At 44.1% G+C, this 72089-nt stretch overlaps 1 protein-coding gene and 1 long non-coding RNA gene across 3 annotated transcripts; both read left to right on the top strand.

The window, feature by feature from the left end:
- Positions 1-23236: 23236 nt before the first annotated feature.
- Positions 23237-56524, top strand: CTSC (cathepsin C). The gene is made up of 7 exons (XM_038374104.2): positions 23237-23754; positions 27502-27647; positions 44835-45001; positions 46319-46474; positions 49635-49750; positions 53981-54112; positions 55333-56524. The coding sequence occupies exons 1-7, from the start codon at positions 23589-23591 to the stop codon at positions 55833-55835; spliced, it is 1386 nt and encodes a 461-aa protein (XP_038230032.1). The 5' UTR covers positions 23237-23588; the 3' UTR covers positions 55836-56524.
- LOC122457880 lies at positions 30960-38739 on the top strand. Of its 2 annotated transcripts, none has more exons than XR_006277572.1 (3): positions 30960-31768; positions 33039-33121; positions 37686-38739. It is a non-coding gene; the product is annotated as an uncharacterized LOC122457880 (long non-coding RNA). The 2 variants fall into 2 exon arrangements; XR_006277573.1 differs by lacking the exon at positions 37686-38739 and adding an exon at positions 33954-34918.
- Positions 56525-72089: the final 15565 nt, after the last annotated feature.

Below are 72089 nucleotides of genomic sequence, written 5' to 3'. Positions count from 1 at the left end.
TGATATCAAGATCTTCTTTTGCTTCCTGGATGTTTGCTTCCTCTTTATAGACTTTAAGGTCAGAAGGGACCATTATGATCATCTAGTCTGACCTCCTGCACAACGCAGGCCACAGAATCTCACCCACCCACTCCTGCAATAAACCTCTCACCTATGTCTGAGCTATTGAAGTCCTCAAATCATGGTTTAAAGACTTCAAGGTGCAGAGAATCCTCCAGCAAGTGACCTGTGCCCCAAGCTGCAGGGGAAGGCGAAAACCCCCCAGGGCCTCTGCCAATCTGCCCTGGAGGAAAATTCCTTCCCGATCCCAAATATGGCGATCAGCTGAACCCTGACCATGTAGGCAAGACTCACTAGCCAGATACCCAGGAAAGAATTCTCTGTAGTAACTCGGATCCCACCCTATCTAACTTCCCATCACAGGCCATTGGACCTATTTACCACTAATAGTCAAAGATCAATTGATTGCCAAAATCATGTTATCCCATCATACCATTTCCTCCATAAACTTATCGAGCTTAATCTTGAAGCCAGATAGGTCTTTTGCCCCCACTGCTTCCCTTGGAAGACTGTTCCAGAACTTCACTCGTCTGATGGTTAGAAATCTTTGTCTAATTTCAAGTCTAAACTTCCTGATGGCCAGTTTATATCCATTTGTTCTTGAATCCACGTTGGTGGCTCCCTGTTCAGCAATTCTTTGAAATGCTCTGTCCAGTGCATTTCTTGTTCTTTTTTGGTTGTTAATAGGTGTCCTTGTTTGTTCCTGATGAGCATGTTTGTTGGTGTCTGCCGTTTACCACTGATAAGCCGTGTCATTTTGTAGATGGTTCCTTGTTCACCACGAGCAGCTACATCCACTGCTTGTGTTGCCAGATTATCAATATAATGCCGTTTGTCCGCTCTCACAAGGTGTTTGACCTCCAGGTGTGTCTTGCTATACTGTTTGTGGTATTTGTCCTTTAGCTGCTGGGATTTTGTGTCTAAAACCTTTTTCTTCAGGACTTGTCTTGTTTCTCTGGCATTCCATGTGCTGGGTGTAATCCACTCCTTCCTTCTCTTCTGCCTGTAGCCTAGACAGGCTTCACTGCTCTGTTTATAAATTGCTGTTACTTTGTCCCACTTCTTGTTGATCTCCTCATCTGCATTCCCCTTCTCTTCATCAAGGTCTGCAAGTGCTTGAAACCTGTTCTTTAACTGCAGAACCACAGAGTGGTGTGCACATATTAAAAAAAAAAAATCCTACCAAAGTAAAACACTTCACTGCACAAACAATTCTTCCCCTGGGGAGTTGGTGAGAGAGAGAGACTGAGCCACACATGACAGATGTTAATCACCTGAAGAAGAGCTCTGTTTGTACCCTCCACCAACATATGTTGGTCCAATAAAAGATATTACCTCACCTCCCTTGTCTCATGTTGTTTAATGCACTATTGGAATGTGCCTGGAGGCTATGCTGAGGAAAATGGTATATGAACCTACATACAATAGAATTTCCTGATTTGCACAAGTATTTGACATAACTGCATGCACAAATTACACACACAACTGCAAGTACATTGAAGCTTTTAAAAAAATCTAGCTCTTAATGCTGAAGCACTAATTAAATCCTTTTGCTCCCCAGCTCAGATTATATATGGATATATGTTTGAATAGATAACAGAGTCCTTTTCCTTTTGTGTTTTATTTCTGTATATAAATCACATTCTCTGCAACATTCTTTGAGTTCATATTTAATTGAATAGCCTGTCAAGATTCACTCCACAGAGAGAGCCTGGTGGGAAGGCTGCACAAAGTAAATTGAGAGATTCTGAGAAATAATATTGTTTCATTTTGTTTTTTTTAAAATACACTAAGAAAAAGCCACTGAAATTAGTCTTGTTCTTAGTGGGATCCTCCACTGTGCAGTAATAATGAAAGAGCCAAAGCCTCTGTATAGCCGCCCACATATATGGAAAATGTTCACTTAATAGGCTACATCAGGCTCAACTGCTGGGAAACAATGGCTGCCTCTTGCAGTCCAAAAACTCAATAAGAGAAGTGGATGTTACAGGGCAAATTGTTGCTTAGTTCCTCTCACCATCATCTCTCTCCACAGTTAGTGGATTGTATTTTATGCAGACAACTGTGCCTGAGTCCTTTGAACAGTGTTTGGCATCACACCCATGTTCTAGTGCAGTGTGTTTCAGCCTGTCCTCTTTGGGCAAGGAAAGGGAAGGACTGTAAAGATCAGATCATTAGAACTGCACCTGTAATTCCTGCTGAGCCTCCTAGTGCCCGAGCATCCTCACTTCCTATTGCTGTCAGTGGGAACTGAACTTCTCAATAGTTATTCAGCATTTTGTATGACTGGGTCCAAGAAACTCAATGGGAGGTGCAAATGCTAAGCATCCCTCAGGATATGGTCTCTAGTAATTTCAGTAGCATAACATAGATAGTCTGCTGCTAAAAAATAATTATCTTGTTATCTATAGCTATAAAGCAGGATATGCTTGACAATGGCTTTCCTTTAGATGCAGCAGAGTAGAAGGGAAACCTAAATCCATGGAGAACTGCCTGGTTTTAGTTCCTGCTGTAAACTCTATGCTCAGCCCAACTATGTGTGGTGTTTAGATGCTGCTTGTAATTATTAGAATTGGGAGCACTGGCTGTTGGGAGTCTGAAAGGACAGGAAACAGGAAAGAGGGGGAGGAGCTGAGAGGCTGGGAGAAAGTTACAGAGGGTGCAGAAGCAGCTTGGTAAAGAGGTTTCCACTTTTGAAAATAAAATCCTGTTGAAGCTTGTTAGTACCTTGCCTGGTTGATATAACACTATGCCAAAAGGTTCATAAATTATTTGAATGTTTGTGCACGCAGCTCGTCTATGCTAAAACATCCTTGTTGTCTTTCCTTCTCCCCACCTGCTTGTTGAATTCATTCTTCTGCTATATCTTGTCTTTTAATATAATATTTTGGAGGCAGGGGTTGTTTTTTATATGTTTGTACAGTGCCAAGTACAATAGGTCCTGATTTGGCAAGTGCCTGTGGACACTACCACAGTATAAATAATCAATCTTCAAATGATTTACAGCTTTGTGTCTGTGGGGTTTCGATGCTGCTTGTAATTATTAGAACTGGGAGCACTGGCTGTTGGGAGTCTGAAAGGACATGAAACAGGAAGGGAGGTTGAGGAGGCGGAATGAGAGCTACTGAGGGTGCAGCAGCAGCCGCTTGGTAAAGAGGTTTCCACTTTAAAAATAAAGTCTGTTGAAGTTTGTTAGTACCTTGCCTGGTTGCTACAACAGCGTCAAAACCTTGAAAAGGGGAAGGAGGGGGGTAATCTCATGAATTCAGCCAATTTGAATGTTTGGATTTCGGTTTTCATGTTGGTTTGAAACCAAAGCTCAAGATAGGAGTAGGGAGTGGGAAGTGAAAGTGCTGTGTTTAACACATCTTTTTAATCTGTTAGAAAACAAGTATGGGACATTCTCTAGTTTGCCATGTGACAGGGCAGTTTCCTGCAATATATTGGGGAGCCCATGTGGCATTAAGTGTATGAATGGTTTATGTATCATTATGTGCTAGCATGCCATAGAGCGGTGGTAGCCACAGCTCCTACAGGAAGTGAAAACAGTATGGGATGATTAAGGCAAATCACTCAGCTTATAACAACTCCAGAGAGGTACCACCTCCTGGGGAGGCTCACTTATTCTGGTTCAAATTGGATTCTCCAGAGACCATCAGACAAAGAACAGAGATTTGGATAAATAGCCCTACCTTAAGGTGACTCAGGTTCTCTCCCTGATCCAGCAGGCAGGATCTGCTGTCCAAGGAAGGCCCAACCCTTGTGGAAGGGTTGGAAAGACTTTAGCCTCCTGAGGCCCCATAAGACTGACGCCTTTGAGTAGGAGTGATGAAAAGTCAGCATAACAGGTCTGGTCCATCCAGGGAATCCTCAAGTGCCATGGGTATTCTCCAGTGACCAGATCTGCTGGTGTCATTGCCACTTTATAGCACTGGGTCAGTGTAAAAGAGCCATAGGACAATGGAGAATTGGGCCTAGAGTTTCTTTGGAATTCTTGCCTCCCTGCAAAAGAAGCCAAGGGTGTGCTACCCTTTACATCATGGGTCCCCGGAATTCCATGAAGAGGTTGCGGGGAAAGGGAGAATCTGCTTTTATATGATGGGCCCTTGCCTCCACAATGCTGCCTGGATTCCTCTCTCCCTCCCTTGGCTTCTGCAGAAGCCTTGTCTCAGGGACTTTCCCACATCTATTACAAAGAAGTGGGGGTTGTAGTGTTGAAACGCAAAGCTATGCAAGCAACTGCAGAATCTGCAAAATTTTGCCCCAGAAGTTTGGATAGGGAGGAGGAATTGCCAGGAGTCAAGTCAGCGCAAACCTTCCTAAATCGTGGAAGCAGCATGCAGCATAGGCCAGCCAATCCATGCAGCATAGGCCAGCCAATCCAGAGGGACTTCTGTGGGGTAGGAGCAAAGGGATCGTGCCACACATATGACATCTCCCCTTTTCTGTGTTTCCAGACTCCCAGAGTGTGCATTTGTCTCTGCTCACAGAAGCAGAAGGGCTCATTTGGCTCTGAATTAACAGGTAGTATAAATAAATAAACATACATACTGGCAGACCCTGTTCATATATACCATAGGGAAAACCAAGCATTGTTCTGAAGTGGGTGGAGGCAAACCCCTTGAGTTTTAAGCTTGTCTTTGAAAGCCAATGTTTTTATGAGTCAAAATTGGATCCTATGTTATGTTTAACATAATTTTTTCCCTTAAATCCCTCATGGGCTTAATTCTTATTCACATGGAGGTCCCTTTACACTGCTTTGGGTACTACAAAATTACATTAAATTAATACACTTACACCCTTTGTTATAGTAGTAAGCAGGAGCCCTAGTTATGGACCCTATTGTGCTAGGCACTGAACATACACCTGGTCCCTGTCCCAAAGAGCTTGCAATCTAAGGGCACACATACAGAACTGCTGCGGCACAACTGTACCAGCGCATCTGGTGAAGATAATCTATGCCAACAGGAAAGAACACTCCGGTTGGCATAATAAAACCACCTCCACGAGCGGCAGAAGTTACGTCAGTAGGAGAAGCTCTCCCACCGACATAGCACTGTGCTCACCAATGTCGCTTGGGGCGCGGTTATTCACACCCCAGAGCGACAAATTCATAGAATCATAGAATATCAGGGTTAGAAGGGACCTCAGGAGATCATCTAGTCTAACCCCCTGCTCAAAGCAGGACCAATCCCCAATTAAACATCCATATCCCTAAATGGCCCCCTCAGGGATTGAACTCACAACCCTGGGTTTAGCAGGCCAGTACTCAAACCACTGAGCTATAGGGTTCTCTGTCAACATAAGCTGTAATGTAGACTTAGCCTAAGTATAAGACCATGTCTACACTACCACATATGTTGGCAAAACTTATGTCACTCAGGGGTGTGAAAAAGACAATCCCTGAGCAACATAAGTTTTGCTGGTGTAAGTGGCAGTGTGCACAGAGTTTTTCCTGACAACATAGCCACCACTGCTCATGGAGGTGGTTTTATTATGTTGACAGGAGAGCTCTCTCTCTTCAGCATAGAGCAGCTATACAAGTGTTCTGAACAGCAACACAGCTGTGCCCCTGTAAGCTTGCTAGTGTAAACATGACCTTGGACAAGAGAACAAGTGGATGCATCAGCAGACACCAAAAATAAATATATAAATAAAGAAAAACAAAGTAAATACAGTACAGTGCTGTGTTAAAGGGAAAGCAGCATGTTTTCCAGATAGTAAAGTTTCAAAGCTGCACTAAGTCAATGTTCACTGTAAACTTTTGAAAGAACAACCATAATATTTTGTTGAGTTATGAACATTTCAGAGTTACAAACAACCTCCATTCCCAAGGTGTTCATAACTCTGAGGTTCTAATGCATTCCAAAATACTGCAGGAAAAGCTTTTCTCATGAGAGTTCTAGTCCTACGAAGCAGCAAAAAGCAGTTTGGCTGCAATAGTTATCAGTGAAACTGCTGAGTCTACAGCAAATTCACAGAAGTTCCTAGTTTTTGTGTTTAGGAGGAAGTGTGTGTAATTTTTTTTTATATTTTCACCATTTAAAAATGCAGAAACAAAATGTAGAAACAAAAGTTTTTAAAAGATCTGACTTCTCCATTTCGTTCTTCCACTGACTTCATTCTGAGATTTAGGCAAAACACTGAACTTTTGTGTCTCAGTTTTCCCATCTTTTAGAAATGGAGAACAGGTTTGGAAATAACCATGAAGCTAAAAATTTAACCAAGCAAATACTTGCAAAGTGAAATGCTTTAGATTTTTGACTACTTATTTACATAATAGTTGATTGGAAATTCCAAATTTCTTTTTTTTCTCTGTTCTTATTTAGCTCAGACTGATACGGTTGTCCTGGTATCAGGATTTCTAGTTTTCATTGCCACCCACTTTTCCACTTGACCCACATACAGAGGTATAAGAACATAAGAACGGCCATACTGGGTCAGAACAAAGGTCCATCTAGCCCAGTGTTCTGTCTTCTGACAGTGGCCAATGCCAGTGACCAAGAGAGATTGAACAAAACAGGTAATCATCAAGTGATCCATCCCCTGTCATGCATTCCCAGCTTCTAGCAAACAGAGGCTAGGGACACCATCCCTGCCCATCGTGGCTAATAGCCATTGATGGACCTATCCTCCATGAATTTATCTAGTTCTTTTTTGAACCCTGTTATAGTCCGTGCCTTCATAACATCCCCTGGCAAGGAGTTCCACAGGTTGACTGTGCATTGTGTAAAAAAATTCTTCCTTTTGTTTGTTTGAAACCTGCTGCCTATTAATTTCATTTGATGGCCCCTAGTTCTTGTGTTATGAGAAGGAGAAAATAACACTTCCTTATTTTTATTTTCTCCACATCAGTCATGATTTTATAGACCTCTATCATATCCCCCCTTAGTCATCTCTTTTCCAAGATGAAAAGTCCCAGTCTTATAATTCTCTCCTCATATGGCAGCTGTTCCTAATCATTTTTGTTGCCATTTTCTGAACCTTTTCCAATTCCAATATATCTTTTTTGAGATGAGGCGACCGCAGTATTCAAGATGTCCACGTACCATGGATTTATATAGAGGCAACATGATATTTTCTGCCTTATTATCTATCCCTTTCTTAATGATTCCCAACATTCTGTTCACTTTTTTGACTGCCGCTGCACATTGAGTGGATGTTTTCAGAGAACCATCCACAATGACTCCAAGATCTCTTTCTTGAGTGGTAGCAACTAATTTACACCCCATCATTACATATTTTATATATATAGGCATCAGCCTACAGGATACTAAAGAAACTCCAAATTAACTTCTCTGCTTTGGTTTCCCCATCCTTCAAAATGAGAATAATAGTACTTATCTACCTAACAGAGATCATGTGGATTAATTAGATTAGCTTTGTAAAGTAAGTACCAACCATTATGAGTGAAATCTTGTCTATATGAGAGAGGCACCCGTTCTGAAGAATGACATTTCCTTTAAGGAAAGTAAGTTTTGAGGCCTAAGAATCTTGATAATGTCACTTAATTTTACAGTCTTCACCATCTGCAACTCACTTTCTCAAAAAGAAAAGGAGTACTTGTGGCACCTTAGAGACTAACAAATTTATTAGAGCATAAGCTTTCGTGAGCTACAGCTCACTTCATCGGATGCATCCGATGAAGTGAGCTGTAGCTCACGAAAGCTTATGCTCTAATAAATTTGTTAGTCTCTAAGGTGCCACAAGTACTCCTTTTCTTTTTGCGAATACAGACTAACACGGCTGCTACTCTGAAATCTGAACAAGCCGTGAACCAAATTTGGGAACCACTGTTCTAGAGATTATGTTTAGACAGGAACCATGAGGAGCCACACCATCAGTCAGCCAGGGAACTGCATTGTCTCCTGCAGACCTTTGGGCTAGTAGATGTTTGGAGGTTCTCTCACCCCACTGTTAGGCAGTACTGTTGGCTGAAGGCTACTCCCAACCAGGTCTCAGGGGCTAGACTGGATCGCTTTGATACCATGAAGGCCAGTGTGAATACGTTCATTCGGTCTTCCATGTCTCCCACTCACTTGTTTGATTATCATTATGTCTCTGTCAGTGTGTCACTCCCTCTTCCTGCCTATGCTTTCCACTGGTGCTCTAACATCAAATTATTACAGGACTTGAATTTCACCCAGAGGATTGCTGTCTTTTGGGAGCATTGGTGACAGCACGAGCCCCTGTATGAGTCCCTGAGGCGGTGGTGGGATGCCAGCAGGATACCCAGGCTGCCATATGGTCCTTGCATTAGGCCATGAATGCTCTGCAACAAGACATCCTGGGCCTTCATGGCAACCTTGATGTGGAAATCCTGGAGCAGATTCACTAAACCTTAATCGAGAGGTACCAGCCAGCTCCTGAGGTGGTTTTTGGAAGAGAAGGTGACTGGTTTGGTCCCATTTTACTCTGCTCCATGAAACTGACACTCCCGCAAAGTTCTTTTTCAGGTTGGAGAAAAAGTCTACAGACCATTGACAGATTTTTTGCCTACAGCTGCCAGACGGTTGTCTAGGGTTGCCGGGTGTCTGGTTTTTGAATGGAACGCCTGGTCGAAAGGGACCATGGCGGCTCTGGCACTGCCGACCAGGCCGGTAAAAGTCCAGTTGATGGTGCAGCACGGACCCGGGGCTAAGGCAGGCTCCCTGCCTGCCCTGGCTCCATGTGGCTCCTGGAAGCAGCCACCACGTCCCTGTGGCCCCTAGGGACATGGGCGGCTAGAAAGGCTCCTCCTGATGTCTGCACCCCGGGTGCTGGCTAAGCCGCTCCCATTGGCCCGGAACTGCGACCAATGCGAGCTGCAGGGTGGCACCTGCAGGTGTGAGGGCAGCACAGAGAGCCTCACTGGCCACCCATGTGGCTAGGGGCCGCAGGGGCCTGGCGGCCACTTCCTGGGAGCCACGGTAAGCACCGCTGGGACCCCGCATCCCCTCCCTCACCCCAACCCCCTATCCTAGCCCATAGCCCCCTCCTGAACCCCAAACCCCTCATCCCTGGCCCCACCACAGAACCCACACCCCCCAGTCGGAGCCTGCACCCCCCCACACACTCAAACTCCTCGGTCACAGCCCAGAGCCCTCTCCTGCACCCCAAACCCCTCATTCCAGAGACCACACCCTCAGCCAGAGCCCTCACCCCCCTCCTGCACTCCAACCCCCTGCCCCAGCCCGGTGAAAGTGCATGAGGGTGTGGGAGAGCGAGTGATGGAGGGAGGTGAGATGGAGCGAGCAGGGGCAAGGCCTCAGAGACGGGGCAGGGAAGGGTTGTTTGGTTTTATGCAATTAGAAAGTTGGCAGCCCTATGGTTGTCTGATGCCTGACCCTGATGAGATCTGGAAAGCAGCTGAGTCTTTTTACAGTACTGCCTACTCACCTGAGACCTGTGGTGTGCTGGAAATGGAGGAGCTGCACTGGGGTTAGCCCGTCTGACTGGTGAGGAACAGCAATGCCTGGATGCCCCACTGCACTACAGGAGCTCTCTGTTGCAGTCCAGCTGCTCTCTTCAGACCAGGCCCCCCGGAATTGATGAGCTGCCATTTGAAATTTACAAGCATTTCTGGCATCTTATTGGTCCTGACTTTTTTCTAGTGGTGCTGGAGTGCATCCAGGAGAAAGAGCTGCCTCTCAGATCCCACGAGGCAGTGATCACCCTGCTCACAGAAAAGGGGATCTTTGTGACTTACAGAACTGGAGACTAATTTCTCTTCCTGATTCTGACTGTAAGATTTTATTCAGGGCTTTAGCCAACCAACTGAAGGACTGTCTGGATTCTTTGATGCACCCAGATCAAACATATTGTATTTGTACCTCTGTATTTTTGAGAATTTGTTTTTAATTCATGATGTTTTTACTGTTAGCATAGTTTGTAATCTGGATGTGAGGCTTGTTTCAATGATACCAGGAAAAGGCCTTTGATAGAGTTAACCACAGCTATCTTTTCAAAACATTAGAAGCTTTCGGGATCAAATCAGTGTTCTCCATTTATTTCTTTATTGTACCACAACATTTTTAATGTCTTAAAGATTAATGGGGTCCTTAGCCAGTGCTTCCTGGTTTGTTCTCAGAGTGAGATATAGTGCTCGCATTTGGCCAGTTTCCTGCCTGGCAAAGGTTTTGATGGTTCAGGCAAAACTAGCTGTTTTGAAATCTCACCACAACAGAATGGCCCAGGTAGAGTGATGTGAGGTGCCAGAGCTGTTCTGCACACTGATTGTGGCCTGGCTGCAGATTGATTGATTACAGCTTTTACAAATTGACTTGTAACCTGGACACTTTTTGGTTCACTTGGTGTGTTAACGATATTTGGAGTGAACTTGGTGATCCTGCTGCTTTAGTGATCCATGTTTAGTGTTTCTTTAAAAGGTGTTTGGCTTTATTTTATTCATATGCTTTTCTGTATATAATTTAATTGTATAACATTTTAATAGTTTTTAATGCAATTTTATGGACATAAAGGTGTTTTTCATAACATGTCTTTTTTTCTCTCTCTCTCTCTCTCCTCCCCTCCTGTGAAAAGGTCTCAGTTTCATTCCTTTTCTCAGTGTAAAAAACAAAAAAGTCAGTGAAGACAAAGCCTTTGTAGACAGAAAGAAAAGGAGTACTTGTGGCACCTTAGAGACTAACAAATTTATTAGAGCATAAGCTTTCGTGAGCTACAGCTCACTACAGCTGTAGCTCACGAAAGCTTATGCTCTAATAAATTTGTTAGTCTCTAAGGTGCCACAAGTACTCCTTTTCTTTTTGCGAATACAGACTAACGTGGCTGCTACTATGAAATTTGTAGACAGAGCTTCACTTTTCAAAACCATGCAACTAGGAGCAGGTCTACACTTAAAATGCTGCAGCTGTGCTGCTGTAGTGCTTCAGTGAAGATTCTGCCTATGTTATACGTACTCCTCATGTCTATACCAGGGATTAGGTTGGTTTAACTGCGTTGCTCAGGGGGGTGGATTTTTCACACCCTGAGCGACGTAGTTATACTGCCCTAATTTCATAGTGTAGAGCTGGCATAGGAGACAGACCTTGCAGAAAACTGTCCACAGACAAAAAATAACAGCAACAAAGTTGTGGACCCTCTCAGTGAGCTGTTAACTTCAGAGCCTACTCAGGACTATATAAATGCTAATGTTATGGCATCCTGGCTGTCAAAGAAACAAATCCAAACTCTATTAGACTCCTGTTGAGTTTGTGATTTACCCAGCACTTTATAATATTAGCATTTAAATGGTCACAGCCCAGACACATGATCTGCTCCCTTCCCTCTCTCCCCCTTGCCAATACAGAATACTCTTTTCTTGCTTATGTCATAAAACACTCTGCACAGATCAGGGAAGCTAGCTGAACCAGTTAGAGACAAGGTGGGTGAGTTAGCATCTTTTATTGGACCAACTTCTGTTGGTGAAAGACATGCTTTCAAGATATGCAGATTTCAGAGTAGCAGCCGTGGTAGTCTGTATCCACAAAAAGAAAAGAAGTACTTGTGGCACCTTAGAAACTAACAAATTTATTTGAGCATAAGCTTTTGTGAGCTACAGCTCACTTCATCAGATGCATGCCGTGGAAAATACAGTGGGGAGATTTTATATACATAGAGAACATGAAACAATGGGTGTTACCATACACGCTGTAACAAGAGTTATCAGGTAAGATGAGCTATTACCAGCAGGAGAGTGGGGAGAGGAAACCTTTTGTAGTGATAATCAACGTGGGCCATTTCCAGCAGTTGACAAGAACGTGAGGAACAGTAGGGGGGGAAATAGTTTTACTTTGTGTAATGACCCCTCCACTCCCAGTCTTTATTCAAGCCTAAGTTAATTGTATCCAGTTTGCAAATTAATTCCAATTCAGCAGTCTCTCGTTGGAGTCTTTCTGAAGTTTTTTTTGTTGAAGAATTGCCACTTTTAGGTCTGTAATCGAGTGACCAAAGAGATTGAATGTTCTCCACTTCAGTGTTTCTGAATGTTATAACCACATTTGCTCCAACTCCTCAGACAGAGACAAACACCTACAAGATCTCTATCAAGCGTTCTTACAACTACAATACCCACCTTCTGAAGTGAAGAAACAGATTGACAGAGCCAGAAGAGTACCCAGAAGTCACCTACTATACTATACTATATGCCACAAGGGGCCACAACAATGGTTCCCGTAACCCACCCAGCAATATTGTTAATCTATCCAACTATACTCTTAGCCCAGCAGAAGAATCTGTCCTATCTCGGGGTCTCTCCTTTTGCCCCTCCACCCCCACGAACATGATACAGTTCTGTGGTGACCTAGAATCCTATTTTCGACGTCTCAGACTCAAGGAATATTTCCAATACACCTCTGACCAACATATTAACCCACAGAGACCTTCCTGCCAACACTACAAAAAGAAGGATTCTGGGTGGACTCCTCCTGAAGGTCGAAACAGCAGCCTGGATTTCTACATAGACTGCTTCCGCCGACGTGCACGAGCTGAAATTGTGGAAAAGCAGCATCGCTTACCCCATAACCTCAGCCATGCAGAACACAGTGCCATCCACAGCCTCAGAAACAACTCTGACATCATAATCAAAAAGGCTGACAAAGGAGGTGCTGTCGTCATCATGAATAGGTCGGAGTATGAACAAGAGGCTACTAGGCAGCTCTCCAACACCACTTTCTACAAGCCATTACCCTCTGATCCCACTGAGAGTTACCAAAAGAAACTAGTTTCAGAGTAGCAGCCGTGTTAGTCTGTATTCGCAAAAAGAAAAGGAGTACTTGTGGCACCTTAGAGACTAACAAATATATTAGAGCATAAGCTTTCGTGAGCTACAGCTCACTTCATCGGATGCATTTGGTGGAAAAAACAGAGGAGAGATTTATATACACACACACAGAGAACATGAAACACTGGGTTTATCATACACACTGTAAGGAGAGTGATCACTTAAGATAAGCCATCACCAACAGCGGGGGGGGGAAAGGAGGAAAACCTTTCATGGTGACAAGCAGGTAGGCTAATTCCAGCAGTTAACAAGAATATCAGAGGAACAGTGGGGGGTGGGGTGGGAGGGAGAAATACCATGGGGAAATAGTTTTACTTTGTGTAATGACTCATCCATTCCCAGTCTCTATTCAAGCTATACAATATATACAATTATATACAATTATATACAAGTTAATTGTATCCAGTTTGCAAATTAATTCCAATTCAGCAGTCTCTCGTTGGAGTCTGTTTTTGAAGCTTTTTTGTTGAAGTATAGCCACTCTTAGGTCTGTGATCGAGTGACCAGAGAGATTGAAGTGTTCTCCAACTGGTTTTTGAATGTTATAATTCTTGACGTCTGATTTGTGTCCATTCATTCTTTTACGTAGAGACTGTCCAGTTTGGCCAATGTACATGGCAGAGGGGCATTGCTGGCACATGATGGCATATATCACATTGGTAGATGCGCAGGTGAACGAGCCTCTGATAGTGTGGCTGATGTGATTAGGCCCTATGATGGTATCCCCTGAATAGATATGTGGACAGAGTTGGCAACGGGCTTTGTTGCAAGGATAGGTTCCTGGGTTAGTGGTTCTGTTGTGTGGTGTGTGGTTGCTGGTGAGTATTTGCTTCAGATTGGGAGGCTGTCTGTAAGCAAGGACTGGTCTGTCTCCCAAGATCTGAGAGAGCGATGGCTCGTCCTTCAGGATAGGTTGTAGATCCTTGATGATGCGTTGGAGAGGTTTTAGTTGGGGGCTGAAGGTGATGGCTAGTGGCGTTCTGTTGTTTTCTTTGTTGGGCCTGTCCTGTAGTAGGTGACTTCTGGGTACTCTTCTGGCTCTGTCAATCTATTTCTTCACTTCAGCAGGTGGGTACTGTAGTTGTAGGAATGCATGATAGAGATCTTGTAGGTGTTTGTCTCTGTCTGAGGGGTTGGAGCAAATGTGGTTATATCGTAGCGCTTGGCTGTAGACAATGGATCGAGTGGTATGATCTGGATGAAAGCTAGAGGCATGTAGGTAGGAATAGCGGTCAGTAGGTTTCCGATATAGGGTGGTGTTTATGTGACCATCGCTTATTAGCACCGTAGTGTCCAGGAAGTGGATCTCTTGTGTGGACTGGTCCAGGCTGAGGTTGATGGTGGGATGGAAATTGTTGAAATCATGGTGGAATTCCTCAAGAGCTTCTTTTCCATGGGTCCAGATGATGAAGATGTCATCAATGTAGCGCAAGTAGAGTAGGGGCATTAGGCAACGAGAGCTCAGGAAGCGTTGTTCTAAGTCAGCCATAAAAATGTTGGCAAACTGTGGGGCCATGCGGGTACCCATCGCAGTGCCGCTGATTTGAAGGTATACATTGTCACCAAATGTGAAATAGTTATGGGTCAGGACAAAGTCACAAAGTTCTGCCACCAGGTTAGCCGTGACAGTATCGGGGATACTGTTCCTGACGGCTTGTAGTCCATCTTTGTGTGGAATGTTGGTGTAGAGGGCTTCTACATCCATAGTGGCTAGGATGGTGTTTTTAGGAAGATCACCAATGGACTGTAGTTTCCTCAGGAAATCGGTGGTGTCTCGAAGATAGCTGGGAGTGCTGGTAATGTAGGGCCTGAGGAGGGAGTCTACATAGCCAGACAATCCTGCTGTCAGGGTGCCAATGCCTGAGATGATGGGGCGTCCAGGATTTCCAGGTTTATGGATCTTGGGTAGCAGATAGAATACCCCAGGTCCTGGCTCCAGGGGTGTGTCTGTGCGGATTTGTTCTTGTGCTTTTTCAGGGAGTTTCTTGAGCAAATGCTGTAGTTTCTTTTGGTAACTCTCAGTGGGATCAGAGGGTAATGGCTTGTAGAAAGTGGTGTTGGAGAGCTGCCTAGTAGCCTCTTGTTCATACTCTGACCTATTCATGATGACGACAGCACCTCCTTTGTCAGCCTTTTTGATTATGATGTCAGAGTTGTTTCTGAGGCTGTGGATGGCACTGTGTTCTGCATGGCTGAGGTTATGGGGTAAGCGATGCTGCTTTTCCACAATTTCAGCTCGTGCACGTCGGCGGAAGCAGTCTATGTAGAAATCCAGGCTGCTGTTTCGACCTTCAGGAGGAGTCCACCCAGAATCCTTCTTTTTGTAGTGTTGGCAGGAAGGTCTCTGTGGGTTAATATGTTGGTCAGAGGTGTGTTGGAAATATTCCTTGAGTCTGAGACGTCGAAAATAGGATTCTAGGTCACCACAGAACTGTATCATGTTCGTGGGGGTGGAGGGGAAAAAGGAGAGGCCCCGAGATAGGACAGATTCTTCCGCTGGGTTAAGAGTATAGTTGGATAGATTAACAATATTGCTGGGTGGGTTACGGGAACCATTGTTGTGGCCCCTTGTGGCATATAGTAGTTTAGATAGCTTAGTGTCCTTTTTCTTTTGTAGAGAATCAAAGTGTGTTTTGTAAATGGCTTGTCTAGTTTTTGTAAAGTCCAGCCACGAGGAAGTTTGTGTGGAAGGTTGGTTCTTTATGAGAGTATCCAGTTTTGAGAGCTCATTCTTAATCTTTCCCTGTTTGCTGTAGAGGATGCTGATCAGGTGGTTCCGCAGTTTCCTTGAGAGTGTGTGGCACAAGCTGTCAGCATAGTCTGTGTGGTATGTAGATTGTAATGGATTTTTTACCTTCAGTCCTTTCGGTATGATGTCCATCTGTTTGCATTTGGAGAGGAAGATGATGTCTGTCTGTATCTGTGCGAGTTTTTTCATGAAGTTGACAGATTTCCACTCTATACGGCTAAATTCAGTGCCTTGCATAATCACAGGTTTCAGAGTAGCAGCCGTGTTAGTCTGTATTCGCAAAAAGAAAAGGAGTACTTGTGGCACCTTAGAGACTAACAAATTTATTAGAGCATAAGCTTTCGTGAGCTACAGCTCACTTCATCGGATGCATTTGGTGGAAAAAACAGAGGAGAGATTTATATACACACACACAGAGAACATGAAACAATGGGTTTATCATACACACTGTAAGGAGAGTGATCACTTAAGATAAGCCATCACCAAGAGCAGGGGGGGGAAAGGAGGAAAACCTTTCATGGTGACAAGCAGGTAGGCTAATTCCAGCAGTTAACAAGAATATCAGAGGAACAGTGGGGGGTGGGGTGGGGGGGAGAAATACCATGGGGAAATAGTTTTACTTTGTGTAATGACTCATCCATTCCCAGTCTCTATTCAAGCCTAAGTTAATTGTATCCAGTTTGCAAATTAATTCCAGTCTCTACGTAAAAGAATGAATGGACACAAATCAGACGTCAAGAATTATAACATTCAAAAACCAGTTGGAGAACACTTCAATCTCTCTGGTCACTCGATCACAGACCTAAGAGTGGCTATACTTCAACAAAAAAGCTTCAAAAACAGACTCCAACGAGAGACTGCTGAATTGGAATTAATTTGCAAACTGGATACAATTAACTTAGGCTTGAATAGAGACTGGGAATGGATGAGTCATTACACAAAGTAAAACTATTTCCCCATGGTATTTCTCCCTCCCACCCCACCCCCAACTGTTCCTCTGATATTCTTGTTAACTGCTGGAATTAGCCTACCTGCTTGTCACCATGAAAGGTTTTCCTCCTTTCCCCCCCCTGCTGTTGGTGATGGCTTATCTTAAGTGATCACTCTCCTTACAGTGTGTATGATAAACCCATTGTTTCATGTTCTCTGTGTGTGTGTATATAAATCTCTCCTCTGTTTTTTCCACCAAATGCATCCGATGAAGTGAGCTGTAGCTCACGAAAGCTTATGCTCTAATAAATTTGTTAGTCTCTAAGGTGCCACAAGTACTCCTTTTCTTTTTGCAAAAGAAACTACAGCATTTGCTCAAGAAACTCCCTGAAAAAGCACAAGAACAAATCCGCACAGACACACCCCTGGAGCCCCGACCTGGGGTATTCTATCTGCTACCCAAGATCCATAAACCTGGAAATCCTGGACGCCCCATCATCTCAGGCATTGGCACCCTGACAGCAGGATTGTCTGGCTATGTAGACTCCCTCCTCAGGCCCTTCGTTACCAGCACTCCCAGCTATCTTCGAGACACCACCGATTTCCTGAGGAAACTACAGTCCATTGGTGATCTTCCTAAAAACACCATCCTAGCCACTATGGATGTAGAAGCCCTCTACACCAACATTCCACACAAAGATGGACTACAAGCCGTCAGGAACAGTATCCCCGATACTGTCACGGCTAACCTGGTGGCAGAACTTTGTGACTTTGTCCTGACCCATAACTATTTCACATTTGGTAACAATGTATACCTTCAAATCAGCGGCACTGCGATGGGTACCCGCATGGCCCCACAGTATGCCAACATTTTTATGGCTGACTTAGAACAACGCTTCCTCAGCGCTCGTCCCCTAATGCCCCTACTCTACTTGCGCTACATTGATGACATCTTCATCATCTGGACCCATGGAAAAGAAGCTCTTGAGGAATTCCACCATGATTTCAACAATTTCCATCCCACCATCAACCTCAGCCTGGACCAGTCCACACAAGAGATCCACTTCCTGGACACTACGGTGCTAATAAGCGATGGTCACATAAACACCACCCTATATCGGAAACCTACTGACCGCTATTCCTACCTACATGCCTCTAGCTTTCATCCAGATCATACCACTCGATCCATTGTCTACAACCAAGCGCTACGATATAACCGCATTTGCTCCAACCCCTCAGACAGAGACAAACACCTACAAGATCTCTATCATGCATTCCTACAACTACAATACCCACCTGCTGAAGTGAAGAAACAGATTGACAGAGCCAGAAGAGTACCCAGAAGTCACCTACTACAGGACAGGCCCAACAAAGAAAACAACAGAACGCCACTAGCCATCACCTTCAGCCCCCAACTAAAACCTCTCCAACGCATCATCAAGGATCTACAACCTATCCTGAGGGACGAGCCATCACTCTCACAGATCTTGGGAGACAGACCAGTCCTTGCTTACAGACAGCCCCCCAATCTGAAGCAAATACTCACCAGCAACCACACACCACACAACAGAACCACTAACCTAGGAACCTTTCCTTGCAACAAAGCCCGTTGCCAACTCTGTCCACATATCTATTCAGGGGATACCATCATAGGGCCTAATCACATCAGCCACATTATCAGAGGCTCGTTCACCTGCGCATCTACCAATGTGATATATGCCATCATGTGCCAGCAATGCCCCTCTGCCATGTACATTGGCCAAACTGGACAGTCTCTACGTAAAAGAATGAATGGACACAAATCAGATGTCAAGAATTATAACATTCAAAAACCAGTTGGAGAACACTTCAATCTCTCTGGTCACTCAATCACAGACCTAAGAGTGGCTATACTTCAACAAAAAAGCTTCAGAAACAGACTCCAACGAGAGACTGCTGAATTGGAATTAATTTGCAAACTGGATACAATTAATTTAGGCTTGAATAGAGACTGGGAATGGATGAGTCATTACACAAAGTAAAACTATTTCCCCATGGTATTTCTCCCTCCCACCACACCCCCCACTGTTCCTCTGATATTCTTGTTAACTGCTGGAATTAGCCTACCTTGCTTGTCACCATGAAAGGTTTTCCTCCTTTCCCCCCCCTGCTGCTGGTGATGGCTTATCTTAAGTGATCACTCTCCTTACAGTGTGTATGATAAACCCATTGTTTCATGTTCTCTGTGTGTGTGTATATAAATCTCTCCTCTGTTTTTTCCACCAAATGCATCCGATGAAGTGAGCTGTAGCTCACGAAAGCTTATGCTCTAATAAATTTGTTAGTCTCTAAGGTGCCACAAGTACTCCTTTTCTTTTTGCGAATACAGACTAACATAGCTGCTACTCTGAAACCTACTACAGGACAGGCCCAACAAAGAAAATAACAGAACGCCACTAGCCGTCACCTTCAGCCCCCAACTAAAACCTCTCCAATGCATCATCAAGGATCTACAACCTATCCTGAAGGACGACCCATCACTCTCACAGATCTTGGGAGACAGGCCAGTCCTTGCTTACAGACAGCCCCCCAACCTGAAGCAAATACTCACCACCAACCACATACCACACAACAAAAACACTAACCCAGGAACCTATCCTTGCAACAAAGCCCATTGCTAACTGTATCTACATATCTATTTAGAGGACACCATCATAGGACCTAATCACATCAGCCACACTATCAGAGGCTCTACCAATGTGATATATGCCATCATGTGCCAGCAATGCCCCTCTGCCATATACATTGGCCAAACTGGACAGTCTCTACGTAAAAGAATAATCTTACCTAAGGCCTAGTCTACATACACAGCGGTAGGAGTTTAAGGCTGTATCTTCCCTAGGTGATATTGTGATAGCTATCTCAATGTACAGTCCTAGCAGAGAAATGGCACAGGTAGTTTTTAACTCCATGTAGCTACTCAAGATAAATGCCAGGTAGGGGATACAGGTTGAATTCCACTAGCTACCTGGAGGTAAAATCTACCTGTGCCTTATTTCCACAAGGATTTTATATCGTTAGCTATCTCGATGTAAAGATATACCTGTATTTGCAGTGAAGACATAAGACCAAACTGGGTTAGGCCAAAGGTCGATGCTAGCTCAGTATCCTGTCTTCCAACAGTGACCAATGCCAGCTGTCCCAGAGGGAATGAACAGAACATGTAATCATCAAGTGATCCATCCCATCACCCATTCCCAGCTTCTGGCAAACAGAAGCTAGGGACACCATCCCTGTCTATTCTGGCTAATAGCTATTGATGGACCTATCCTCCATGAACTTATCTAGTTTTTTTTTTTTTTTCTGAACCCTGTTATAGTCTTGGCCTTCACAACATCTCTGGCAAGGAATTACACACGTGGACATAGCCTAAAGGTGTGACTCTAAACAGATTTAAGTTAAACAGGTGCAACTTAGCATGTAGACAAGCCTTCAGCGACCATCAACTACAGGTGGAAAGGGAGGCACAAAGCACAGTCCAAACCTTTGTACAATCAATGTGATAGAGGAGAGATTGAAGCTTGGTCTATAGTACAAACTTACGTAGGTGTAACTAATTCCACACCCCTGGGTGATGTAGTTATACTGACCTAAACTCCAGTGTAGACAACACTATGTCAACAGGAGGGCTTCTCTCTTCAACGTAGCTACTTCTTTTCGGGGAGATGGAGTACCTACGCCATCAGCATAAGTACTAAGCACTACAGTGGCAGAGTGCTGAAAGTGTAGGCAAGCCCTGAGATAGAGAGATGTTTTCTGCTCCAAAATAAGAGGAAGTGCAAGAAGGATATTTCCTCATGTTATCAAGAAAACTTGACCTCAGAAAGCGAGGAGGTAAACATTGTGTCCTGACACCATGGGTGAAAGGTGAGAGTCAGATGAGATGGCATCATGCTAGGTAGCCACCTGTCACCAGATCAGGAACAGTCAGAAATGGCAGTGCATATGGAAAACAAATTGTAACTACCTCTGTTATATCCATTAGGGGTCTGTTCCTTTTTTATTTTGGTACCTTGACAACATTTGTATAGCTTCTCATCCCAACAAAGTCTCACTGAATTGAATTTATGCCAGTTTCCTTATCTGCAATGTGGGAGGAATTTTACTTCACCCACCTTTGTAAAACATCTAATGATAGTCTCTGAATAAGTGCAGTGTGTTATTGTTTTTCTGTTGCCCTGAACAAGGACATTTACCAGATGATGGTTCTAGCAATGTTGACATTGAAACTAATTCCTCCCCTTGAGGATGACTGGGAGAAATACAAGCTGTGAAGTATTGGCATTGAAATTCAGTGCTCTCTTTTAACTAAAGGTGTGATTTTAAGCTAATTTAGTTAAACCAGTGCAAAATACAAAGTGGACACTCTGATTTTGGTTTAAACCAGGTATAGCTTAACTCATTTAGGAATTGATTTAAGCTAAACTGCTATAAACCACTTTTAAACCAAAATAAGTCTACACAGGGGTTTCCACTGGCTTAATTTAAACAGTTTAAAAATACACCTTTAGTCAAAGTGATGCATTAATTTCAGTGTTAACACTTCCTTGCTTAAATTTCTGCAAACTCCATAACATAGGTTTCAGAGTAGCAGCCGTGTTAGTCTGTATCCGCAAAAAGAAAAGGAATACTTGTGGCACCTTAGAGACTAACAAATTTATTTGAGCATAAGCTTTTGTGGGCTACAGCTCACTTCATCGGATGCATTCAGTGGAAAATACAGTAAAGTAAAACTATTTCCCCAAGTTTATTCCCCCCCTTCTGTCCCCCTTCCCCCACTATTCCTCAGACATTCTTGTCAACTGCTGGAAATGGCCCACCTTGATTATCACTACAAAAGGTTTCTTCTCCTCCCCTCCCCCAGCTCTCCTGTTGGTAATAGCTCACCTTACCTGATCACTCTCCTTACAGTGTATATGGTAACACCCATTGTTTCATGTTCTCTGTGTATATAAATCTCCCCACTGTATTTTCCACTGAATGCATCCGATGAAATGAGCTGTAGCTCATGAAAGCTTATGCTCAAATAAATTTGTTAGTCTCTAAGGTGCCACAAGAACTCCTTTTCTTTCCACTAGCATAGGCTATTTCTGTATATCTTATTCCCCGCTGCTCCTCCCTAGAATCCATTCACTCTTGCATAAATTGTCTAGCATCTCTGGTTGTAGACATAACCTTCAGAATGGAAAGCTATGCACATTTGGAATCTGCAGACACAATGAAACAACAGCCATTAAGAGAAATGTGAACTCTTTCATTCCATGGGTTTGCATGTAAATGCTCACACAGTTAACCATTTCACAGCTGATGTTCTTATCAGGAACACTCTCTTCATGTGCTAATCCATGGTTACTGGATATAACTGTCATATTCTGGCAGTCTACTCATTTGAAAGGACCTTGTAAGGCACTGAGGCCAGGTCTACACTACAGCCCTATATTGGTACAACTACATCATTCAGGGGTGTGAAAAATCCATGGCCTTGGGCGACATAGTTTCATGACCTAACCTTCTGTGTAGACCGCACCGTGTTGATGGGAGAGCTTCTCCCATTAACACGGCTACCTCTTCTCTAGTGTAGCATCTTCACTAAAGTTCTTCCTTGTCTTGCTGTATGTGAAGACAACCCCTAATTTGAGTATTCCGACAGGCTATTTAGCTAATACGTTAGTTTGAAAATTCAAACATGAATGTTTGCTACTGTCTGTAAAAATTATACGTGTTTTGTCTACTTAGAATGTAAGCGCTGCAGAATAGGGACAGTCTGCTACTCTATGTTATACAGTGTTATACATACACCAGGACCCTCTTGTCAGCAGGTCCCTAGGCATTACTTAGCCTGATTAATAATTATGGGGAAATGGTGGGAGCACTAGTGTAGACAAGCACTAGCTGCCGTGTAATTACTGTGCCCTCTGAGCAGAAGAGAAAGGCAGCTGGGAAAAGAGGACACAATGTTTTACATTTGAACAAGCTGTATTAAAATAGGAGGGAGAACAAAAAGTTCAAAACATGTCAAAAAGAAAAGGAGTACTTGTGGCACCTTAGAGACTAACAAATTTATTAGAGCATAAGCTTTCGTGAGCTACAGCTCACTTCATCGGATGCTGTAGCTCACGAAAGCTTATGCTCTAATAAATTTGTTAGTCTCTAAGGTGCCACAAGTACTCCTTTTCTTTTTTGCGAATACAGACTAACACGGCTGCTACTCTGAAACACTTCCTTCTTTGTAAGTCTGGGGTTTACAAAACTAGGCAGATTTGCTTTAATTTGAATCACCCACATTAATGGAGTTTGCTCCATCTCTGCAACAGACAAATCAAGCTGGGTTTGATTTTGATTCTGTAAAAACTGGTCAATGAAGAGTTGCCAAATCAGAAGCAGCAGTGGCAAAATCTACAACTTGCTTCAACCAGAAACAGTTTGGATCTGGCTTCTATTTCATACGAACCTCCCCCTACCCACCACCCCCAAATTCAGTGGGAGGTGGAGGAGGGAGGAACTGGCACCATTGGTTTTGCCCCATCTCTATAATGGGCGGGGGGGGGGGGCATTTCTAACACAGCTGGCTGAAAATGTTTTGACTAAAGATTGTGGTTGTCAAAAATGGAAAGTTTTTGGATGGCCAACGTTTGTTTTTTGGGGGGGAGGGGGTGATTTTTTTTAAAGCGCTAGCCCACAGGTTGTGCAGCCGGGGCGGATCTGCTCCAGCGGTCTGAAGCCCCGGGGAAGATCAGGAATGATGCTGGGCGACTAGCCCGGGAGAGCAGCCCGGTCGCCCCACCAGCGAGCGGGGTTTGCAGCCGCGTCCGCCCTGCGGCGCCCAGGAGGCCCGCTCCAGGCCCGGGGAGGAGGCCACGTTCCCCTTCTCCACGTGATCCCTCCGGGGCGGGTCCGGCCTTTGGTCCCCGCCGGCCCCAACCCGGTAGCGCGTAGAGGCGGGAGAGGGAGGCCGCCCGCCCGCCGCCGCTGCTGCCCTTGCTGGGCCGTCTCCGCGCCGGCCGGTTCCGCTCCCCGCCGGTGACTCGGCTCCCCCCCAGCCGCGGGGCTATGGGGCGCCTGGCGCGGTGCCTTTTCCCCGTCCTCCTGCTCTGCCAGCTCCGGGAGTCGCTGGCCGACACCCCGGCCAACTGCAGCTTTGCGGACCTGGAGGGCACTTGGCTCTTCCAGGTGGGGAAGGGGGGCCAGAACCGACACATTAACTGCTCCGAGATGGGTAAGTGCTGGGGGGGGGCATTTCTCTCCCTCTCCCCCCCCCCCTTATTTTCTCTCTCCACGTGGTTTTCTCTTCCTTTTTTTGCTTTCCGCCCCTCCGGCCAGCACGATAATCAGCTTGTGACAATCTCAGACAAACACGCTTTAGTTAAAATCCTTTTAAAAACGAACAAAAAAGCCCCCTTGGCCCCTTAAGAGTGTTGGTAAAACACATTCTGTTCCCCCGGCTTTTTAAAAACCATGGGGTATGTCTGATCCTTTTTTTTCCACCCTAGGGCCCCCCCCCCCATCTGTCCCCTAATCCATTTAGTGGGTAACTGTAAAACCACACGGGATATTTTTGTAAAAGTATTGTCTGGATTACATGGCCCTTGGACCCCGTAAGAACTCCTTGGAAACTTGTGTACTTGTTTCTTCTCTTTAAATTACATTCTGGTTAATGTTTAGGGGGCCTGCCTTAGGAAATTCCCACTCTGATGTATCAATTCAGATATCAGAAGAGGAAGTAGAATGAGAAATTGGGTGTTAGCACCAACACTTCTGTAGGGAACTCAATGTGAGCTGTAAAAACTGTTTCAGAATTTCTCTCTTACAAATCTAGACATTTTCATTCTGTTATTAAGCAGCAATATGTTATGAGAAGTTCGGAAGGTTAGGATGGGAATAATGACCAAACAATGGTATTTCCCTCCCTTCTCACCATGTGATGCTAAAGGGCACATTGGTTACAAGTAAACCAAGCTGACAAAAGCTGCAGCTCATGAAAGCTGTAGCTCAAAAAGAAAAGGAGTTACTTGTGGCACTTTAGAGACGAACAAATTTATTAGAGCATAAGCTTTCGTGAGCTACAGCTTCACTTCAATGCATCCAATGAAGTGAGCTGTAGCTCACGAAAGCTTATGCTCTAATAAATTTGTTCGTCTCTAAGGTGCCACAAGTAACTCCTTTTCTTTTTGCGAATACAGACTAACACGGCTGCTACTCTGAAACCTAGTTGTAGTTAGTCTTGGATGCCTTTTCTAATAGGGGCAGGGGCCTGGATTCATAAAGGTACTTAAAGTCTCTAACCTCCAGATTTAGGCACCTAATTCCCATTTTTAGAAGCCACTGTGATCTACAAAACTCCTGCTTGACTGCAGCTTAACCCCGTAGGTGCCTAAATTCGCTTGGCACCTACATTTTTGCAGTAAAGTGTGCCTGACCCTGCCTCTGAGCATGCACTCACTTGGAGCTGAGTGTGCGATTGATTCCCAGCTTGAGGAGATACACATGCTAGCTCTCCTCAAGCTAGGGCACTAAAAATGGAGTTTCAGAGTAGCAGCCGTGTTAGTCTGTATTCGCAAAAAGAAAAGGAGTACTTGTGGCACCTTAGAGACTAACAAATTTATTGGAGCATAAGCTTTCGTGAGCTACAGCTCACTTCATCGGATGCAAAAGTGAGCTGTAGCTCACGAAAGCTTATGCTCTAATAAATTTGTTAGTCTCTAAGGTGCCACAAGTACTCCTTTTCTTTTTAAAAATGGAGTGTAGCTGCTGTAGTGCAAGCAGTGGGAGGGGCTAACCACCCCAGCTAGGGCCCATGGCAGATTCTGCTAGCCCTGCCCCCCGCTTGTGCTGCCACACTCTGCTTTATTGTTAGCATGGGTATATCTCCTCAATCGAGGAATCACACCTAATCTCAAAGTGGTGTAAATATGCCCTGTCTCCTGATCCACAGAGCAGGGAGCTGCCTTAGAATCCTAGAACCATAGGGTTAGAAGGGACCACAAGGGTCATCTAGGCTAACCCTGCCAAGGTGCAGGATTTGTTGGGTCTAAACCACCCAAGACCGATGGCTATCCAGCCTCCTTTTGAAAATCTCCAGTGAAGAAGCTTCCACAACCTCCCTAGGCAGTCTGTTCCATTGTCCTACTGTTCTTGCAGTTAGGAAGTTTTCCCTGAGATTTAATCTAAATCTGCTATGCTGTAGTTTTAACACATTGCATCTTGTCCTGCCCTCCTACCTGCGCGGTAGCCGATCTCTGTTCAAATCCCTTCTCACCTGGCAGAGGACGGACTTGTAATGGGGGTCTCCCACATCCCAGGTGAGTACTTTAGCCACTGGCTTAAATGTTTTGTGTGGGGTTATACAGCCTCTGAGTGCACTTACTGGATTGGTCCTATGCACACAAGTTAGACAGTGGAATAACTATCTTCTCCTGGTTCCAGACCAGAGATAGTCACCTCCTGCAGCTGAGGCTTAGGTGCCTCTCTCTGAAAGGGTTGGTCTTAGACACACTACTGTCATCGGCATCTTTCACTGGCTAGTTTAGGCATCTCCCTGCCCTGCTTGCTAGGATTTGTGGATCACATTCTAAGTGACCTGTCTCTCCCCATGCATTGTTTGGGGAACCTAGGTGCCTAACTCGGACTTTGGGGATCATGGTGTGTTTCTGTGACTTTAAAGCATCTAAAAGTCAGTCGTGGCAGTGGATCAGGGCCAGGGACCTTTTCTTTTAAAACAATTACAGTGGTTTGGAACATGGCTATATGCAAATCTGATTGCCGCCCCGTATTTAAAAATGGTTTCAAAAATATTTTAAATGTCCTATGTGGATGTGAATTTAATCGAGTGCCATTGGTGAAATTGTCCAACAGCTGCTTTCTCCCATAGCCCAGTATGAGGAATGCACATAAGTAATCTAAAATTGGGCCTCTTTCTCATATTGCTCCTGTGGTAGTTTTATTTGGCATTTGCCTGCCCTAAATTCCTTTCTCTGCTTCTACTCGCTCCACCATCCATTCTCTGCATTTCATTCATTTGCCTCCATCTTAATGGCAGACTTCTCGGACACTTCACTTCCCTCCCCACTCCCTGGGTGTGGATGGGTGGTGTAGTATAGCTCTATTGCTCCACTGGGCACTTCATAGCCAAAAAGACAGGTTCTTTGACTGAAGGAGTTTACAGTCACAGTCATGCATCCGATGAAGTGAGCTGTAACTCATGAAAGCTTATGCTCAAATAAATTTATTAGTCTCTAAGGTGCCACAAGTACTCCTTTTCTAGTCACCGTTAGGCTGATCGTATCAAGAGCAATTGAAACAGACCTACTGGGAAGGGAGGTTGGAGAGAACTGCCCTGGGGAGAGATCATTTTCTCTTTCATATTTTTCAGGGTTGGCTGTCTTTTCTTTTCTTTTCCATCTGCCTAGTGCTCTGCTGCTTCTCTTGCCCAGAGTTGAGATTTTGGTTGTGGGAAACAAGCTTGGAGGAGGGATTCTGAGGAGAGGAAGGGTGCCCCTATTGGAACTGCCATGCAATGTCTGTTCTAGGCTGCCTGGCACTGAATGGCAGAGTACTGATAATACTTAACGACAGATGTGTGTTAAGAAGCCACTTCAAGCTTTGCTATCATGGGGCCAATCATTTCACTGCTATTAATATCCAGAGTTAAGAAAGCTTGTGTAATAGATTCCACTTCAGGAAAATAAACCTATTCCTGCAACAGGTGCTCAGTACTTCTCATGTGCCAAACCCAGATATATAAAAACCATAAAGCTCTGAAAGAAGAAGTCAAGTGCACCAACAGGAAAAATATATCAAGTAAAAAACTGATCCTGATAAAAGTTTATCTGCCAATGTAGTGCTTTCTGCGTGTCACAACAGCCCTAATGCCAGAACTTTATTTTCAAGTCTGGTAGTGTAACTTCGTAAGTGGCGTAAATTTCTGCTTTAACCCACCCATGTAAAAATTGTCTCATCTCTGCAGGACCGGTGGAAAAAAAAGTAGTTGTGACTCTTCAGAAGGTGGCTGTGGCTCAAGATGATGTGGGCAATTTTGGCTTCTTCACCATAATTTACAATCAAGGCTTTGAAGTTGTAATAAATGATTACAAATGGTTTGCATTTTTTAAGGTAAGTTTTAATTTTTGTTACATTTCTCCCCCCCCCAAAAATCGGAAAAAAAAAGATATTCCAGAATAGCTATTCTGGTTAATTTCGCCATCTGGACAAGTCCTTATTAGATGTGAATAATGTCACATAAGACTGTAAACTGAGCTGCAGTTTCACCCCTCCCCTCTCTCCGCCCTCTCCCTCCAAGTAGGGTGGAAGGACCACAGGTAGGTGTGAAGGGAGAGGGGCAGTTTGGGGGACAGCCTCATGCTGCTTCATTATGCAAGTCTAACAGTGAAGGAAGTAAAGCTCTGATGAGCTAATCTGGATTCTCCGCCCCTTACCTCTTTAAATCAAGACTGGATTCATCAGTACAAAGTTCTGCAGGTAAAATAAGATAAACAAGAATGCAATTTCTAATGAAAAACAAACAAAACATTAGTCAGCACAAAGCAGCAAGAAGGCTATAGCTTAACTAGAATTTACGGTCTTGAGGCCGGTATTATTGGGTGAGGTTCTCTGGCCTGTAGTATGCAGGTCATCAGATTAGACTATCATAATGGCCTTGAAATCTATGAAATTTTAAAGATTATAAAGTAGGAAAGAATGAGATCTAGTTATGTTTGCTTTGCATTGCAGTTCACCTGAGACTATGTAAAGGTAAATTCCTAAATTAACTTTAGTTACCTCGAGTCGCTGCATATCTCACTGTGAATTATGAATTGTTGCCATTACTAAGGTAATGGAGCCCAATATACTGGCTTGTTTTCTTTCACGCATCTAGGACTGAACTATTAATTCCACCTGTCAGAATTGAACATAATAGTGTTACTTTCCTTGACAGACACACTTAGGGGAAATACTAGACCGACGCAGACAGTGGGATCCTAAGCTGATGTCTTTCACATTAAATGTGAAGAGTTGCTTCAAGAGCCAATAAAGTGAGCAGTTGAGACAAATGTCAGTTATCAAGTTACATCTTGATAAACTGTAGAAACAGCAAGTGGATTCTGAAAGAAATGTAAACAAGCTGCATTTCCACAGATAGGCTCCCCTGGTGCAGGAGTTGCTGGGTAACAGTGCTGCTCCAATAGCATTCACAAGAGATTAAACTTGGCTCTTGTGAAATCCAAAATTCATTTGGAGAGCACTAACTGAGTCAAAGGGCCATGGCAGTCAGACTGATAAAAACACCGGTCTGACCTATTCTTGTACGTTTGTGAAAGCTGGTTTAGTGCCTTGAAATGTGGTGGTAACTGCTACCTAATGAGTATTCTGACTATTCCTCAAATAAATGCATGAACAAGGAAGAATGAAGCTCTTTGAGATTCAGAGGAAAAATATCTGAGATTCCCTACTGCATGGCAATTTGATCTATTCCTGGTTTTGCGGATGCTGTTAGTAGTTGGAAACATAAGGTGCTTATTGAATAAGTAGGCTATTACACCACCATTGACGATAAATGTTTCAGATTCCTTCAGCAGAACATACCTGGGTTAAAGTCTCCGTTCTTTCAAAGATTAGGTAGGACTATTTGAGTTGATCATGAAGCAAATTATAACTAACTTGCAGTTCAGAATAGGTCCCATTCTCATTTGGATATTGTAAAGGCAATTACTGAGACACAGCCTATAAAAGGAAGGCAAAGATTATTTTGGAAACCATGAATCAATAGTACAGATGTGTGCCCGCAAGGGCAGGGGCGAAATACCAGCGAAAGGAGGAAGCTCAGGCCTAAGAATAGTAAACTGCGCTTTATTGAAGGAAGGAAGAACTGACGCTCCAATCTGCGCGGGGAGCCCGTAGGACGTGCGGAGGGGCGGCAGGGGACTCTGGCCATTCGGGACAGCTGACCAGGCAGGACTCTGCGGGGGAGGGGGTCCTCTGCGGTGCTATATTCTCCGCACTTATCTCGGGGTTACATGGGGTCAACAGCTGGTTACATTCTTATATGTACGATTTATGCTTATTACATAAACTAACTTGTTTACAGGCAAAAATATGCTGAGCTTTGCTACAATACCTTTTGGCAGGGTCTGTCGGACAAAGTTCATTGAAAGTGCCTCTGCTTACATCCAGTCACGTACTCAGTCCATCACTTAGCTCCTCACCAATCTTCCGCAACCTTGGCCCTACAGATTCTTAGGCTGTGTCTGCACTAGCACTTTTGTCGATAAAACTTATGTCACTCGGGTGTGAAAAAACACACCCCTAATCGACATAAATGATACTGACAGAAGCACCAGTCTGACAACGCTAAATCTACAGGAGAACTCTCTCCTGCCGACATAGCTACCACCACTCGTTGAGGGTGGTTTAATTAATGGTTTAGAGCAGCTATACGGGAGACCTTACAGCGACGCAGCTATAGCAATACAGCTGTGCCACTGTAAGATCTCTAGGGTAGACATAGCGTTAGTGTTCACAACTCCTGATGCAACTTTTTCTAAGGGTTAGACAAGAGTTTTCAGTTTCTACAGTGGCTGAAAAAGGGAAGAGGTTGTGTTTCTATTTCACGGCTGCGAGTCGGAAAGTTAAGATGCTGAGGGACATAACCTTGTGGCATGCTTTGGGGAAAGGCATGTCTCTCCTGTAAATTTGCAGATCAATGAATCATAGCTTTAGTCTGTTGCAGATCTAAAGCTATCTGGGCAGATTCTCATCTGATGTAAATTGGCATAGCTTTCTTGAAATCAGTGGAGGTACATTAGTTAGCACCAGCTGATGATCTGGTCCATTTATCTTCTACTGTAAAATCTTTAAGGAAAGGACTACCTGACTCTTAACTTCAAAATGCCAGGCATACTAATTACTTATTCTAAAATGTTCAGGACATTCCAAGCTGAAATGAAAAATATTATTTTAACATTGCTCCTTAGAAGTGTTTAGACATAACTGTGACCCAGGGAGCAAAAAAATAGGGTTTGTGCCATTTTTAGCTTTAAAAGTTTAAACTGTTTGTTTTTTGTGCTACCCTGGAATTGCCAGGGATGTGAAGTCTTCTCTTGTTTGTCTCTGTGGAGGATCCAGAGATGTGGATCCAGCTCATAATGGAACAAGGAATGAGTGCTCTTTAGCAAGAGCTTTCATTCTGTCCAATAACTGCATTAGCTCAATGTTAACACAACCAACCAGTTAGTATTATTGCCCCCCACCCAGGGGTGCTGGAACAATGTGTGTAGTGGGGGTGCTGAGAGCCTTTTAAACAAACTGTAAACCCTGTATATGATGGAAACCACTTCATGCAGAAGCACCCCTAGTTCCAGCACCTATCCAGAGAGGATGAGTTATTACAGTGTGAAAGAAAAAAAACACTTCCTCTGTTGGCTTGCTTTAGTTGCTTGGTATCAGTAGTAACTAGTAGAATGATATTCATCAGTACAAAGTTCTTCAGGTAAAATAGGATAAACAAGAACACAATTTCTAATGAAAAACAAACCATTAGTCAGCATAAAGCATCAAGAAGAGGCACAAAGGAACTTTCTTTTTCTTTTGCAGATCAGCTTTTAGTCTTCCCTGTTTAGAATGCAGGGTGGTAACAAAGGCAATGTCTACACTGGCAATTGAACGACAAAACTTTCTTCTTTCAGAGGTGTTAACCCTTCCCTCCCTCCCCCCACCAAGACAAAAGTTTTGCCACAACAAGTGCCAGTGTGTCGGCGTTCTCCTGCCGACAATGCAAATGCCTTTCGTTGGGGGTAGAAGGTTTTTGTTGTCAGGAGAGCCAACAAACCGTGGCTACGCTGCACGACTTTTAGCGGCACGGCTGTGGCGACTCAGCCATGTCACTAAAGGCTATGTAGTGTATTGCTGGGATTATCTCGAAGAGCAAGGGTAAATATTAGAAATATCAGTGCAAGGAGCCAGTTTTCCTGTCAAAAACTTATTTCTAAATATCTCTCTACTATTTGAACTCTACTTTTACTTTAGTTAGTCAATACAAGTGAATGCTTGGTAGACGACTAGGGTAGACTATCAGAATGCACTTCACCCTAACTTTGGAACCTCACAGGTCATTGGCAGGGCAGAAATTATTCTCTAACATTACAAAATCATTCTTCCTCTTTGTTTTTCCCTTTCATTTCTCTTTTTCTTTGCAGGATTATTAGTGGTTTACACATGGAAGGGCTGCAAAGGGAAACGTGAGTAGAAGGGTTAACTAAACTAGAAGCAGAAGTTTAAAAAAAAAATATACATTGACCCTTGAGTCTACTAACAGCCCATGATAAAGGAGTGGGATTAGAAATTAAATGCCCCGCAAAACTAGTCTTGAAACCAAAATTAGGTTTAATTGTTCCTTATGCTCTTATTCATGTTGTAAAATTCACTATATCAGCAGATCTAATTATAGCAGTCCCATGATATTGCTAAATCACACTTTGGTCTTGAAATTGTAGCTGGCACAAAACAGAATCTTAACTGTCTTTTTATAGTGCTACCATCATGTCTGTAACCAGGAACCTGGTTTATTTTACAATATACACAGGATGTTAGATTTTTTTTAGAATAAAAGAAACTTTCTCTTTGGGTCAACTAAGCGCTGATTCACCCATCGCTAGGTAGCTAATTGGGCTCCCACTGCTTATGTATATGTTACTATTTCACATATTATGCCAGCAGATATTATAACTCTAAAGTGTGAAGTTGGTCATGTTTCCTCACCCCTGAATTTAAGTTTGCCACTGTTCCTCTTGAAGAAATTACAGAGTTGAGTATCAGAAGAGCAGTATACCAACATGAAGGCTGCATCGCCACTGTTCCGTGGCCATCTCTTTATTAGCTGGTTTAAGGGTGCAGCAAAGTCAAATGTGTTTGTTTTTAGTGTTCCTTTGACAAGCTAAGCTGTAACCTTGCTAGAAGTATAGGATTGAGCCTAGCATTGGTCCCACTACCGAAGCCTTTTCTACACTGCAGATTTACCCTGATTTCAGCCATGTGTTTGTCAGGCCTGGGCGGGTGTGTGTGTGTGGGGGGGGGAGAGATTATCGGACATCTGCCTACAGCAGGGTTCTTAAACCTTCCTCTGAAGCATCTAGTACCGGCCACTGTCAGAGACAGGATACTGGACTAATGGACTGGGTTATGATCCAAAATGGCAATTCCTGTGTTCCCCCTAGTGTACACAGAGCAAACTGCTACTAACTGCCATTTGTACTGGGCTAAGTCACTTAACCTTTAGCTCTTGCTCTTTTTCTGTAAACTGGGCATAATATTTATATAACTCAGTACTAGTAGGGGTGTTGTGAGCTTGTGTACATGTACAATGGTTATGACAGGGTATTTTGCCTTAAGGATACATATATGAGAAGTCTGATCTTAATACATGTCGCCTATGGATTTTATATATATATTTCTAATTTTCCTTTGTTCTTGCAACCTACTTACCAGTCACCCACTGTAAAATTTTCTTAGGATCTCACTGATTTTACAAGTCACTTGTTCTTACGCCTGGGCACTGTGGGGAAATGAGTTGTCACACCAAAGGAATGGACTAGGTGAGCTTATCCATGTATTTTTTTTAGCTTTCAATAGTTTGTGTAAATATTACCTAGCAATGGAGGGCTTGTTTATAGCTTTTTGTGTGGGCCCAACTTTAGAATCTTACTCTTCCCCTCGTCCCAACCTCCTTAGCCTTGGAACATTAAAAATGCAGAGTCCTGTTGCATTTTGGTAGAGCTCCCATTTGTCACAAGTCATAGTTTTTGTGGTGAATGTTTATTGCAACATATGAAAAGGGGAGGATCTTGTAGCAATGGTCTCTTAAGACATGCTGTGCACTTGCAGTGTGCTACATAAATAGCAACCTACTAATGTCCCAAAGAAGGAGAAGCATTTAATTTGAGCCAGGTGTATACACTTCAGACCTAAATGGACTTAACTAATTTTGCTCAGGGGTGTGAAAAATCCACACCCCATGAGAAACGTAGTTATACCGACCTAACCCCCTGTGTAGACGGCACTACACTGACAGGAGAGCTTCTCCCATTGACATATCTACCACCTCTTGGGAAGATGGATTAACTACGCCAATGGGAGAAGCTCTCCCGTCAGCGTAGTAGCTTCTTCACTAAAGCACTACAGCAGTGCAGTTGCACCACTGTAGCACTGAATGTGAAGACAAGCCTTTGGGCTTTCACACCTATCACACAAAGGAGTTAATCCTGGCCTGCAACCACTGTAAAGATAAGGCAGGTAGCTATGCTGTCCCTTCTAAAGGTGACTAATAAGATTAAGCCTCTTAAAATGGAACTTTTAATTAATTTTCTAGGTGCCCACTATTAAGAGGATCATGTAACTTTTTAAGAATGTATCTTGTTTTTTCTACAGGTCCTGAAATCTAGGCCCACATAGGATTGCTGTCTGCTACATGTTGAAATCCAGTGTGCACTATATCAAACCTACCACAGATCCCATTGGAACTGGATTCTGTAATACAGGGTCTCTTCTAAAGTTTATCCGTTATTCTGTATAATAAACAATTTCAAACGTTACAATATTAAAACAGTAGGGTGAGATCTGTGGGATAAAATAAGTGTTATTCTCCCAAGCATCAGCTCTCTCATGATGCCAAAATAGGCATCAATCACAGATCTTAATATGATCGCCCATCTCCTTTCTCATCTGCTTTGATCAGCAGTGAAATAGTTACCTCAGAGTTCATGTTGAAATCATGACATTAGTCAACATCCCATTGATATGAACATGAGCAATTCCCATTTCTTAGAGCTGTTTGTCAATTTGTAGATTCAGACAGACCTCAGTATCAAGGACACTTGACTTACATTTAAAAAGTTGATGTTTGCAACCATAAAGAAAGGCTCTTAAAGGTGAGTTACAAAGGGGAAAAAATGAGTTTGTGACCTTTCTTACGAAGACCCGAACAGTTTTTACAAAGTGAATTTTCAGTGCTTGTTTCTCACATTAGAAATTCATATCTTTAGAACCTAGCACGTGATGACTGGAGAGTTAGTAAAACAGTGACATCACAAGAGCTTAGAGTGTAAAAGTTGAGCACGAGGAGAAGAATTTAGCCAGTGTTTCAATCTTTTATGTTAGTTTTTGGTAACACACATTTAACCTCAGTGACTAATGTACATTTTGGGGGCAGGAAGTCTGCTAAAGACTCAACATCTCTGCCTCCTTAATTAAGGTGTAAGCTAATATACAACCTCTGAGACCTGTCCTCCTCCAACAAGTTCTCCAGTAGAACCAGAGAAGACTGAAGTTTGACATTCCTGATATGATTTTTTTAATTTAAAAGTGGGGTTCAGGCCACCTTTATATATCAAAGGTGTTTTTAAAAAAATGTCACAAGCCCAATTTGTTTTTAAAAAAATCCCAGTAACCTTTAATTTATTTAAATGGAGTTTTGATTCTGGAGCACAAAATGATGGCTAAAGTGCCTAGTTGCTAAGTGGCTGCAAAGTGGCCTCACCTGATGCCAACAAAACAGGAACTTGCTGGAACCAGTGTAAGGATAAAACATCGGTCAGTGGTGTAAGACATCACCAACATAGTGCATGCTGGGTATTTGCAGCAAGTAATAGCTGGTTGTCGGCCTAGACTTCAGGATCTGCCAAAAAAATAAGGTATGTTCTTGGTAGGTTTGATATTTGAATGCACCTTGGTTTGGATCATTAGATTTGTGGATCATCTTTTAATCCTGTTAGTGAATCAAAATTAATAATTTTCACACTTCTGAGTGTGATTTAATAGCATGCACCTGCTGTTTACTTAGCCTTAATGTGTGAAATAGAAATACATTCAAGCGTAAACCATCTGCTGCAGAATAGCTGTCTGGTCTGCTCTCCTGATGCCAGTGCAAAAATGCATTTCCTGTCCAGTGGTTTACATTTGTATAGATAGTGAATCCAGTTTTAGGTAGAATGGTGTACTTCTCTGGGTAGCATCTCATTCTGTCAACATTTAGGTATGCATTGCCCATTAGTGTGCCCTGGAGCCTGATTGGAATTATGAAATAGGTCTTTCTCACTATAAATTTCACAGGAGAAAAGGAGCAAATAGGAGAAAAATTGTTCAAGATGTTAAAGACTTTGTTAAAGACGTTAGGCTTTAACATAGCTATTCCATGCTGGGCTCTGAACCATGTTCCTAAAACTTTTAAATGTTTATGTGATGGAGGCAAAAGAACTAACATGATCCTTGGATATTTAAATAAAGGAATATGGAGCAGGAGTAGGAAGACAGTATTACCTCTCTTAGGTATTGGTATGCTCACTGCTGGCATACTGTGTTCAATTCTGGTCTCCACACTTTAAAAGGGATGTTGAAAACTTAGAAAAGGTTTCAGAGAAGATCTGTAAGACTGAATAATATGCTTTCTAATGGGAAATATAAGAAGCTTAACAGGAACAACTAATTATATAATCTAGAATTATCTGCACAGGGAGAAAATTTGACATTAAAAGAGTACTTTAATCTAGCAAAGGTATAACACTGTCCAGTGGCTAAAAATCTTTCAATCAAGATGTGCCCTCACTGCACCTGAAGTTAGGAGCTTAATGCTGGAATCACTTGGTGAATATCTGTGCCCTGCATTATATAGGAGGTCAGTTGGTTCCTTATTGGTTCCTTCGGGCCTAAAATCTATGAAGTTAGTAGAATTCAAACAGAAAATAAGTTTCAAGCTCTTAACAGTGAGGATAATTAACCACTGGAACAGAGTACCATAGGATGCAGTAAATTCTCCATCACTTAGTCTTTTTAAATGAAGACTGGATGCCTTTTTAAAGGCGGACGTAGTTCGGCCACTGACTGTTTGTCTAGTTAATGTTCATTTACTTAGTAGGGAAGAATATTTCCTCCACAGCAGGAGCTATTGGGTAAAATTCTACCTGTGTATGCAGGAGGGCAGACTAGATGTTCAGATGGCTCCTTTTTGGCTTTAAAATCTGTGAATTTGTGCTCTTAAATCAGATTAGGTAGCAAAGATATACTCCTGTGGGAATTCTGCGCCACTGCGCAATGCAGAATTTTGCAGAAATAAACATGGTGGTGCAAAATTTCCTTTCCCTCACAGAAATGGGTGCAGTACTGCTAGCTGCCACTAGGAACCATAGAAGACACTGCTGAGAGGGAGCTAGAGCAGAGTTTCCCAAACTGGGGTTCGCAAGGGCCCTGTGGGCCCTGCTGATCAACTCCTCCCCCTTCCTCCCTCAACTCCTCCCAGAACCTTCTGCAAGCCGGGGAACAGCTGTTCAGTGGCGTGCAGGAGGCGTGGGGATGGGGCAGGCTCGGGGAGGGGGGGCAGGTGTGGAACAGGGTTGGGAAGAGATGGGGTGTGGTCTGGGGCTGAGTGGGAGAGTTGGGGATCTGTGAAAAGTTTTAAATCAAAATGGGGGTCCTCAGGTTGCTAAAGTTTGAGAATCACTGAGCTAGACTGCTAGAGGGTTCCTGGCAGCTGCAGTTCTCGGTATGGCCTGAGGGAAGGAGGCAGTGGGTGCGCAGGAAACTCCATGCAAGCCTGGGACTGAGCATCAGGCTGTTTCTCCCTCTGGATCCCTGGGCTCTGGGGAGGGAGGGGGTGTGGGTATCTGGGCAAGGGGGAGCCCTGCAGCTGGGCTCTGAGGGTGGGTGCTGGTATCTGGGCCAGATGGCCTCTGGGGCGAAGGGGGTTTGGGTGTATTGGCTGTGTTGCGGCTGCTGCTGGGCTGCAGGGGGGAGAGGATGTGGGTGTCTGGCCCCCCGGCTGGGCTCTGTGTGGGGGAAGGGGGCAGAAAAATAGGAACTGGGTTGTCGTAGGGGTTTCTTTAACTCTCTACTCTTGGGGGAATTTTTGTGTGTCTGTATTGTTACAGACATATTTGCTGCCAGGTATTTTGAAATAAATTACCAAAATAATTGAAACCAGTGTTATTGTGTAGTGTTGTTTTGACAAATAAAATTTGCAGAATTTTAAAAGATTGTGCGCAGAATTTTTAATTTTTTGGCGCAGAATGCCCCCAGGAGTAAAGATCTGCATTATCTGTTTGATGCTATGTCCTCTAGTGAACAGTGCTTTGCATTCTCTTCTCACCTTAATTCGCTTTTCTCTAGCAGCAGTTGTTTTGAAGAAATCCAGGGCTGAGCAATAAGGGAGAGCATTACATACGTTCTTGGGGATATAGTTTTTCTGCTGGAAAAAGAAATCTTAAAAATAAACGTAAAGAAGTTGGCAATCCACTTGTGTATCTGAGGTATTAATTGACAGCCGTTTTCTCTGTAAATTTCACTTCCAGTTTGCAAAAGTTTATTCTGGCCTCATTTATCTCAGTAAAATGCCACACTATTTTCTCTCACAACTTGTAAGCAAGGCTACTCATGTCTTAAAGATGACCTAAGGATTTTAAAAAATTGGTCTCTTTTGGACTTCTGTAGTATGTATAAAGTATGCCTGAAAGGGGTTTTTAAAAGACATTTTTTGTTGCTTCATATCTGAGATATGAGGACTGTAAACTTATCTTCACATGTTTTGTTGGATTGGTTGTATATATCTGAGGATGTATAGCTCTTGTCTTAATTGAAGGGGCAGAGATGCTGAATCTTTAACAAAAGTTTCCTGTCTCCAAAATAATTGCACATTGGAGGTTACAAAAGTTAACTAATAGTCTGATTAAAAATCTCTTTGGTTCTTAGGCTGTCTCTACACTTTATGATAAATGTGGGTTTGAACAATGGCTAACAGAAGATCCTAGTGTAGACAAGGCAAGCTGTAGTGTTAATACATATTAGCTGGTTAAGTTAGGGTGACCAGACCTCCCATTTTTAAAGGGACAGTGCTGTATTTAAGCCCTCCTGCAGGTGTCCTGATTTTTTCTTAAAAATGGGCAATGTGCCGTATCTTCTGTCTCTCCCCCGCCCCCCCCCCCATCAGTACTGGCGGGTCCTGCTGCTGGCTGGATCCTGGCTCACCAGCCACCCGCCCACCAGTGGTGGTGGTGGGGCGGGGTCCAGTGGGCAACGATGTGGGTAAGTGTGCAAGGCTGGTGGCAAGATGAAGATGCGGGGCTGGCGGCTTCCCCTGCTGCTCCATCAGCGCAGCCCCCACTGCATGCCAGCTCTTGGCCAGCAGGACCTCGCCCCCACATCCTGTTTCCTGCCGGCACTGGCTGCACGCTGCGGTTACATGTTGCTTCTGCTGCCCACCCATCGGCCCTTTATGTGCTCCCCCTCTCGCTGTCCTCTCCCTGTTTTGCCCTCCCCCCCGCCCCAGCCCCGCTGCTTGTCCATATCCCCCCTGGTGGGGCACATCCCACTCCCTGTGCTGTGTGGAGAGCCAGCCCCTAGTCAGAGTGCTCAGTTCTTCTTCCCCCACTGCCTCCAGCTGGGCCCAAGATCCTCTGGACCGGGGCACTGGCCAGGAGGAGCCAAGCCCTGCATGTGCCAAAGCCCCGCACAGCGCTGGCACAGGGAAGCCTCTCCACCCCTCAGCTAATCTCTGGAGTGGGGTGGGCGGCACCCTCCCCTGCTGAGCCATGTCTCTGGCTCAATTTGCTGACATCCGTGCAGTCAGGTTCCCTGGGCCCTGATGCACAATGCATCCGGAGGTGTCTGGGTTATGTCAGTGGCCAGCAGCAGCCTGGGGATGTTAGCTGCCTTTCGACACTGTGCAGACCTGAAGGGACAAGCTTCTTCTACCTGGGCGGGGGCGCGAAGAGAAGAGATGAGCTCTGCAAAGACATGGGCCAGGTCATTCTCCCCACCCCACAGCTGGAAGCAGCTCCCATCCCTTCCCTCCTCCCCAGTGCTGAAAGACTGCTGCTGGCCACATTCTGGTGTGAACCTTGGCAGAAATTGAGGGGGGGAAGGGCATGTGACGCTACGTGCTGCCCCACATGTTGCCTTGGGATGTGGCGCCAGGTATCAGGAGAGTCGGGTCCGTCCTGGGGGCCCAACCAGGCATGGAGGGTCGGGTCAGTCAGCCACCCCTGCTGTGTGAGAGAGGGGGTGTGTGTGTGTGTGTGTGTGTGACATCTCCCTGTCCCATGTCACCCCTCCCCATGTCAATCTTAAACCCTTAAAGATAAGAAGGTAAATAAAAAGAATCCAACTACGCAGTATTGTTTTTTAATGGGCTCAGTCAACTTGATGTTAATATGAATGTTTGTACTGCATAGTTCGGATTGATTGCTTTGAACTGGCTTGAATATGAGTAATTTTACCAGGTGTCCTGTATTCAGCAGAGGGAAATATGGTCATCCTAGGGCAAGATAAACCCTAGAAAGTGTTAAAACTACAGCTTGCCTTGTCTACACTAGGATCTTATGGTAGCTAACATACTAAAACCCCACCCTTTATCATAGTGTGGACATAGCCTAAGAAGGCAAAAGATTCTTAACACGTACTGGGGTTTACTTTGACCAGTGTAATGTGTGTTAAAACTACAACTTGCCCTTGGTCACTTGGTAATTTCACATTCTCCCATTGTAATATCCCTATTTATGGTGCTGTTAGAAGAAAAGGAGTACTTGTGGCACCTTAGAGACTAACAAATTATGAAGTTGACAGATTTCCACTCTATGGTGCTGTTATACACCAAGGTGTTGTGTTCATCTGAATAATTCCTTTCTAAAGGCTGAGTTTTCATTTTCTTAAAAACAATGAAACCACTAAAAGATCCGCATAGAAACTAGTCAGTTCCAGAAGATGGATCTGCAGCAAAGGGAATAAAATTGGGCTTGTGACCTCTTCAGGCTTTCTTATAAATCATGAAGAAACATAAGTTTTTTCACCAAAAGAAGTCAGGGAGGCAGTTTTAGACTATTAAAATGCAGTTCCTGTTGGGCCCAGATGTATATTGTTAGATCACATAAATAAATAGTGAGCAAGGTAGCTTGGGACTTGTCTTCCGCCAATGTTGCCACCATCCTGTTTTGAACACAAGACAAATGCTGTGGGCCTATGTCTGGCTTGTTAGAAGGAGGGTGGCAAGCAGGTGGATATGGATTGTTAAGATTCAAGGTCAATACTCCTCAGGAACAGCATATTCAGACTATTATGGAGAGCCAAGTACAGTATACTCACAGTGAGTATAGTTAATAACTTTCTGCTTCTGATACAGAATGTCTGGGCTTTATCAGCACTGTTTTTTTGAGAATCCATCCAGACTATAGAACAAATCCAAAGCCCCACCCCAGAGCCCGCACCCCAGCCAGAGCCTTCATCCTTCCCACACCCCAACCCTCTGCCCCATCCCTGAACCCCCTCCCACACGCCAAAGCCTTCGGCCCACATACATTTTGTTATTTTGTTATGTGCATCAATATGAAGCTGATGCATCATACGTTACCTCCATATTGGTGCACGTAACAAAATTCATTCCACACATGGGTGTAAAAAATTAGAGGGAACACTGCCCCAGTATCTCCCTGGGCTCCCCCTCTCCCTCCCATTGCCCCGAGTTGCCTTCTGCAGCCTCGCACCCCAGGCCTGCCCTGCTCCTTGTATCCTGACCACGCTGCCCTCCTAACCACAGCGCTCACCCCTAAGACTGGCCCTGCTGTTGCTTCCCCACTCCTCTGCCCTGGGAACTCCCTACAGCCTCCTTCCAATAGCAGGTTCCCCAGGAAAGAGCAGCAGCTGGTTCTGCTCCTGATTCAGCTAAGGAGCACCTCCCTCCAGGCTTTCTCAAAACCAGGGGACCTCAAAGTGGGTTGCGACCCTGTTTTAATGGGGTCGCCAAGGCTGGCATTAAACGTGCTCGGGGCTGAAGCCCAAGCCCCGCCACCTGGAGCCGAAGCCGAAGCCCAAAGACTTGAGCCCTGGGCAGCAGGGATCAGGTTACAGGCCCCCTGCCCGGGGCTGTGGCCCTTGGGCTTCAGCTTTGGCCACCCGACCTGAGACAGTGAGGCTTGGGCTTTGGGCCCCACAACCTGGGGTGGCGGTGCTCAGGCTTCGTTCCTCCTCCGGGGGTCATGTAATATTTTTTGTTGTCAGAAGGGGGTCGCAGTGCAATGAAGTTTGAGAACCGCTGCTCAAAACCAAACCTCTCCCACGCCCCAGGTTAGCAGGAAGTCTCTTTCCATTTACTGGCTGAACTCACCCTGCTTCCCCAGACCCCCAAATGCTGCTGTGTGGGGTTGCTACTGGCTGAAAGGGTTATGGCTCCTCCCCACCCCATAGCTTCAGATAAACTGGAGCACGCAGAGGCTAGACTGTGGCTTTTCTTTGCCGTAAAGGATATGGAGAAGGAGGAGGTAGTGTCTCTCTTTCCCCAAGGCGGAGGGGATAGAGGGCTTCACCTATCTCACACACTTGTATGGCTTGCCAGCCAGCAGAATGTGTTGTGTGTGAGGGGTGATCTTCAGGTGTCCCTTCCCTCAAACAGACAGCCCCCCCATACACAACTGCTGCAAGGGAAGGGAGATCAGTGGGATGGCTTCCTCAGCCAGGCCCCCCTCATGCCAGCTTCCTGGGGGGAGACAAAGCCAGGGTTGGCCTCCTCAGCGTGGATCCCTAGAGCAGATCTGAAGGAGAAGAGAAGGAAATGGGGAGTATCCTAGGGGGAAGCATGCACTGGCGCATGTTAGCACATTTCCCTTTCCTCTCCCAGTCTGTGCGGCTCACTGGGCGCAGCAAAGGGGACTCTGCTCTCGCCAGGCAGTAACTGCACCTCCCTCCCTGCTCCGCCCCAGCAGCCAAGCAGGGAGGAGGGTGCTGCAGCAGGGGGTCACCTCTGGAAACGGCATGGCTGGGCTGGGGGACAGAGCTGGCCACATGTGGACACGCTCCTTGCAGCCTGTCCCCAACCCCCTGATGCAAAGCTGGGAACCCCCTACCCCAACACGGGAGAAGGGGATGAACCCTCCCCCCCCATGATTACTTCATGTGTCTCCCAGCTGCCGGCCAGCCCCATGCTGGCAGCAAGCCTGGCGCCAAGCCATCACCCCGCAAAGGTGCCTGCCACAAGCAGTGGGCCATGAGGGGGGTGCAGAAGCCCCAACGCCAGCCGAGATTACCACACTAGCCTAAATGGGTAAGCCTGCAGGTGGCAAGGCTGGGGAGGGGGCTAAAGCTCAGACTATAGCGAATCCCTGCATGGTGTCTTGCACAAGAAGCCAGTTTGTACCTCTCTGCCCCACCAGTCAGCGCTCCCAGGGCTGGACGGGGGGACACCCCAGGCCCTCCTCGCTGTGCTGGCCAGCTCCATGCACCGCTGCTGAGCAGAAGTGCCCTGTGGCAGCACCGGCTACCAATCAGTTGGGGAAGCCGGGGAGAGCACAGGGCAGGCACCACAGCACTGCGCACAGAGTGCCCTAGGTGGTTGCCCAGGTCTAAAGCCAGCCCTGCTAATAACACTGTCTTTTGGTGCCCCCATTGGAAGGAGACATGCTTGTCTTCTGAATGTAGAAGTGATCCCATTGCAGCTCTTAAACTGGTAACAGGAATGAACTTCTGACATTGTAAAACCATTGGAAGATTAAAACGCTCAGAACTTCTCTTGGAATGTGGTAGACTTAATTATTTTATCATGTGTTCCCTTGTTCCTGGTTCCCTTCAGAGCCCTGACAAACACCCCTACCTCCTACTCTCTTTATTAGCTGCATTGTCTGGGTTATCCCTGAGCGGCTGGTTCTCCAAACGCAGCCACTACCTTTCTGGGTTAGAGGGCCTGTAGACAGCAGTGGCTATATGACATGATGTACTTTAGCGTGTTGACAACTTAATCCCATATTTGGTATCAGTGGGACTTGACCATGTTCTGATAGTGTCCTTGGACTGAGCAAGGCTATGGAATGACCTGGAGGTGCTGTTAACCATTTATTCTACACTGCAAGAAGGAGTTACAAGTCAGGTGACAACATAGGTGCAGTGGTTCCCCAGACACTCTAGTGTCAATTGGTCTTAAACAGAATCTCAGCACCACCACTCATTTGACACTCCCTCTTCTAAAGGCTTGTCTACACTGGCACTTTACAGCGCTGCAACTTTCTTGCTCAGGAGTGTGAAAAAACACCCCCCTAAGCACTGCAAGTTTCAGTGCTGTAAAGTGCCAGTGTAGACAGTGCGCCACCGCTGGGAGCTGCAAGCTATTCCCCTCATGGAGGTGGGTTTTTTATAGATCTGGGAGAGCTCTCTCCCAGCGCTGGTGCCGTGACTACACAGCCTTTTAAGCGCTGCCACGGCAGCACTTTAACGTTGCTAGTGAAGACATTCCCTAAGACATTCCACTTTCAAAGCCCTGTTAATCCAGAAAGTAAGATATCAAAGCTTTACTGTAAGGCAGGATGGAGAGATTGATCTCAGTAGATAACTTAATCTTTACCCCCACTTTTAACTGGTTAAATACCAGAGGGTGTAACATTGAATGAGTGTTGGCTTTCAGAGATAAGATGAGCTATAGGGAAGCACTGAAGTTTTAATGCACTGGAAATAGTATTTGTATTTACAAGTCAATACAGCATTTATATGCAAATGGATTTCAGTGACACATCACTCTGTTCTTTGAAGTTGTCTTCTTTGAATCAACATTCACTGCGCAGAGAATAAATTTTTGTTTAACTTGTCAAGGTGAACCTGTTTTCTTACATACAGGTGACACAACTCACAAACTAGAGGGAAACTTGCCTCCCTGTCCAGCTCTCTGAAAAGGAAAAACTAGGAGGCGTAGTGCTGTCTGAAGGACTGTAAGGAGATACGGTCTATTCTCTTGGCGTGCCCCCTTCAGACCTTGAAAGAGCAGCCTCTCAATAAGGCAGGGCGTCACACCAAGGGTGCTTTGTCACGGTTCTTTCATTGACCGTATTGCCACAGTACCTGAGGGCCATAAGTGCAGAGGATTTTAATGCCTTGTCTAAACTACTGATTTTAACCCAGTTTGTACCAGATTAGGACTTGGTTGGTAACCATGGCAACCAGCTGTCGTTTCGCCTTTGCCAGAAGCCAAGCTAGAACCTGATTGTCTTCCTATAACAAGTTCATAATTTTAACTTTATGGTGGGGACAGGACTCTGACCGGTGGCTGGTTGGCATTCCGCCTAGGTCTGTGTTCTCGGATGTCCAGAACGCATTGCCCCACATGCACTGATACTACAGTGTGCATGTCCTCCAGATGCACTATTACGTAAGGTTTTTCCAGAATAAAACTGATATATAGCTGTACTTCTTCTGCGGAGAATGGCTTAGTAGCAAATTACAGGTGTCACCCCTTAAACGCAGGCGTCTTGATGTGGCTGTACATGTGTCTAACAGAGTTTGTTTGGTTTACAGTACAAGAAGGAAGGACAAAACGTAACCAGTTACTGCCATGAAACCTTTCCAGGATGGGTGCATGACGTGCTAGGCCATAATTGGGCATGTTTTATCGGACACAAAGTTTCGCCCTCTCCCTCCAGCATTCATGTGAACCAGCTCCCTCATCAGAAACCAAGGGAAAGGTGAGTGCACACAGTGAATGGAGGATGACTTTTTATTTTGAAATACGGTGACATCAGCAGTTGTGTTTTAAGTTCCAGACTTAAATGTGTGGACTGGCTCCGGGGCAAGATGCAAAGCTATAGTATCACAGCAGGTTTGTGGTCCAAATGAAACTAAATTCCTTAGGCCTGGGGAAGCAAGTAGTGGTGATGGGGAAGTTTAGTGGACAGGGTTTCCATTTTCTTCAGATACGGCACGCTGTCTTTAAGCTCAACTTTAATCACAGTCAAAATGGAAAGCTACATTTAATCTGCTTAAAAAAGTTCTGGAGATGTTTGTAAGCTTCCTGGATGAAACATGCAGAATCCGTAGCAATAACGATGTCTACAATTATTCCAGTTTAAGTGTTGTCCGATGCCAGCCATTCATTTCCCGCTGCTAACAGCTAAATGGTGAATATCCTTACTTTTCAACATAAGAAATCACTGTGGTCACTGGATATTATTCAGTCACAAATCCAAATGGGAGGAGAGGTGGTCTTAGTTAAGCTTTGGAATGAGATTTGATCCACAGTGTGAAAAAGATGGAGAACCTCTATCTAAATAACCTGGTATGCTTGTCCAATTGGCTCTCTGAGGTACACTCATATTTTGAACCTTAATCTTGCATCAACCCACTTCTAATAGAATAGAAGGACTTAGACTGAAGATCTAAAGCACTGGGTGTGGGAATTTGAAAGAAGAAGGTTAGGAAGTGGTCATCTCTGCATTCAGAAAATCCAGAGAATAGAGGAAAAGTTCTGAATTTAAATCTTAAATCCAAATAATCCCTTTCAGGCAAATGATCCCATGTAATGTCCTCTTTAACTACTGGGACTACTTAAGGTAAAAGGGGAGAAATAACTGGCTTGATATTTGTTTCTCCCCCACACCACAGGGCAAGTCTATGTTTAAAACGCTGCTTCGGCGCAGCTGCCTTGCTGTAGTGCTTTAATGAAGAGAATAAACCGACTGGGGAGAGTTCTCCTGTCGGCATAGTTAATCCACCTCCCCAACAGGTGGTAGCTATGTCTGCGGGAGTGCTGTCTACACTGGGGCTAGGGGTCACTATAACTATGACACTTGGAGCGGGGAGGGTTTTTTTTTTTCACACCCCTGAGCAATGTTGTTATGCCATTATAGGTCAGTAGGGTAGACTATACCTCAGTTTTACAGCTGTCTTACAAGAGCCTGCTCCTAACCGAGTGGTAAAGTGTTAAGTTGTCTAATCACAGCAGTTGTGTGAATAGTCTTCAGGCCAAACTTTTATCTTATTGTACTGTTCCTGATTGTCTGCAGGTTTTCAAGGAGGCCTTATGTACAAAACTTTGACTTTGTGAAAGCTATCAATACTGTTCAAAAATCCTGGACAGCAACAACATACAAGGAATATGAAAGCCTCTCCCTGGAAGAACTAACTAGAAGAGCTGGCGGTCTCAAGTCCAGAGCTCCGAGGTATTAAAGTTTTCCTACTTAGGTCACTCACGAGGCCTGCTGGTGAGAATCATTCACTGAGTTCTTTGGAGCTTCGCTGATTATCATCAGCTATGGATCTGGCTCCTAGTTCAGTTTATATATAATATACTGTGGAATCCAGATGTATTCAGACCCTTTACTGTATGATTGAGTGCCGGCATATTTGCCTGTTTGAGTTCTGATGATCCAAACATACCTGGCTGTCTTGCAGGCACTTCCAATGAATGGGAGTTTTCGCTGTTTGAGCCAGTCCTGAAATTGCCTCAGAATATACAGATTAAGGGAAGAGGTGATGACATGGGTGTAGAATGGGAATTTTAGAATTAGACTCTTAACCATCCATCACTCAGGTTGTGCCCACACACAGCTATGGCAGGCAGGTAGGTGTATTTATCCTTTAAATAAAGTTAATTAGGGAGTGCATAACCTTCAATACAAAAACAGCCATAGGCAATCATGGCTGAAATATAGACAATGCAGATTTTGAGAAGGAGTTCTCTGTCATGATATCAAATTGCCCATCCCAGTGTCTCATTCTGTAGATAACTTGGGGAGAATGCTGGCCTATATTTTATACATTGAGTAAGGCACACACCATTCAATATCAGGCAGCAGGGGGTTGTGTACGCACACCATAACCTCTGATTTCAGTACAGTCTGATCAAACTTGTAACTGGAAGTAGAAATTGTTTTTCCTTTGAAATTTCCCATTGTGTAGCTGTTCCCTTCAGTACATTAGCAAGAAGGAGAGTAAAGCTGCCTTCCTATGCAGATGTCTTTTTTCACTCTCAGATGGTTGACTCTGATGGTGTTGAGCCATGTCCTGAAGTAGGAGAGGGCTGTAGGGAAGAAATATTGTTCATACTTTTCCCCCAAACTTCACTGTACTATAGAAGTCAAGTGTGGAGGTAGAATTTGAAATATCTCTAGCTTTTGCGACTCTGATTACGAAGAATGCCAAATATTTGCTCTGTGCATGCAGATAATGTTGGAGCTTCCAGATATGTTGGTAAGATTATGTGTTGTCCCTGTGAAGACAGTCACGTGCCCTGACAATCACAGAAAAATAGCACTAAGTACAGACACACAACCATTAGACTCTCCATCGTCTGCGTGTAATGTTAGATCTCTGTAGTGCACTTGGAGCAGCACTTGTTGGGCTGGTCTCTCCGGTCTGCTGAGAGTAGAAGTGAGCCTGATGCTCTTCACAAGCACTTGACTTTTAAAGAGAGTGAAATGCTTACCTGTGCAATCTTTTTGGCTTGTCTGCACTATGACTATCTGCCAGCAATGGGTGCAGCTGAGGACGGTTTAGCTGCAAGTGTAGACAGGGACAGTCAGCATTCAGAACCACTTCAGTAGCTGCGGAGAAAGTCGGCTTCAAGTGGCTGTCTCCAAGCATGCTTTAACCATGATCATCGGAAGCATGGCTGGACACTTTGTCCTTGTCAGCGCTTGCAGTTAACCTCTGATTGATGCACATTGACAGTAATTGGTGATTTTGTGTACTTTCAAGAAACCCTGTGTATTCTTAATGAAATTTTGTTGATAGCACAGATATTCAGTAGCTGTTCAAAGTCTTTTGCAAGGCTGTCATCCTTGATGATATTGTGATATTAGTTCAGCACTTCAAAACAAAAACAAACTTTTGGACTGATTTAATTGCCCTAACAAGCGGGTTGTTATGGCATAAATAAAATAAACCCGTCTACTCCAGCAGGGATTGTGACTATTTTCTCTTTGCCATATTCCATCCCACTGAAGCTAAGCAATAAAGAATCACTTGTGAGACTTGACACCCATTCAGTGTGCGTGGAGGGGGTTGCTAGCTCTAGATACAATTAGGCGGATTAACACGCGGGCCCCAGCCAATTTGGGGGCCCCCAGGAACATCGCAAATGTGGCACCGCCCTCTTCTCATCCTCTTCTCCCATGTGGCCCCGCCTCCTGGCCAGGCTGGAATCTGGAACTGGGCCAGAGCCAGGGAGCCCTGAACCTTTTGCCTGTCCTGGGCAGAGGGTTGGGGGGCCCAAGAGCAGCCCCCTGGCCTGTGTCCCTGCCCCCCGGGGTGCACCGCCCAGGACAGGTGGAGGGTTTGGAGGGGATTTCACCAGAACTGGGAGGGGGGGCAAGGGGGCTATGCCCTCCCATTTTTTAACAAAAGAAATCTGCCTTAGTGAGAGCAGGGAGCACCGTATCATCAGCGCTGGCCCTTGCTCAGCCAGGGCCGGCTCTGTGTGTGGCTGCAGCTCCTAATCCTGGCTCTGCAGGTGGCAGATGACTCCAGTTCTGGGCAGAGGGAGCCCGGCTTGGGTGGGGGGTTGGGTTGCAGGGTCCTGAGACAGGCAGTGGATGGATGTAGTTGGGGGCAATGATCCCCAAAACGGATGAGGCGTGGAGGGACGTTCAAGGGGTCATGTGCCATTGCCCCCCCCCCCCATTTCTGCAGCTCTGAGCTGCTCTGCTCTGCCTTTAATTTAAAAAAAAACTGATCTAAATGTGGGAACACACCAAAAAAAAGCCTAAATCCTTCTGGGGGGTGGGTGGAAAATGGGGGAAGGGAGTGGGGGGAGAGAAGGGGATGAGAGGGTGGGGCAATGGTGAGGGGAAGGGGGATGGGATGAGGAAGAGGGAAGACAAGGAGAAGGGGGATGGGATGGGGAGAGGAAGCGGGAGGGGGAAGAGAAGAAGGCGGATGGGGTGGGGAGAGGGGTAGGGAGAAGAGGAGAAGGGAGATGGCGCAGGGGGCGATGGGTAGAGGCACTTTGCGTCTGAATTGCCTGAGTGGCCACAGCTCCTGCACTCAGGTCACTGCAGCACCTTTTACAAAAGTTTCATCACCCTGGGGCTCCCCACAGGGACCTGGCTCCCTGGGCAGCTGCCGCAGCTCTTAGCACAGCCCGACAGGGCCTCGGGGAGAGGAAGAGCAGGGGGCGTGGGCCCATGGCGAGGGAGGCTGTGGGGGGCCCAAAAGTTCTTTGTTCCCGGGGTCCCATTAAATCTTAATCTGCCTCTGCTATTAGGAAATAGTCTGTGGAAGCAAAATTGCTAGACGTGTCCGTTCCTCATGCAATCTCTTTTCCTCTGCCTAGACATTGTGATGGTAATTTAATGTCAAATGTATGTTCTTGTGTTTTAGACCGAAGCCTGCGCCACTAACGCCCGAATTAGTCAAACAAGTTTCAGTTTTGCCAGAATTCTGGGACTGGAGGAACATCAATGGTGTCAACTATGTCAGTCCTGTAAGAAACCAAGGTACGAGGTTTTTCATACTCCCCATATGAGACTATCTGCAAAAAGTACCTCGTACTTAATCTATTGCATGTCAGTATCATGAAAGGTCTGAATTTGCTTTGCTGTATGGTCCCCTGCGATAGGCAGTAGAACACGCCTGATATACAAACTCTCTGCTAAGGCTTGGAAAAGTTTTCACTCTTAATACTTCCTGCCAAAGTAGAAGACTACTTCCTGTTAGACCGTCCGGTTCAATACAGGAGTGAAAGTCAATTACCATGGCTCTCTGAATGGAGATCGCTAGCAAATTCTGTTTGTCCAAACTGTCATCGTGATGAATTTCTGCCCACCACAATCTCAGAACTGATACAGTGCAAGTTCAGTTATTAATTTTTCTGCTAATTGCTGCTGACAGCGTATTATCATACAATTTTAACCAATAATCCCTTGAAGGATTGTTTATACCATCCTGAAGTCTCATTATTTAAATCATTTTAGGAATAATTAGTTACATGACTGATCTGTTACAGAAATAGGTGTCTGTTTATATTTTGAAAAGCATAGACACTGGTAAACTTCTGATACTCCCATAAACAAAATGCAACCACTGTAAAGCTTTCTCCTCACTCCTGCACTAGTACAGGTCTTCCTTCTTAGCTAGATTTAAAGGTTCAGTCTTACTATTATTTATTTGTAGTGGTTCAAAATCTTCTCTTGAGGCAAATGGAATGGAGTGCTGCTATATAATGAAGTTGTTTCCTTAAACCATTGGTCCCTTTCCAATGCATGAGGGGCGTGTGTGTGTACTGAAGAATTCTTAACAAGATTTTGGGGGGAGTTGGAGGGGAGAGGAAAGAGGGAGGAGGATGTGGGTGTTGGTGGAATGTGAGAGAGTTGGTTCACAATCTGATCTGTTGCTGAATGATGATTGGAAATATTGAAATGTTTACACAGGGATTATCAACAGCTAACCGGTGTAAAGACCTATGCTTCCTTTGTACTTTCAGTTCACTTGAGAAATGTATCATCCCTTCTTCATTCAGTGGGTAACAAGATCTAAGGCTTCCTCTTCCTGAAGCAGCATTGTAAACATGTTCTCAGTATGGGGAGTCTTGCTTTGCTGTTTTCAGGAATGGGAGTTGCCTAAACCCCCTCATATTGTGTTGAGAAAGCACCTGCAACACATAAAGGAATTCAGGTGGACTGTGTTTGCATGTCACATTCAGCCAGAAATGAGCATATTTGGTATGATAAATAGCCAAAAAGATAACATTATTAATATGCGTAGTGCTGACATATCAAATAATTCATCTTCCTTACAATAATGAGCTATTGTAGATTTGCAGAGGCATCAGACATCAATGGCTGTAAATAGTTATTAGTAAAACAATGGCACAATATTAAGATTTAGATGCTGAAAGTTTGAAAATGCACTGAAGACTAACAGAACCATGAGCAACAAGAAGCATGTTTTTTCAAACAGCCAATCATGCTAGGCAAACTTGCACATGCTAAGCTGTTGAAACAGTGCTGCATTCACTGCAAGATCATGCTCTCTTCATGTGTTTACTATTAGAACCATGTGACCGCTACTATTGTCCCAAATGGACAAGAATTTCATAAGGACAAAAGTCTAGTCTTTGAAGATAATCCTTCAAAATTAGAGGCAGGCCTCCAGCCACAGTTTTCTTGGTTTGTAATCTTTATTTATATCTATGATAGCAAATCAGCATTCCCCAGTATAATCTGTCACCTTTTTTTTAGGTAACCTCATTTACTTACTATTCAGTACAGTAACTGAGTTACTGTACCCTTTAATGCCAGCTAACACTAAGAGATAAAGGCCCGATGTACACCACAGACTTAGGTCGATGTAAGGCACCTTACGTCGAGCTAATTATGTCAGAGACTACACCACAGCCTTGCTCCCTCCGATGAAGTGCTCTGCTACACTGACATAAGAACTCCACCTCCACTTATGTCAGTGTAGACACTGTTACTTATGTTGGTTGTCATTCTTGTCAATTTCATGACTTCCTGCTGGAGCCTTGATACTGACAAGAAAGGCTGGTAGGTTCCCTGTTGTGAACCCGGCATCTGGCTCACAGCTCGGGCTATCACCCTGGGGTGGGTGAGTAGCTCCAGCTAGAGCCAGCTGCCCCTGGGTTCTGGGACGCAGAGCTCCCCTCCAGGATCTGAGAGCTGAGGAGTGGGGGCAGCTGGGCTCTCTACAGGCTGTGGGGAGCCCAGGGTCTCAGCTCCCCACACTGCTCCTCTTAAGTCGGGGGAAGCACTCCTGGCAAGGACATGTACCACTGACAGAAGGAAGGTAGTGAACCATGGCAGGTAATTACTGCAGTAGCTGTAAGTCAACCTAACATAGCTCGACTTAACTTTGTAGTGTAGACATGCCCAATGCTCAGTTTGAAACTAGAAGCAAACAGAATAAAGAACTCTAATACAAATTAAGCTTCAATAAAATCACTGTCCCAGGAACCCCCCTTCCCGTGCTTTAGATATCTTCTGCAGAAGAGATTAGTTTGAGAGGCTGCATTGCTGTCAGTTTCTACTATGGGGAAATATTGTTAGGCAATTACATCACAGTAACCAATTTAGCCCGGAGAGCTAGGATTCTCAGTAAATCTCTGTTCTGGCTCCTGTAATCTTCCTCTCAAACCAGAGTAGGTGGAAAAACATAGTGACCTACTGATTCCTCACCTTCTAAAGGCGTTTTGTGCCCTTTAATCATTTTTCATCATTTAATGATCCTTTTGCCACAGACTGAGTGGAATCTAATGCAGTTAAGTCTGTGATTGACTTGGAATTGAATTTGTGGGGAGCATCTGACATGCAACAATTCCAGCAATTATCTCTGATCTCCACTGATATTCCATTTCTATGTGGGTGCCATATTAGGAGCTTCCCAGAGTGCACTGCTGCCGTTAATAGGGAGAATGTTTTTTTTTTTTTTTTAAAAAAAGTTACTTCCGGGACAATGATTACATGAATGAGACCTGGCCTGCTGTGGCTTGGCCAATCAACAAACAATGGAATGATTGTGTAAGAACGGGTGTCACCTTTCACCACTTTGAACATGAATGCTCTTTGCCCAGCAGTGTGATCAGAGAGCAACTTCCACCCCTCCTCTTCAGAGGTGCATCCAACGTCTTAATGTTGAATAATGGTACAATTTCATAAAGTCCTACTTTTATAATAGCCCTGCTTGATGCCCTCCTATACATAGCTTGAGACATGAGGTAGTTTCTTTTTGTATTCTCAAAGCCTCATTACTTTTTTAAGCTTTGCAGTATTTTCCTTTGTAGTGGGCAAGTCAGTTGGGGCCTGGGTGAGGGGCGATAGTCAGAATAAGATCTCAGCTAAGCAACTCCCCCTCTACAGTGAGGCTACTTCACTTTCAAAGTTTCTACTACATCACAGAAAACACCAAGAGGGGGCGAAGGAGCTCAAACTAAAAGGCAACACTAAATTTTGATGTAAAATATGATGCTAGGTGACTTATCTTGTTACCTGTCAGCAGAGGACAACTACTCTGAAAAGCCAGAGTATGATTGCATGCTGTTTGAGAGAATCACAAAATCCACAAAATTAAACTTCACACTTACATTGCCAGACTCTAAAACAAGCCATTACTTTAGAAGCAGCAGTATAAGTATAGTGATGCAGTGAGAAACTATGGCTCTAAATACACTAATGTGCTGAGGATATCTAGAATAGTATGTCCAGAGTTTAGTTGACACAGGTCATAGGACACCTTTTAGGAGAGCTTCACAAAGAGCAGCCTCAAAGAGTTGGTTATGAGCATTCTCCGCACCATGCTAACAAATATTTTTTTATATGACCATTCGGAGGCAACAGCTTAGCAATTATGCAGCTTTTAAAACTAGACAATTAAAAAGTTAAACTTAAATTTTTTAATAAGAGAAACTATATTAAAAAAAACTTCTCAGTCTTGCTGCTTCCTTTTAGGAGACATCAAACCTGCTTTATGACCACAGCTGGTCCTTAAAGGGACTTCTAAATGCTAACTTCAGTGGAACTATTTTTGTGCTTACAGTTAAGCATATTTAAATAGCTTTCTTGAACTGGAGCCTAACTTTTGGTCAAATTGAAGACAATGTCAAAGCAAGGTTGACTTGATTCAACAGCCTGTGCAATATAAGGGTTGCCTCCCTTTACAGCAACCTGGTCTTGTTTAGTTTACTGATGTTTTATATTTCCTGTTTTCCTCAGCATCATGTGGCAGCTGCTATGCGTTTGCTTCCATGGGCATGTTGGAGGCAAGAATTCGTATCCTCACTAACAATACTCAGACACCAATCTTCAGTCCCCAGCAGGTTGTGTCCTGCAGCCATTATTCTCAAGGTGAGTGGACTGGAGATGTTCCCCTGGTATTGAGGAGATGGGGGAGGAACACCCCCCCCAAGGATTTTGTCACTACAGGAGAGGAAGGGTTGATGGTCTCTTCTAATTGATTGGCAACCATTTTTGTAAGCCTGTCTGTGGTCTTGGGGTGGGAAGCTCCTTTACTGTGAAATAGCAGCTTCAGAAAGCCAGGGTATTAGAACACACTTCTTTCATAACTGAAAGAAATGACTAATTCTTGAGTGTCATATGCTTAGAACTACATTTTATGGTAGCTGAGTTCTGTGACTCCATCATAGTGATCCAGATTTAATTCCAGAGTCATTAGAGTCCATTTTGCTGTGTGCATGGGAATGTCGTATTGGAGTTGAACCATCAGTAGTTTGCTTAACATTAGCTAGTAGTCTGTGGAGACTGGCTGCTCATTTGGTGTCTGCTGTCCTTCTTCTCCAGCTGCTTGTGCAGGCATCCAGGCACTTCATTGTAAACAGCCTTGGATGGATGCAAAAAGCAGCTGGAAACAAGGGAAAGGAACCTGTCTAGGGGAATGTGCTGTGTTGGAGAGGATCCTGGAGCTGTAATCCACCTGCAGAGAAGAGGGAATGTCTAGGGGGAGCAGAGGAGATTGGAATTGGGCAGTCCAGGGGAGTTAGGAGAAGGCCACCAGACTGGGTAGCACAACTAGGGAGAAGGGCCCAAAATGTTCCTGAAGCATGTACAGAGGGAGGAAGAACAGAGCGGTGTGGGGAGGCAAAAGGAAAAGCAAAAAGTAGCAGACCATGCGATTCTCTTTTGGGAAAAAGGACACCACCCCCACCGTATCTGACAGGTACAATACCTATGTTTTTTATTGGTGCTATGTTTCCATGTAAGGAATTGCTGTGGTTACCATGGGGATGTCATAGAGTCACAAATGACTGAGGAGATAGCTTGTGCAGTAGGGAAGAGAGAGTGAAGGTGGTCCACCCTGTGAGTCAGCTTGAGAGCCTCTGCTCTGGGTGTTAAAAGAATGTTAGGCTTTGTTTCCTCTTGATCTCAGGGGAGAGATGAGAGTGGTTCCCTTTCAACTGTAACCTGCATTAGCCATGCTCAGTCTGATACAAAATATCGGGGATACTAAAGACTTGTGGTGATTTTTAAAACAATGAACTTGCAGTTTCCTCTCCTACCCCAAAAAGACCTTCTGCAAGGAATAATCAGATCTTTTCTGACTATTTCAGGTTGTGATGGTGGATTCCCATACCTCATTGCTGGGAAATACAGCCAAGATTTTGGTGTGGTGGAGGAAGAGTGTTTCCCTTACACAGCCACAGATTCTCCATGCACTCCAAAGCGGAACTGTTACCATTACTATGCCTCTGAGTATCACTATGTTGGAGGGTTTTATGGAAGCTGCAATGAAGCCCTGATGAAGCTTGAACTTGTCATATATGGGCCAATGGCCGTTGCTTTTGAAGTTTATAGTGATTTCATGCTCTATAGAGGAGGAATCTACCATCACACTGGACTGCAGGATGAGTTCAACCCTTTTGAGTTGACCAATCATGCTGTGTTGCTCGTGGGGTATGGCAAAGATCCAGATACTGGTGAGAAGTTCTGGACAGTGAAAAATAGCTGGGGAAGCTCATGGGGAGAAAATGGTTACTTCAGAATCCGCCGGGGCACCGATGAATGTGCCATTGAAAGTATAGCAGTGTCCGCAACTCCTGTTCCAAAATTATAAAGCAAAACTCTTTTCCCCAGTGCCTCATTTCTGAGAAGCAAATTTCTTTGCCATAGAAATGTATTGATTATATTATATACTTGGAAAATTTTACTGCAGTATTTTAAAGCTTAAGAATGAGCTTTAATGAGATTTTTCAGAATTAAGTGAGCAGTTTTCACTCTCTACCACTGACGACACTTCAAAATTCTGTTGTTTGTTTATGATACACAAAGATACACTTCCTCACAGTAAATTCTCTAAGAACACAATTGCCATTAGATTAACAATAAGCGGTAGTTATTCATCATTGTATAAAGCCCCAATATTCTTTTTCTTCTCCTTGGACAATCTTAAAACTAGACCTCAGAAGGAAATGATTGTTACAATAATCTATAATTACTTAAAGGGCACTTTTTAAAGTATTGTGCCTTACTATTGGGACATCAGGGGATCATTGTCTTTTAAAATTGGACATCTTAAGTGTGCATCAGAGGATGATTACACTGTGAATAAAGGGAAACTTTAAAGCTTTAAGTGTTTGGCAAACATGCAAGCAAAATGTCAGATGTCAAACCCTCTGAACCTCAAAGTTCGTTTTACATATTGGCCTTTTACTGCATTTATGTGGCGGTTTTCTTAAGTTCCTATTTTTATTAATGTCATTTGAATTCAATTCCAAGCTGATCCTCAATAAAAGTCTGACTCTATTGCTATGGGAGTTGTTTCTTACTGAAGTTAGTGCCTTTTTATTGCTATGACCTACACCAACAGCTTCAAAATTGAAAAGGGGTATTCAGGTATTTTAGCGTAAGGAAGATTTTGGGGTGGGGGGTGGAGGGGAATTATAAATCATCTGACCTCCAGCCAGTTCTGTTCGGTATCGGTTCTTACACTGCGTGGTATTGCTCTTTAGTGCAAGCGCAAGCAGAGTCTTTGTGCAGAGTCTTTGTACAGCGCCTAGCACAGTGCAGTCCCAGTCCATGATTAGAGCTTCTTGGTGGTATGGCAGCATTAATAATAATCTGTGCGTGGATGTAAATAAGGCTATGTCAGCTGTAATCCTCTACACTGAGAGGTAATACCTCAAGTCCCATATGTATCTGCTCCCATATTTCCATGTCCATATGTAGGTAAGAAAAGGAATGGTTAACAGGCATGACGGAAGAGATGTGAGCATAGACAGTCCTCCTCTGCAGCGGGGAGATGTCACATAGCATCCTCCTGCAACTAGACAGGAATAATGAGGCAGATGCATAGCAGGACCCCTTATTAATGCAGGATTGTCCTTAACTGGCTCAGGTATACAACAATAAATCTGTGCTGTGCAGAATCACACTCCTTATATCTAGACAGACATTCTGTTCACAGTGCCGCTTTGTTTATTTGTATTACAAATAGCAGCTAGAGGCCCCAACAAAGATTGGGGGCCCCAATGCGCTTCACAAACTCATGGTAAAATGGTCTCTGCCCCAAAGGTTACAGTCTAAATAGACAAGAGAAATGGTGGAAGAAAGGAGCTCTGATCCCTCTTTACAGGTGGGGAACTGAAGTGCAGAGACTTAAGTGCATACCTCTCAACAGTCCCTCAGTGCATAGGAATTCCCAGACTGGATCAGATCTGAGGTCTGTCTAGTCTCCACCAGTGGCCAGCCCAAGATGCTTCAGAGGAAGGTGGGAGCAGCCGCAAAAGAAGGCAGATACGGGATAATCTGCCCCCCATTCAGGTCTCATCCTAATCCCTAAAATTGGCTGTAGCATCAGAGCTGTCTCACACAGAATCAGAAAAGGCCAGAGGTCTTTCCTGATATCACTGAGTCATCTGAGGCTGTGCTTCTCCTTTCATTTCCTTCTTCTCTTATTCCTACTCTCTTCTCCTCTTCCATCTTTGAGTCAACTTAATACAAGCAGACAAGCTATTTGTAGATACTAGATACGAGCCTCAGTCATCCATAGCCTGTTATTCTTCTATCATATTACAGATCCTTTAGGTTGCTACTTGGGATCTAGTGTAACACTGAATAGCATTTTTCTGCTGTGGTAAAATCAATAATGCTTGCAGCACTTTCTCTTGTGCTTTACTATGGAGCTATTTAAATGCCCATTTTGTTTGCATATACAGAGGGCGTAACAGCTGGTATACTACAGCAATGCTGCTAACTGCCACTAGGCTGGCTGCCAGTCAAACTGTTTAACTTCAGGATACTCGGCAATCTGTTGGCTTGTTCTTGTCCACTAAAGAACTGCAGTTTACAAGCATTCAACTCAATTACTGTAACTTTGCAAAGGTGGCATGTGCCCACATGAGCCACTGGACTAGTTGTAACAATGGTGAATGTCTTTTTCCCAACCCAGCCCTCCCTCAAGCTGTTGCCGTCAACATTTTTCATTCTAACTTTTCTGACGAAAACTAGTTTTCTCAACAAAATGGAAATTTCCATGGGAAATGTCCAGTTCTGAAACTGCCATGCTTTTGTTGCAAAAACATTTTTTTTGTTTGTTTATACTCAGCTTTTTATTCTCAAAACCCCTCAAAAACTTTAGGTTTTTTGATGAAAAACTATTTTTTCTTAATGAAAATGTTCCCATGAAAGTTTGACTAAAAACACATTTCATGACCTGCTCAGTTGCAGTCCCTGTGCCTTATGGGTATATAAAACAACCTCTTTAAACAAGAAAAATGTCATGGATGCAGGTACTTTGCATGATTAAACTAAACACATGCATTAAATTAGACACCGAAGTAGCTCCAAAGTACGTACATAACGAAAACAGTGCCCATCACAGACCAGTTACTGGAGTATTGTGCTCTTTTGTGAGGACCAACTGATTGGTGTAGGCAACATCGGGACTCTCATTCTACATTAGTACTGCAGCTGTGCACAGTTGACCCAATTCATGATATAACTTGCTCCAAGCAAATGCACTTGCAGTGTTGTGGACAAACTTATAAACACTTGTGTGATTGTGAATGTGAGCTGTATATTCCAAGTGGAAAAAGGCCTGTTTTCAGTCTCGTGCTCTGAGACCACTATACAATGAATAGTCGTGGTTTCATCCTTAGTAACACACTTTGAACATATTGTATGTTCAAGGATTCCTGTTCTTTGGCTGTCATCACTGTGTCGCCAACACTCAACGATAACTGGTGTTTTTCTTAAAGCCCTGAAGTCAACTGAATGCATCAGCTTCTCAGCTTTTCTTTAAACAAGGATTGTAGTCTTTATGGTTATGGAGATAAGCTTAAAAACATGACTGCTTCTTGCTAAAGGTGCAGAAGGTAAATAATTCCAAATGGATTTTTTTTTTAGATCTCATGGGTTTTTGTAAAGCTTGGGCATTGTACTGCCGTGGGTGGGTGTGTGTATATAAAATCTCCCACCATTACTCTCCTTTGGGCCCTAATGGCAATGCTGGTGTAGAAAGGACATTGGTGTTCACTATTACTTATCACCATGTCATCTACACCTGCTCCAAGCCAATAAAAACACTGGTGTCCCCTCTATACTAGCATTCCACAGGGGCAGCTGAATACAGTGGTGGTCTTCCCATAATCTAGTGTGGTTACAGACTCTCGCTCAGAACCAGACTCATTTGTTTTCTTCTGGCTTGCAGTGTGCTGTATTTAATTATCATATTTCAGAAATGTCAAACACACAGCCCACTTCAGCTATTTACATGGCCAGCATAAATCACTTGGATTCTGTGGATTCTAAGATTTTGTTAGTTTTTGTTAGGGATTGTATGCTAAGAGGAATGGAAAGAATCACCTGCAAGAGATGGAGACACCAGGACAACGTGCTGTCTTCCTGGAACCAGGATGTGGCTGCAAGATTGGATAGGATTCCAGAATTGTTGGGCAAGGCTCCACTAGTGATAGTGAATATCAGTGGAGACGCTGCTTCACATGATGCATTTGCAGATTATAGACTACTCCAGAGAACTCAGACATTCCCCTCCTTCAGTGGCATGCCAAGTGATTTCCTCAGAGATCCTTCCTGTCCCACAAGCAAAAAAGACAGAAGATTCTAGAAGTGAACCACTCTCTATGTAAGTGGTGTAAGATTGAAAATTCTGGTTTCATGGAATATTGGTCCACCTTTGTTGGGGACAGGGAGCCTGCATAGTTTGGATGGCTTCCATCTCAGGAAAAGAGCAACCAATCTTCAGGGAGACAGGCTAGTCAAGGGACTAGTGAGGAGGGCATTGAACCAACAAAAAGAGACAATGAAGGGGCAGAACAACTGAACACTCATTTAGCACAAAATCAAGGTGTCAAGAACAAAATTAATGAAGGCATGAAGAGATATGAAAAGATGAAACTCTTTCATTGTCTATACATCAATGTTAGGCACCTGGGTAATAAGAGGAATTTGAATTGCTCACTTATGAGCATAAATACAACCTATTTGGTATTTCTGAAACTCATTGGGAAGATTTGTGTGACTGGAATGTTTATCACTGGTATAACTAGAGCTGGTCAGAAATTCTGTGATGGAACATTTTTCTGTCAGAGAATGTTGAATTGTCAAAATCAAACTCTTCCCCTAAGACAGTTGAATTTCAATGAAGGTCTGATGGAAAGCAGGCAAGGTTCCTTGGAAACCAGCTTACCCACCCAGCTCCTTAGCAATTTGGGCTTCCAAGTTCCTGAGTTTTTTTGGCAGCCCGCAAGGTCTCTTAGCTACAGACCTTGAGCCTTTGCAGTTCCCAGAGAATTTTGAAATTTTGGGGGTTTTGTTCCAAATCGTAAGACAACCCAATTTCAAAATATTGAAATCCCCTATGAAATGGGATTACCTTTCTCCACAAGACTTTAGTTATCATCTATTTACAAATGATCAAATGGGACAAAGAGAAGGAAGAGTGGCATTCTGTCAGAAATGACATTGTCAGTGACTGGGAAACAGGTAAATTGGAAGCAAATTGTGACGGTTTTAAACACCCCCATCCGGGATGCCATCTGATGTACTGGGGTTTAACTGAGCCTCTTCTGCTCAACCAGCCTGGGTTCCCTCTACCTGCTTTGCTGAATTAAGCTCTCTGGCATTTTGCAGCACACACACACACAGGTAGGGCCACACCCCGCTGTAGACACAGACTGAAGTCAGCTCTGTGTGAGAGAACTCCCCCAGCACTCAAGTGCACACCCCCTTTTGGAGATAAACCTAAAATAATACTGTCTTGCACTGTATAGAAAAATCTGCCCAAGCTCATAAAAATCCACCTTCTTCCTCAAGGTAAAGAGATGTGCATGACTTCTTGCTCCCCTCCCCCCGTTAGAAATTACATAACCTGGGTTTAATAATAAACAAAATAAGTTTATTAACTACAAATGGTAGATTTTAAATATGTGATGTTGCACTCTATATGATTTTATGAAAATATGCTAATGTGTGAATATAATATAACTGGAATATGCTTCATGCAAAAGGTCTCTTGTAAGGTATCATTACAAAGTTTATAATCTACTGAGTGTGGTCATCCTATTTGTATAAATGTATCACTCTTGTATCTGAAACAAAAAATATGAAATATAACCATGAGGTCATATTGTACTTATGCAAAGTGTGGGCATTAATGATGGTTTGGAATCTTGATGGCTCCCATTAACCAGGACAATTGACTGTAGATGGCTCTGTTTGCTTGCAGGTCTTCCTGTGAGTCAAGCTGGGAGGAATGAAGGCTTGGGATCTCACAGAACATGTGACCCTGTCACCTGGTACTGAAATCCATCTTAAACCTGGTGCTTTTCCATTTAGAAGGGGTAGTGGGGGTGTTAAGGTTCCTTCCCCACTCTGAACTCTAGGGTACAGATGTAGGGACCTGCATGAAAACCTCCTAAGCTTATTTTTACCAGCTTAGGTTAAAACTTCCCCAAGGTACAAACTATTTTCCTTGTTCCCTTGGACTTTACTGCTGCTACCACCAAGCGTCTAACAGTTATATAACCGGGAAAGAGCCTTCTTGGAAACATCTTTCCCCAAAAAATCCTCCCCAAACCCTACACCCCCTTTCCTGGGGAAGGCTTGATAAAAATCCTCACCAATTTACATAGGTGAACACAGACCCAAACCCTTGGATCTTAAGAACAATGAAAAAAGCAATCAGGTTCTTAGAAGAAGAATTTTAATAGAAGAAAAAGTAAAAGAATCACCTCTGTAAAATCAGGATGGTAAATACTTTACAGGGTAATTAGATTCAAAACATAGAGAATCCCTCTCCCTCCAGCTTTTGAAAGTATCTTGTCTCCTCATTGGTCATTTTGGTCAGGTGCCAGCGAGGTTATCCTAGCTTCTTAACCGTTTACAGGTGAAAGGGTTTTTCCTCTGTCCAGGAGGGATTTTAAAGGTGTTTACCCTTCCCTTTATATTTATGACAGCGGGAGACGGGACCCAGAGAGACAAAAGATTCCTGCCTTGTTCCAAAGCTATGTAAGAGGGTGGAACAGAACAAAGGGGGCTGCAGTCATGAGAAATCCCCTAGCTGCCACCTGAGCTGGAACAAGGGCTGTACCCAGGAAAAGGATTGTGCCCAGACCAGGAAGGTGTCCAGTCTGTGAAAGAAACATTGAAACATATCTGAGGGTGAGATTTTATCTGTATTCAGTTTTATTACTGTATTAGGCTTAGACTTGCGTGTTTTATTTTATTTTACTTGGTAATTCACTTTGTTCTGTCTGTTATCACTTGAAACCACTTAAATCCTACTTCTTGTATTTCATAAAATCACTTTTTACTTATTAATTAACCCAGAGTATGTATTAATATCTGGGGGGGGGAAGGGGAGGGACGGACAAACAGATGTGCATATCTCTCTATCAGTGTTATAGAGGGAAAACAATTTATGAATTTACCCTGTATAAACTTTATACAGGGTAAAACGGATTTATTTGTGGTTTGGACCCCATTGGGAGTTGGGCATCTGAGTGTTAGAGATAAGAACACTTCTTAAGCTATTTTCAGTTAAGCCTGCTGCTTTCGGGGGAAGTGGTTCAGACCTGGGTCTGTGTTTGCAGCAGGCTAGCGTGTCTGGCTCAAACCAGGCAGGGTTCTGGAGTCCCAAGCTGGCAGGGAAAACGGGTTAGAAGTAGTCTCAGCACATCAGTTGGCAGTTCCCAAGGGGGGTTCTGTGATCCAACCAGTCACAAAGTGGTTAAAGAGATAGCAAACAGAAAAAAGCAGATTACCTTAGTAAATAAACAAAAGATGCAAACTTATCTTAGCACACTAGAATTTGCAAATTCTCACCATGAGTGATAAACAGGCTGGCAGATTCTTAAGCCACAAGTTGCCTTGGCTTTCCCAGGTTTTCTTACACAGGCTAAAAGTTCTTCAAGCCTGAGACCATCAATTCTCACAGTTCTGTCTTTGTTCCTCAGGTATTTTCAGGTGTGTTGTGGTAGGGAGAGTGAGGTCCTTTCATGTTGTCATTGTCCCTCTTTTATATCTTTCCCCCACTTGCTGGAAAGTTTTTTTTGCTGTGACCTGGGTCAAACAGTTCCCACTGTATAGAACTATCTGACCTGGTCAAACAGTTCCCATTGTGTCGAGCTACTTCTGAGAGGTTTCTATTGCACATGGTGCCTGGGGTGATCCTTATGCTTGTGTGCATTTCCTCAATAAGCCACTAACATTGGCCTCATCCAATGTAGCACATTTGAAATATAGAGACATGGTCGATATTCCCAGCTTGGGATACAAAAATGATACATGCATACAAATTGGATAAACACATTCAGTAAATTATAACCTTTCCAATGATACCTTAATGCATCCGATGAAGTGAGCTGTAGCTCACGAAAGCTTATGCTCTAATAAATTTTAGTCTCTAAGGTGCCACGGGTACTCCTTTTCTTTTTAATGATACCTTACATGAGCCATCTTGCATAAAGTACTTCTCAGTTATGTCCTATCATAAGCATATTTTCATGAAGAATATGGAGTGTAATGTCACACAAATGATCTTGAATACTTAGTGATCAGTTGTGTAACAGATAAAGTGCAAGATGGGGACTATTCAGTGTCTGCTACAGACTACCAAATCACAGTAGAGAACAGGATGAGGAACTCCTTATGCACATATCTATAATGTGTAGGGAACCTGGATTATCAGGGGACATCTGTATGAGTGACATATACTGGAGGTCACATACTGCAATACTAAAACATCCTTGGAACTTTTAAAAATCATAGATGACAATTTCCTAGCTTAAAAAGTGTTTCATCTGACCGAGGGTAATTCTGTATTAGAGCTCACCTTGACAGATAAAGAGGAATCGATCACAGAACTAAAAATTAGTGGTTGCTTAAGTACAAGTTATCATGACTTGATTACACCTATGTGCAAACAGAATAAAGTCCCAACCGGTTATTATATATATATTTGGTACTTTAGAAAGGCCAGTTTTAAAAAGCTGAAAACAATTGAGCCAAATCAACTGGCAGAAAGAATGTACTCAGAAAAATATGATGGGAATTGAGAACTATTTAAGAACACTTTATTAGATGCCCCAAAGCCAAAATCAAGAGAGAAGACTACACTTATTAAAACCACAGCCTAGATTAGAAAGGAACTGAGAGCAGGAGTCAGTCAAACAAACACCCACACCTACATGCACATATATAACATAGAATAGAGGGGAAATTGATAGCAATAAATATAATTTAGAAGGCAGAAAATTAATAAGGGAACCAAAAGAATACAAGGAGATGTCTATGGCCACCAGAGTTAAGGACAATAAGGAGTTTTAAAGTATATCAGGAACAACTGGAACCCATCAATGGTATTAGTCCCAAGACCAGCCTCAGAGATGGGTGACCTGGGCAAGCATCCAGGATGCCAACATTTTGGATGCCAAATCATCACATTCAGGAGCATCCAATCTCTGTGAGTAGTAGTGTTTTGTTCTCTTGTGACTTTGGGGATTGGGAGCACTGAAAATATTTTCTGCTGTACGCTCCCAAACATCTAGGGTCATTGCTGATTGGTCCATTACTAGGTGGAAATGGTAGAATTGTTAATGTTAATACAGAAATGGCAGAAGTGTTCCATAAATATTTCTGTTCTCTCTTTGGGAAAAAACCCAGATGATATAGTCATATCAGATGATGATGATGATGATGATGAAATAAAATCAATAGGTACCTACATGAAAAACAGAATTAAATAATAGAGAGCTCTCTAGTCAAGCAGACAAAGTTATAACAATGTCTAATGGCTCAAAATTGAAGCTAGACAAATTCAGACTGGCAAGAAGATACATATTTTTAACAGTTAATTAACCATTGGAACAACTTACCGAGGGCTGTTACAGGAAATTTTAAAATCAAGATTGGATGTTCTAAAAAAAATTTGCTCTTGTTCAAACCCATCTGTTGTATTTGAAGGAGGAATTAATTCAGGAAAGTCCTATGGCCTGGGTTATGCAGGAGGCCAGACTGGCTTGTCAGAATGGTCCCTTCTAGCCTTAGCATTTAAAACCTACGAAAGTTTCTAGTTCGTATGACTGTGAAGTTTATATTCCAAATATCAACTGAGGGTAACACTGTGGTTTTGTCATCTTGGGACCTTGTCCATCCGAGGATTAATTAGTCCAATTTTCAGCCATCGTTGTCGAGGAAGCAGTGTAGCTGCATCAGTGCAAGCCTATAGTGTAGGGAAAGCCACAATTTGCATCAGTGGAGTTTATCATCATAGCAAGGTTTGGAGGATGTTATACAAGCCAGTGACATGCTAGGATTAAGTATTTGTTTATTATGAGCTGGAGACCTCACGCATCATGCTCCTGTCCAGTGCTGCAGCTTTAATGCAAGGCCCTAAACATGATGAATTCTTAAATTACAGCTGCGTTTTAGCAATTTTCATCCCCTGAATTACTGCTTTGTTTACATGCTATTAGAAATCACACATATGATGCTGAAGTTAAGTGGTATCTTAGCTGAGGCAGAAAATAAGTTATTTCCAAATTCAGTTTAAGGTATTTGTTTAGGTCTGTAAAATTGAATGATCTGGGAGCCAGTTTTGTGAACAAATTCCTCTCTCTATATGCCCCATTGAGGTTAAGATAATTGGGACCCTTAAGGTTTCTACTCTTCCTAGGACAGGACTCTCTCTAGAATAAGCAACACATCATTAGGCATAGTGGGTACTTAATCCTTGTTCCTCAAAAACTTGCTCTTCAGGAGGCAATTAATGAACTGGCTGGACAATGGCAAATGTTTTTTCACAGGAAATTTTTAAAAGTTTTTGTTTGTTTGTTTTTGTCAAAATTTTCTGTGACTTTTGTTGTTTTCAGGAAAAAATTAACTAAAACCCATTTTAAATAAAAATAATCTCATATATATATATATATATATATATATATATATATATATATATGCCGTAAACATTTTCCCTTTAGAAAACTTGAAATTACAATTTATTTTTACTGAAAATTTCTTAGTTTTCATTTTTGATTTTTGGTGAGCTCCCTCCTCCCATCCCAGAAAATGTCATTAAAATGATATTTTCCCATTAAAATGTTCATTTTTTGAGGAAAAGCCATTTTCTGTCCAAATTACTTTTCAATTAATTTTATTTTTTTCAGCCAGCTTGACTTCTGGGTGTTGTAGTCTCTACAGCAATGGGTGGGGGAGTCAGTAACCATGAGCTATCAGAGCAGCGTGATATGACCATCCAATGCAGATGGGGCTGTTTAACTGGTGTTGAAATAATGTGAGGAGCCCCAAGAGTGTTCCAGAGCCACCTGACCTCTGGGATGTGATTTGAACAATGTAAAATGTTAATTTCCTGTATGTTTAAATAACAACATTGTGAACATGGCTATAGCTATGTAATTCTCTGCTATGCCTAGCATGATCATTTCTGATTTATCATCTTTTCCCTCTGATAAGCTTTTTCTGCAGAGCTTGGGCAAGTAAATTCATGTGGGCTTGAGAAAAGTGTTGTCTAGTAGTAAGAGCAGGAAACTAGGAGTCAGGATTCTCGGGTTCTATTCCCAGCGCTGCCAATGATTCATTGTGTCGTACATCATTAAACCTTTGTTGTTGCAGTAGCAACAACAGGCCACAGCCAGGTTGGGTCCCTTTATGCTAGTGTAACCCACTGGTGAGTGAGTGTTACACTAGGCACTGTACAAACATATAATAAATGAGAATTCTTGCCTCAAAGACAATCAAAAAGACAAGATGTAACAGGTGGATCGGACAAGCAAGTGGGCTGAGACAGGGTAACAAATATAATACAGGTTTCAGAGTAGCAGGCGTGTTAGTCTATATCTACAAAAGAAAAGGAGGACTTGTGGCACCTTAGAGACTAACAAATTTATTTGAGCATAAGCTTTCGTGAGCTACAGTTCGCTTCATCGGATGCATTCGTGAGCTGTAGCTCATGAAAGTTTATGCTCAAATAGTCTCTCATTTTTTCTTCCTTTAGAAGAAATTGAATTTAGTGCTCAGGCCAGGGAGGGATTGACAGCCCAGCAGATTGAAGTACAGCATGGGCAACAGCAGCAAGAGCTTCCCTATACTGCGCTGCCAGTGGGCCCTTAAATCGACCTGAAGGGACAAATATAGCTCAGCCTTGGTCTACACTAGAAGTTGAGGTCGAATTTAGCAGCATTAAATCGATTTAACCCTGCACCTGTCCACATGACAAAGCCCTTTATTTCAACTTAAAGGGCTCTTAAAATCGATTTCCTTACTCCACCCCCGACAAGGGGATTAGCGCTGAAATCGGCCTTGCCAGGTCAAATTTGGGGTACTGTGGACACAGTTAGACAGTATTGGCCTCAGGGAGCTGAGGCAAGCCTACCAGAAAACCAGAGAGGCAAACAGCCTCTCCAGGTCAGAGCCCGAAGCATGCCGCTTCTATGATGAGCTGCATGCCATTTTAGAGGGTTCAGCCACCACTACCCCAGCCGTGTTGTTTGACTCCTTCAATGGAGATGGAGGCAACACAGAATCAGGTTTTGGGGATGAGGAAGATGATGATGATGAGGTTGTAGATAGCTCACAGCAAGCAAGCGGAGAAACCGATTTTCCCGACATCCAGGGACTGTTTCTCACCCTGGACCTGGAGCCAGTATCCCCCGAACCCACCCAAGGCTGCATCCTGGACCCGCCAACTGGAGGAGGGACCTCTGGTGAGTGTACCTTTTAAAATAGTATACATGGTTTAAAAGCAAGCATGTGTAATGATTAATTTGCCCTGGCATTCGCGGCTCTCCTGGATGTACTCCCAAAGCCTTTGCAAAAGGTTTCTGGGGAGGGCAGCCTTATTCCATCCACTATTGTAGGAAACTTTACCACTCCAGGTCAGTAGCACGTACTCGGGAATCATGGTAGAACAAAGCATTGCAGTGTATGTTTGCTGGCATTCAAACAACATCTGTTCTTTATCTCTCTGTGTTATCCTTAGGAGAGTGATATCATTCATGGTCACCTGGTTGAAATAGGGTGCTTTTCTTAAGGGGACATTTAGAGGTGCCTGTTTCTGCTGGGCTGTTTGCCTGTAGCTGAACAGATATGTTCCCCGCTGTTAGCCACAGGGAGGGGGAGAGGGATGAGGGGCTAGCCACGTGGTGGGGGAGGCAAAATGCAACCTTGGAACAAAAGCACATGTGCTATGTATGTAATGTTAACAGCAAGGTTTACCGTGAAAGAGTTACCCATTGTTCTATAAAATGTGTCTTTTTAAATACCACTGTCCCTTTTTTTTTCTCCACCAGCTGCATGTGTTTCAAGGATCACAGGATCTTCTCCTTCCCAGAGACCAGCAAAGATTAGAAGGCGAAAAAAACGCACTCGCAATGAAATGTTCTCTGAGCTCATGCTGTCCTCCCACACTGACGGACACAGACGAATGTGTGGAGGCAGACAATGTCAGAGTGCAGGAAAGCACAAAATGGCCGGGAGGAGAGGTGGCAGGCTGAGGAGAGTAAGTGGCGGGCTAAAGCTGAAATGTGGCAGCAGTGTGATGAGAGGAGGCAGGATTCAATGCTGAGGCTATTGGAGGATCAAACTAATATGCTCCAGCGTATGGTTGAGCTGCAGGAGAGGCAGCTGGAGCACAGACCACCTCTACAGCCCCGTGTAACCAACCGCCCTCCTCCCCAAGTTCCATAGCCTCCTCACCCAGACACCCAAGAATGCAGTGTGGGGGCCTCCGGCCACCCAGCCACTCCATCCCAGAGGAATGCCAAAGCAACAAAAGGCTGGCATTCAATAAGTTTTAAAGTTTTAAACTTTTAAAGTGCTGTGTGGCCTTGTCCTTCCCTCCTCCACCACCCCTCCCAGGGCTTCTCTCCTCCACCACCCCTCCTGGGCTACCTTGGCAGTTATTCCCCTATTTGTGTTATGAATTAATAAAGAATGCATGAATGTGAAGCAACAATGACTTTATTGCCTCTGCAAGCGGTGATCGAAGGGAGGAGGGGAGGGTGGTTAGCTTACAGGGAAGTAGAGTGAACCAAGGGGCGGGGGGTTTCATCAAGGAGAAACAAACAGAACTTTCACGCTGTAGCCTGGCCAGTCATTAAACTGGTTTTCAAAGCTTCTCTGATGCACACCGCGCCCTCCTGTGCTCTTCTAATCGCCCTGGTGTCTGGCTGCGCAATTTGCCTCAACCTCCCACCCCACCATAAATGTCTCCCCCTTACTCTCACAGAGATTGTGGAGTGCACAGCAAGCAGTAATAACAGTGGGAATATTGGTTTCACTGAGGTCTAACCAAGTCAGTAAACTGCACCAGCACGCTTTTAAACGTCCAAATGCACTTGCTCAGCCTGTAGTTGAACAGCTCCTGACTACTGTCCAGGCTGCCTGTGTATGGCTTCATGAGCCACAGCATTAAGGGAAGACTGGGTCCCCAAGGCTAACTATAGGCATTTCAACATCCCCAATGGTTATTTTCTGGTCTGGGAATAAAGTCCCTTGCTGCAGCTTTTGAAACAGATCAGAGTGCCTGAAGATGCGAGCGTCATGTACCTTTCCTGGCCATCCCACGCTGATGTTGGTGAAACATCCCTTGTGATCCTCCAGTGCTTGCAGCAGTATTGAAAAGTACCCCTTGCGGTTTATGTACTCACCGGCTTGATGCTCTGGTGCTCAGATAGGGATATGGGTTCCGTATATGGCCCCACCACAGTTAGGGAATCCCATTGCAGCAAAGCCATCCACTATGACCTGCACATTTCCCAAGGTCACTAACCTTGATATCAGCAGATCTTTGATTGTATTGGCTACTTGCATCAGAGCAGCCCCCACAGGAGATTTGTCCACTCCAAATTGATTCCCGACTGACCGGTAGCTGTCTGACATTGCAAGCTTCCACAGGGCTATTGCCACTCACTTCTCAACTGTGAGGGCTGCTCTCATCTTGGTATTCTTGCGCCTCAGGGCAGGGGAAAGCAAGTACAAGTTATCATGAGTACCATGTCTGCCAGCACCCAGGTGCCAGTTAGCTGAGCGGGCTCCATGCTTGCCATGGTACGTTGTCTGCACAGGTAACTCAAGAAAAAAGGCGCAAAACGATTGTCTGCCCTTGCTTTCATGGAGGGAGGGAGGGAAGGGGGGCCTGATGATATGTACCCAGAACCACTCGTGACAATGTTTTAGCCCCATCAGGCACTGGGATTTCTACCCAGAATTCCAATGGGCAGCAGAGACTGCGGGAACTGTGGGATAGCTACCCACAGTGCAACACTCTGGAAGTCAATGGTTGCCTCAGTACTGTGGACACACTTTGCCGACTACATGCACTTAGAGCATTTGTGTGGGGACATACACAATTGACTGTATAAAAACACTTTCTACAAAACCGACTTCTATAAATTCAACCTAATTTCGTAGTGTAGACATACCCTTAGACTTCATTTAACAGATGCCATGGAGTTGAAGGCCAGAAGGGACTATGAGATCATCCAGTCTGACAACCTGTATAGCACAGGCTCTGAATTTTTACCCAGATACTCCTATATTGAGGCCAATGACTAGTTAAACTGAAGCATTTCAGTTCTAAGAAAACCAAACCTCATTTTCTTCTGGACCTTGTTGCTGCTAATTAGTGACAATTGCCATGGTGGCTGTTTTTATAATGGGGATACTAGTCCCATTATTATTGATTTATTTTATTATTTATTTGTATTTTAAACACTCCTTGGAAAAACATGCCCTGATTGTTTTGGAGGAACCAGTTTGAGGCTATCACCTTTGCCTGCACAAAGAAGCCAAGGACTGAATGAGCAGGAGGACAGTCACTCTTCTCCTTACTAAGGCTACCTCAATCCATGTTTCTCAAATGTGGCCACTGAGAACTTTTCGTGCAGCCACAGCTTCCTAGGCAGTGATTGGGGCGGGTGGGGGGGGAGGCATGGTCCATCCCCCGGGGCTGTCAGCAGGGGTTGGACCCTGCCACCCTCTGGAACCACAAATGCCGGAGAGGCAGGCAGCTAGTGTGAATCCCCCTCCTTCCCTGGAGTGGTGGCCCAAGCAACAGAAGGCTGTCATTCAAACAGTTTGATTTTTAGTGTGGCTACAATAAGCAATGTGGCCTTGTCCTTCCCTCCTCCCCCACCCCACCTGGGCTACCTTGTCCATTATCTCATTTTTTTTAATTAATAAAGAAAGAATGCATGGTTTCAAAACAATAGTTACTTTATTTTGAAGGGGGGAGGATGGTTGGCTTACAGAGAATTAAAATCAACAAAGGGGGCAGGTTTGCATCAAGGAGAAACACACACAACTGTCACAGTGAAGCCTGGCCAGTCATGAAACTGATTTTCAAAGCCTTTCTGATGTGCAGCGGACCTTGCTGTGCTCTTCTAATCACCCTGGTGTCTGGCTGCTCAAAATCGGATGCCAGGCGATTTGCCTCAACCTCCCACCCCACCATAAACGTCTCCCCCTTACTCTCACAGATATTATGGCATAAGCTTTCGTGAGCTACAGCTCACTTCATCGGATGCATTTGGTGGAAAAAACAGAGGAGAGATTTATATACACACACACAGAGAACATGAAACAATGGGTTCTACTCTGAAACAGATATTATGGAGCACACAGCAAGCAGCAGTAAGAATGGGAATGGTGGTAGTCAGCAAACAGTATCAGCGAGCTTTTAAACATCCAAAGGCAGATTCTACCACCATTCTGCACTTTCTCAGCCTATAGCTGAACTGCTCCTTACTACTTCCAGGCTTCATGAGCTATGGGAGCAAGGGGTAGGCTGGGGTAGGTGTGACCACGCAGTGCTGCTGGCTGGGAGAGCAGCCTG

Source organism: Dermochelys coriacea, chromosome 1 (assembly GCF_009764565.3).
Source record: "Dermochelys coriacea isolate rDerCor1 chromosome 1, rDerCor1.pri.v4, whole genome shotgun sequence".
NCBI classification, from domain to species: Eukaryota; Metazoa; Chordata; order Testudines; family Dermochelyidae; genus Dermochelys; species Dermochelys coriacea.
This window is presented reverse-complemented; position numbering and strand designations above follow the sequence as displayed.

Bases quoted from the DNA above. Each gene is read 5' to 3' on its own strand.
- CTSC (XM_038374104.2), top strand. From the start codon at position 23,589: ATGGGGCGCCTGGCGCGGTGCCTTTTCCCCGTCCTCCTGCTCTGCCAG. The intron at 23,755-27,501 runs GTAAGTGCTGGG...TCATCTCTGCAG, and splicing joins CATTAACTGCTCCGAGATGG to GACCGGTGGAAAAAAAAGTA. The intron at 45,002-46,318 runs GTGAGTGCACAC...GATTGTCTGCAG, and splicing joins CATCAGAAACCAAGGGAAAG to GTTTTCAAGGAGGCCTTATG.